A 72089-nucleotide genomic window follows, 5' to 3' on the forward strand; every position below is an offset into this window, starting at 1 on the left:
GAAGGGAACCAGCTGCCTGCATAGCACACATTCAGAGAGGAATTGCTTCAGACTAGCCCTAGCCTGCTTCTAAGACCTGAATGGTTACAGTGGTTGGACCATACCAGAAGCCATGTATGAACCTGCTGGCTTGATGTCATCAAAAAGGAGCCCCATTTTGGTCCCTTGTATCCTTCTTCCAGGTAAAGAAGGTAAGTTGGGAAGATCAGAAGTATAATTTCAGATTTATCCTCCTGATCCAAAACAAAACACACATATAGGCTTAATGTAATTTGGCTTATTTATCCTTCTTTGAGACTTCTACTCTTGAGTGCAAAGCAGAATTTGGACAGAGATTTTTGAAGACCCACACCAACTCTACAAATGGCTTTTCATTTCTTTTAAAATAAAAAATCCATCACTGTATCTATGTTTTCATTAATACTATGTTCATTGTGACTTTTAAAGACTTTCAGATAATTTTGCTATTCTTTTTCTTATCTGCAGCTTACTTTTAAAGATTTTTTTGTTGTTTTGACTTTATTTGGCATCTATTTTTATTTCTGTGCTTTCTTCTGTCTACTATCCTCTGCAGAAAAATCTCTGCTAATTATTACACAGTACACTATTACTTTTGATTCATTCTTCCTTCTTTCCCTTTATTAGTCTTTCACTTGTTTCTTATACGGGACTAGAATTAAATTGGTTTGAAAATGATGTCTAATGAAGTTACTTTAGAGGCATGAATATGGGATTTGGAATGGATACCTTTCAAAAATAGGTAATGGAGAGGCTGTGGAGAAAAATACCCATGCCACAAATTTTATGTCTAGTTCTTCATGGAAAAAGGCATTCTAAGATGAGACATTTCTCTTCACTGTTTCTTGTTCATGTGCCTGTTAAGATTTGTTATGCACTTACCACTGCAAAGCCAAGTGCTGGCTCTTTGTAAATTGTCTGCTGTTCTGTGTTCATGTTTTTCCAGTTATAATACTGGCAAAATATTAGGGTCTTTAGCCATGATATAGCAGATGTAGTTTATTTCTGATGACCTGAACACTCCACTGGTGCCTCTGTGGTACATATTGCCTAGTGGTAAGCTGGTGTAATAGAAAAGACTAATGAAGGGAGAAGTACTAGGTTTTTTACGTGAATTTTAATATTTTTTAACATTACACAGATTACATTCATGTAGCATGATGAAAACCTTTACTAGTCTAAGAAATATATCTAGAGAAACACAGAAACATCTGCTACCTACTCTTAAGTGCTTTTGTTTAGGCCACAAAGAAAATACAAGGAGAACTTGCCATTTAACACTTACATAAACACATAAATTCAAATTGTACTTGTAGAATATACTGAAAAAGAAAAATTTTCATAACACTACAGAGAACTACAAACAAGAGTACATCTTTCTGGATATAAATTTTAAAATTATGTGTGAACCAGACATTAAAGATTTCTTTTCATAATTAATCACATTAATTTTTTTCTACGCTACTCCTTATATTGTAAATGTAAGAAGGTAGCTGTTATACAGTCAGAAAACAGAAAAGTTAATGAATCACAACATTTTTTTTTACAACAAAACACTTAAGAATTCAGATAGCCTTTCCAGATTCATTTAAAGTTGTTAATTTCTGCACCTCAAGCAGCATTAGGAGTTCTTCTGAGGGATTTTGATTGTGACAGTCTTGACTTCTGTGTATTCATGAAGCCCGTATTCTCCCCTAGATAAAAGAGAACCAAGAGCAACATTTATACTAATGTTTTTTACATGAGATTTTTCTGGATGGGATTTTCAGCAGTAGTGTGCAATTGGCTGGGCACAAAGCAAGTACACTGGACATATTCAGAAGACAGCTAGACTGCTGCTGGAAACCTTTTGAAAAGCTACAGCAACTGTCCCTTCAGAAAAATGGAAGAGACACTAGTTTTATTTTTGTGAGTGGTGCTTAATCTAGAGCATTTCTAAACTGGATTTCTGTACAGCAGATCAAGAACATGTTAGGTCTTCACAAGTATTTTCAACAAGTTATTTGTAAAGCTCTCCTTCTGATGTCAAGAGCTTTCTCCAGAGTCAAAGAATAGGAACTTAATTTCAAGTAAATGGGGGACAAATCTATTCCATGATGAAAACTCACAGACAATGAAAAAGAGTTGACATGGTACAAGCATGTTTCACCTTTATGTTTTCAGTAGTAAGATGAAGCTTGTTTGTGTTCCTAAATATTTGACATCTGATGTAATCAAATTATTTAGACATAACTGATTGCTTTATGGAACAAGGATTTACTACAGTATAATGTTACACAGTTCTCACTGCTGTCTTATGAGATAGATATATAAGCAAAACAGAAATTGTGCTCAGGACACTTGGGCTGGGTGAAAATGTTTACTGATACCCTTCATCTTTGGAGAGGAATTTTGTTAGTATATGGCATCTGGTAGTTAAATTCATAATGGTATTATCACTCAAAAAATTATAAAGAGAAATTTGTTCTGGGGATCAAGGAAGTCAGTGGCTTAACACAACCACATCCTAATTTTCTCAGCGCAGGTTTTGCACAATTAATTCCAGTTCTTGTAAAAATGCTTGTCACATATTTACAAATTCTCTCATGAAAGACATCTATCTAAGTGATGATTCTTTCCTTGTCCTTTAGTGGGAATATTTTTATTGGTCTAATAATTGTGACTTTGAACCTGAAAACTTTGTTAGCATGAAAGACTAATTCCTTCAAAATGTACTGTTATAGAGAGCATTTTTGATAGTCTGTTATTTCCAGCAAATAAATAAAAAAAAATTTCTGAAAACAGCTGTAATTCAGAATTGATTACCTCCCAAATATTGGTACTCAAAAAAGGCAAAGCAGTCCTTGATAAAAATGGCCTAAATTATTGAAGGGTTTCAATTTCCAGTTTTCTAAAGCTTTAAGCATTGGCTTGACTTGTTTCCTTTGAAGTCAGTGGGAGCTTTGCCATCAGAAGCAGATTGTGTCCAGTAATGAGCAAGTATGAAAATACTAGCCTTTATCTCTGAAGAAACGACATAAAAAGAAGCTCTGAAGTGCCTCACCTATACATATATATTTTAATCACTTCCATGGTTAATTAGAACTGTTATGTATTTATCTTAATAAAAAAAGATGGCTTACATGTACTGAATTTTAGTCATTGCTTTAAAAATAGTTTTTCTCATACATATGGCATTTTTAACAAAGAATGAATACAAGTAAGACAGGATATGATTCAAGTTGAGACTGGACTAAAACTTGGAAGTTTGAAAAAATTTGATTAATTTATATTATTTATGTGCTACTCTTCTGTTCTGGGAAAAAAACCAAAGGTCCAAAAACTAGAAGATTATTTTCATCACAACTTTTGACCTGGCTGGCATATACTGTAGAAACAGTAGCTTCACAAACTTTTAACTGAAAAATCTTGCTTAACCAAGATTTCACAAACTACCCACAGATTTAGCTTCATGATAATGACAATTTCTCTATATATGGAAAAACTGTAAACCATAAACATAATGGTTACTTTTGCTTACCAGAATACTGCAACCACAGTAGACTGCAAACTGGTCATATTGAAAAAGTGTGCATCTAAGAAATCTTCTTATTTATTTTGTAGAGGAATTGATGGTTGTTGTTGCCTCTGACAACATGATGCCTCTAGGCACTCTAGAGACTAATTTGACAAAATCTCAAACAGGGCATTCTAGTTATGCATATTTAAAGTCGGGGCTTGGAATTTCATTTTGAATTTTCTGTGAGTCTTTTAAATTTTAAAAGTATTTACTTACATTTCTCTTCCATTTCCTGACATCTTAAAACCTCCAAAGGGACACTGAGCAGACAATGCACTATAGCAATTAACCCTGGAAGAAGAAGAAAATTTTTTATTCACAGTGTGAAACAATTTTTTTCACTTCTGAAAAATCAGTGTTTTTCTGTCACCCTTAAAAAGCCTGTAGTGATAGTCACAAATAATATCTGAGTATATATTTACAAAAATATATGTAGCTTGAAGTTCGGATAAATGAAGCATCAAAAACAACTGTAGTTATTATCAGAGTACTAAAACTCAGCAAGGGTCTTCAAGCACAGAGACACTCATATCTTTCTATGATCATTGAAATAAAATTCCTAATTTGTACATAAACTCTCTCACAAAAGATTATCCACAGATAAGTGTTCAACAGAGGAGTTTATCTACCCTTTTAATAGGTAAACTCAGGATAACTTCACTTTATATTTAGGAAGTTATTTTTTGGTTCTACTCAGTTAAACCTTATTCTGTATTGTGGTTGAGAACAAAGACACCACAATGAGTAAGAAAGGAATTGCACAGGCAAATTTTTAGGTACGAAGAATTTTGGCAGAATGTGCATCCTATTTCCTAACTGAGAAGCTCTTTTTGTCTTACATCCTTGCAAATCAAATATTCTCTATTTTCATATCTTACATTCTATCCTCCTGCCAGTCTACTGGTTTCAACAAAAGAGATTCTGTTCATAGTTAAGGATTCCTAGACCACCAATCATATAAGAACAAATCCCAAATATTTCACTTCTATTCTAAACTTTCTTCCATATAAAGAATACCAACTCTAAATTCAAGACTGTTAACTTATTTTTGGAAAGCATGTGTTCTTGGATCAAAGGACCTGGGCAGGAATTTGTGCTGGTTGCAAGCTTTCAGATAAAATGTAAATTGGACACAGGTTTTACATTCAAGCAAGATTGGTTGTTCTCCTCCTGATGCATTGAAATAACCGTAGGGAAATGCAAGTCTTTGTCAGTGATTGTCATTAGACCCTGGTATGCCTCCAAGTTTTCACACTTTCGTTTCTTAGCTTTTTCTTTTCCAGCTCTATATAGGTTGTCTCTTCTTTTCCATTGCTGGAAATAGTTGGCCTTTTAGTAGCTTTCCCAGCTGGCATATCCTTTCTTTGTTCAATCACATTTTATCAATTTTTCCCATTACAGATGGGTGTTATGCCCAGGCTAATGGCCATTGAGCTTCAGATAATTGATCTCTTTACACAATACCAAAACTGATCACATAAACTATCTTTTAGGTTATCCCTAGATCCTGAAGTAAAGGATACTCTCACAGCATTATCTTTTGTTCCCTTTTATTTTTAGCAAGTAAATTTCCTTTTTTTGACAAATTTATGGAAAAATTGTATGAACACAAACAAGAAGTAATTATTTAGTACCACACTAAATAGGGAAATGTGGGAAAGATAAACAGAAGAGACAATTATCTATCTCTATAAAGATGACAAGGAATAAATATAAAAAAAGACCACACAAAATACTGTGAATATGTCTTACGATTAATGCCATTGACATCTGCAGATCTAAAGAAAGAATTTTAAAAAACTACTTACCATACTGTTCCAGCCTGAAGGGCAGCTGCAAATGTCAGTGCTTTATCAATGTCTTTGGTAAAAACTGCTGCTGCTAAGCCATAGGTGGTATTATTTGCCCTCTTGATAACCTCATCTACGGTTTTAAATTTCATGATTTGTTGAACAGGTCCAAATATCTGTATCAAACACAAGTAAACATATGAAATGAACTAGAATAACTTACTATTTGAAGTAATTTATTAATTTTAAGTTTACTTCTCTCAGATGGCCTTATTCCTGAGTTCATTCAGTCAAAGTGAATGAAGTCCTAAATAAATTTTCATAAACATTTTTGCAATATGAAGAAAGTCAAGATTACCTATTGCAAATAGCAATGATTAAATAAATAAACAATAATTAAATTGTTTTTTAACAATAAATAAAAAACCCCCAATGATTAAAAGGTACCCATCTTAAATGTAGTTAACATGGTGTCACAGTGTGCTACCTATCTATACCGGTTACCAACAAACTCGTGTTTTCTGGACAAGCTCCATTTTTAAAGTCAAGAAAGATTCAATTTTTCCTTCACCTAAATTTGCTATTAGACTTTTATCCCTGTAGGTAGCTGCACAACTGAGAATGTACTCCAAGTGAAACAACTAATTCTGCTTTCCACATGGATGTCATATAAGAGAAGAAGCCCTCAGCTTTGGCTTGCTGCTGCCAATGTTCAGAGTTCTCAGCCAGAGGTGCCCCATGCCCATCCCAGGACACCAACACTGTGCTGGCTGGGGGGACATTACAACATCTAACTCATTCTATTTCCATAGACTGTGAGCCTTCTACTTGACTTTAGTGCTGGTTCCTAACTAGAGTTGTAAGGATTGATTTCCATAGATCAGAAAACCACTGAACATTCCCCCAGTGCTCCAGCTGTGAGCTTCAAAACTCAGACATTCTTTAAACAGTCTTGTTATCCATAGCTTATTTGTTCATTACACTTAAAATACTCTCAGGGACAGTTCTTGTACTGCTGACGAAAGGGTAACTAATAGAACTGTGAAAAAAATAATAACTTTATGCTGTTTCCTACTTGACTCGTAGTATGGTGGAACAATCTGAATTCTGTCTCATACAGCTCTATCATGTTTTACAATCTTTTCCCTGTCAAAATTCTAAATGCTGTGGTGTTCGTTTTAACTCAGACTGTTGACTCTTGCTGGAAGTAGTATGTTTAGCAGACTGCATCAGCTTTCTAGTATGAAGTAATATAATGGACACCAATTGCAGCCCAATTGCAGCAGTTATTAAGATAAACATCAAAAAAACCACAGTGAAGAGGTCATGACTTGACCTTTGAGTCTTTATGTAGAGAACCAGCTGAGATGGCAGCTCAGCACTCCTAAATGTCTCTGGTTCCTTCAGACAATCACTGGTGCCCTAGCATTGTCATTTTGGTTGGAACAGTAGCAGATTCCTCAATGATGTGTAGGCACATCTGCAAACTGATCTAAATTAAATAACCTCACAGAGGCAAAACAAAATGCCACCAACAAAATGCCTCTGGAAACACAGTCCAACTAGTTTCTCATATTTCAAAGTAGCTGCCTGGTGCATACAAGCACCAAGTTAAGTGTTTAGGCAGGGTAAAGTGTTCACAAGTTGTGCCTCCAAGGTTTGCATCTCTGTTACAGGTCACTGTGACTTTGATATATGAGATATGGACAGTATAGAGCAACGCAAACAATCCAAATCTCAGCATTTATCTACTGCAGGAGCCTTTGTTGGCAGGGCAGCCTCATATTCTCACTCCTCTCCTTCAGCAATCTGGTGAAATGGGCACCAGAAAACAACAAAAGAACTTTAAACACCACCAGGATGGAACAACAGGTTTAATGAGAGAGTTTTCATATAGTCACTGGACTTTTTAAAGGGGTATTTTGTACAGACATTTAAACAGACAGCTTCCAGTGAGAGAAGAGACTGCTGAAAATTTATTTACCTCTTCTTTGGCGATGCGCATGTCATCCGTAACATTAGAAAATACTGTGGGCTGGATGAAGTAACCCTTGTCTCCCCATGGACCTCCTCCACATTCCAGTTTGGCTCCTTCTTTTTTCCCACTCTCAATTAGCTCCAGGATTTTATTAAACTGCTCCTTATCAATCTAAATGAAAATATATTTCAGGAATGAAAAAACACACACTGGTAACAGCTGGTCTTCTAGGTCCCTGTGAGCTGGAGAAAAATATGGTTTTTTCTCTGGGGCAATAGTCCACAGTGAATACACCTGTGATAGATATAGTGATAGCTACAGGCTATCTTTTTTTTCCACCTAGAAAGAATTACTCAAAGTATGACAAGGAATCTGAAGACAAAGGGAGATATTTAACCTAATTACTGTAAAAGAAATGCAGATACATCCCATGCTTACAATTACAATCCCATTAAATTGGATCATACCAGTTCTAAAAGCAGTAACTTTTATAATCTGTAAAATAGCTAAGCTTCAGCTAAAGATTGCTAGGGAGAAAAATAAGTCAAAAAAGGTAAATTATGAGACTGGAGGAAAAAAGAGTCTTTATGCTCATTCAAATATTTTCATTATTGCTTTTTTCACATGTTTAACTTCCTTAATTTTTCAGTAGGAGTGTATTTACATCTCTCATCTAAAGTGTTAACAAGAAATTCAAACTCAGTAAAGCCACAATAGTATGAGAGAGGATTTCTGTTAATTTTATATTAACTGTACACCAGACAAAATTTTTTTTGAAGTTTACTTTTTTGAATTTTCCCACCCTTTGACTTTTAAATCTTTTCAGCTGAATTTATTATCTTGTATCAAAACATATTCCAGGATATCAAAATAATATTTTTAAATTTCCCAAATCTTGTGTGGCTTGGAGTGCATTTGTTTCCAGTATATTTACCTTTATTACTCAAAATGATTGTAATAACTAATAAAGAATACTCTGTCAAATGCTTGGGAATGAGTGGTTTGGTCTCCTATTTTTCTTTGTCTCTACTACAGCACTCTTATTCCATGATTTTGTTTCATATCCTGCAGTATAAGCTGATGTGGGAATAAGACTAGATGAGAACTATTGTAACAGTGCTCTGAAGTGATCTACTGAGTTCACAGCATTGTGATAGCAATACTTTTTAATGCTGCATTTTAACACTGATTTGATGGGAAAGCTGTTGGTATAATCTTTTAACAAAAAGAGGGAAAAAGACTTCTTGCATTTTAATTGTGTGGTATTCTAAAACTGAGAGCAGCATAATAAAAGTCTTGTGCATTGAAAAAGGGGAAAAGATATTGAAACTCTTATTTCTTCAAGATAGTCACTTATAAGGGCACTATCTGAATGAAAAATTAACAAGCTCTAAAGTGACATGGGTGATTGTACTTGCACTTTTACTTGCATTTGAGCTTTCTCAAAGCATTTCAGTTTTTTATAATTGTTCCCCTTCAATAATAAAAAATACCTTGGGCCTATGATATTGGCACAAACAACAATCATTGTGATTTCTTCCTCCTTGTACTGCAGACTAACCTCTACAAAACTGTACTTAGCCTTGAAACTACTGCAACAGTAGGTTTAGAAAGACATTAAATTATGATGTCATTACAGGATTATGCTGGAAACCTGTACTATTACTCACTTGAGGGCCTTGCTGTACACCAGGCTTCAAAGGATCCCCAAGGGTGTACTTCTTTGCTCTTTCAATGCTCCGGCGAACAAATTCATCATAAATAGGCTCTTCCACAAAAATCCTAGATCCTGCTATACAGCATTGTCCCTGGTGATAGAATAGACCAATATGGGCAAATTCCACAGCAGCGTCCACTGCAACAAAATGCAGAGTTTGTCAGATCATAGATCTGAATTGTCACACCATAAATTCTTTACTAACCTTTGTCACCCATCTAATTTCCTTTTCTATCATTTTTTATTTTTATGGCTATTTAAAACAAAGATATACAAGCATTTACTTATGTCCAAACTACCCTCCTCAAGAGGATCACAGTACACCTAGCTGAACACACATTCAGATAATCTATGGGAAATGTAGATTTAACATTATTTACCCTGTCAGGAGTACTAAGAAGAGAATTCATACAGGAAGTTAATGAACCTGTTTAATATCCTTCTATCTGCTTTTCATTCTGCATTCATATTTCATTAGGATGATCATTAATTACATTAAGAGTGAACAGGTTGTCAGTGGTCATATTCATTCAGGAGCCATCACTTTTGATGGCAATCTAACTTAAAATTATGGCATGACCAGAATACCTTAAAGATTACTTATTTTTTGAAAAAGTTCAAATAATTTACTGACAAAGAAAGGACAAATCACATTGGAATTGCAATAGTAGTAGTTCATATAATAAAATTGCTACTAACAGTCTGCATCTGCAAATATAATGTTAGGACTTTTTCCTCCAAGTTCCAAGGTAACTCTCTTCAGATTGCTCTTCCCTGCTGCTTCTTTAATCAGTTTGCCAACCTAAAAGACAGGGAGAGGACAGCTTAAAGTCAAAAAGTTCTTAATTACTTCACCTCTATAACACTTTTCTGATTTTCTCAAAAATTAAAATCAGTTAAGAGATTTCTACTATCCTAGTAATAAATTAGAAAATAAATAAAGAAAAAAACAACTGAAAAGAGTGAGGGTACAGGGGTCTTTTACCCTATGAACTGGAAATGTTTTCTAGAAGTTTCCCCCTGTAGTGGTAACTGCCAAAGATACATGGTGGATTTTGTTTACTATCACTCTAATTCCATGTATCCCTAATCTAAAGCAGGTACAGGTTGCTGCTCCACCAGTTACTCCCATTAGCTTAAAATTCCTTGGTTTTATGCATGACAAGGCTCTTTAATGCACAAAATTTAGGAGACAATCTACACTGGCTGCATGGACACTCTTCCTTGTTTCAGCTAGATGAATGAAGAGGAGGAAATGGAGACTGTAGGCTAGAACCCCTGTCCTGCTTTTTTTCTACTGATGACATGATTAAAGGAACTAATTGTTATGAATTGGCCTGGAAAAATTGTGAAGGAAGAATCTGCTTGTAGCTCTTGTGGTTTTGGTCTCTAACCTGTGCCTAGCAACCATCAGGTTGTAACTTCCTCCCTCTGTCAGCCTTCCTGCCATCATTTATCATTGCTAAATTTCACTGATAGAAGAGAACAGTCACCAAACTCTAGAACACACTCTCTGGTCCATCTGCCTTTGGAGGGTTACTGGGTACTGGGAGCTGTAGTTGTCACTATCTATTGGGAACATCTGTGGGATATTTCTCAGATGTCAGGGTTTTGAATTGTTTTCATTTCCCATTACTGTAGAGCTGAAGGTTTCTGAGAGTAAACATAGCTCTTGCACTCAGTGTGTTCTGATCCCTGACATGAGGAGATGATATTTATCTTTGGAGTCTACTTCCAAGAAGTTAAGAGACCAGATGGCAGCTTTTCCATTTAGCATGCATGTGGACAGACAATATTATGAACTGTATCAAGGATATAGCTAATCCCTAATCCTACATATAGTTTGCAATGAGAAATCTTCAATTATAGCACTCACAGTTCTTCAGAGTGAAGGTTAGGGAAAATTAACAATGACTTTCCTTTTAAACAGATACATATTCAAACACTCTTGTAAGACCACCCAGATGGTACTAAGTATCACTGAAATACCAAAAATCTGTCACCTCACCTAAATGTGTGCAGACCAAAGGATGAGATTTCCTCTATACCTTCCTGTCATACCATTGTTATTAAACTTAAAGATAACAGAACTCCTTAAAAAAAAAAAAAGATTTAAACAATATTATGAAAAAGTTTTGGTTTAAATGAGTAAGACTTAAAATACCCTTAGTATACTAGAGCCCACTCTATCTCATGGACTGCCTTTGTTTGAAGGGCTTTCCAGCAATACAAACATTGTTTAAATATGTTTAAAGTTAATAATAACCAACAAATCATTAAACAGACTTTGTTTAACAAACCAGCAGCCATAAGAAAGAAGAGAGTTAAAACAATTACACAGAATAAGTTAAATCATTAAATCATTGCTGGGAATCAGAGGGCACATTTCCTGCTTATATTTTCTTGCATCCATTGTAGTACCTCTGTAGAGCCTGTGAAAGCTACTTTATCTATATCCATGTGATGAGAAATTGCTGCTCCAGCTGTTGGTCCAAAGCCTGGCACGATATTCACTACTCCAGGTGGAAATCCTGCCTGAATTGAAAGAAAAAATCCTGTAAATTTGGGGAAAGATTATAACTAGAAGAACACGGGTCACATGGTCTTACTTCCCTTTTCAGTACTCCAGCACCTTTTCTTAGCCACATATTTATTCTCAGCCCTTGAGTCCCAAAAGATTTCATTCTCATATGATTTATGCTTTCTTTCTTTCACTTGTCTTTTAGGTTATTGAACTACCTATTTTTTCCTCCAAAGAACATGTTACTATAGTTCTTTGTCAGTGCCATTTCTGAAGAAATATTTTTAAAATTTGCTCATTCAGATGCATAAAGAAATATTGCTTACTTTCATATCTGCTTTATTAAACCTGCTTGAATCAATATATGTGCTTGCTGGCTTCTGCACATTAATATCCATGCTAGATGGAATTTAATTACTACTGAAATTCTGTTAAGAAAAATGATGGAAATCTGGATGTAGGTTGAAAGTACAGTGGGAAACATGAAAGTTTACAGCAGAAAAATGGCAGGTCAGCTACCAAGCATGAAAAAGCAGGCTGCAATATGCACAGTTTCAATATCTTGTCCACTTTTATGCAAATAAGCTTTTCCTGTGGTTCAAAACAAATGCATTGTTTCCCATTAATCCTGTATTAAATATGTTCCATTCACAGCAAAATGAGCTATTTTCTTCCAGTAGCTTGTCAGGCAAACTCCAAGGATGTGCGAAGAGCAGGAATTTTGTCGGTGTATGAAGCAGCTGCACAATCCCAATAACACTTGCGGAGCAAAAATAGAATTAAAATATCAAGTAGATCAATTATCACTTCTATAAATCCCTTTACAACACTAAACAGGACTTTGGAATTACATGCAGAAGCTCCACAGTTTTTGGAAAACTGAATATCAGGTGGTGAGTTGGAGCACCTAAAACTCATGTCATGCATTTTGGATATCAGGTCATTACTTTTGTTAAAGCAACTTTTATTCTTTACATTTTCATGATCAGATACATTCTGTCAAAGCTTGCTATGTTCATTTAATTTTCCAGATAAATATTTACCCTGAAATTTATGAGATAATGAGGTTCTTTCCATTTGCTTAGCATTGTGTTTCTTACTTAATTTGTGTAGAGAAGTAGAGAAGTCTCACTTTGAGCATTTATTTTCCATGTTTGTTTTAGGAGCTTTTCCCTATATAGTAGTAAGTGAGCCTTGTGAGTGCTATTAAGCAAGATAGTGAAGGTTACCAGAAGTGACTACATATTTTGTTCTTTTTTTAAAGTGGACATTTGGGAACTAGAAAGTTAAATTAGGCCTTCAGGTATTTTCACAAATCTAAAGCAGCCATTGAAGTGATTAGTGGCAGGAATTTGGAGTCCAATTTTATTTTATAGTTTAGATACTTATCACATTCTCACTTCTGAGTTTTCCTTTCAAGAAATCAGAATATTAGAACATTAGAATAGATATTTCATTAGATCATAACAAAATTGAGTTACTTTCCCTGTAAAGTTACTTTTTTTAACGAAATACACTTTCAGATACTTGTTAAAAATTAATGGGGAAGGTTTCTCTGATATTTTTTAAAGCTATTCCTCCTCCCCAATGTTATCTAATAGCATTTACTATCTGTTGCAATAACAGCAGGACTTAGGTCCATTCTGATAATCATTTAGTTTCTGTGTAATATTAACGCAGAACCAGTCAGTATGTTCTGCTGAGTCACTATTTTAATGCAGAATTATAAAATATGCCAAGTCATTTCCATTTAAACTCTGAAAGGTCACTGCACTGGTGATTACTGACATCTAACTGACAACCTTTGAAACATCTTAGATTGTATTTGTTGATTTTACTGGGAAGAAAGCTTAACTGTTTTACTGTTCTCTTTGGGTGTTTCCTGGACTGGGAACAATAGTTAGCCTTGGAGACACTAACTTTCTGAAGAAACTGGCACACTCAGGAGCATAAAGTGTCTTCTCACAGCTGCTGTGTGAAGAGAATTCACAGTTTGGCAGCAGTCATCAGCTTGATTTTACAGCTCCCTGTTAATAATAAACTTAGGTGGACGAAAACTTTGTTCAGTTAAAAAAAAAAAAAAACAAAAAAAAGCTGTACAAACAGGTTCTTTTATGTGATAACTATGCTAATAAAGTCATTGCCACTCGCCTCCAAGTACTCTGCACTTGACTCCTTGATTGCCTTTCACTTTGAAAGGTACTATGCTTTTGTAATACAAATATATTTGCTAAAGAATGGAGTTTACTAAACTGTTGTTGTGGGGTTTTTTGTGTGTGTACTAGGATGAAAAATATGCATGCTTTTGCCCTGGCTTGGCTTCACTGGTTTACAGCAAAGTAAGTTCCACAGTGCAAGGCTAGGCATACAATGAGCCTGTCTTATATTACCTTTGTGGCATTTCGGCTGCAATATACTCTTACATTTCTGAGAGGTGCAAATAACTCTGTTGTTGGTGACTTACCTCTTTAATTAAGGATCCCATGTAAAGGGCACTGAGTGGAGTTTGTTCTGCTGGTTTGACAACCACCGTGTTTCCACAACAAAGGGCAGGGGCAATCTTCCAGATGAACATAACCAATGGGAAGTTCCACTGAAAGACAGATGAGAAAGTGTATCCTATTTCTAATACATCACCAAAATACCTCAGCTTTTTCTATTATAATAGTGCAAATTTTCAACTGGGTGGTTGAACTCTTTGTTGAACTCCTTTTAGAATGAAGATGTTTTGAAAAAACAATTGGTAAGCCAGGTAATACAAAGACTGGGTATTTTTGTGTATGTACAAGTCCAGGGGATCCAAGGTTTAAGTTACAAGCTCAAGAGACAATGAGTGTACTCCTTTAATAACGTATTACAGGCAGTTGGATTAGTGGCCCAATTGGGAGTTTTGCCATCTTAAATGGTCACATCCATCATCAATTCAGTTTTCTAAGGGAGACAAGGTAATAACACATAATGTTGCTTCTGCCCTCTCCCCTGAAGGTTTCCCTGGCAGCTCTTTGTTGTGGGCAGTTCAGACAGACTGAAGAGCAGGTGAATGCTTTGGATCTCATGTTCTGCAGTATGAGGGACAACATGACCAGGGGAAAACAACTTTGTCCCTTTGAGAATATTTTCAATAGTTTGGGTAGCATTGAGGCCATGAGTCTCAGCTCAAGACCTTTTTGAAATGGGGAAAAAGACAGTTAAGAGTTACCTATTATGTCAGAAAGCCTCGGAGGAATATACATGCAACATTTCTTTTTCCTCTTCTTGTCTCCTTTTAGACTCACCCCAGTCCCAAAAATAATGGGAGCATAAATGACATAAAGTAGGGATTACAGAGTTTTCTGCACATTCACTGTTAAAGTGGAACTGCATAAGTGAAAGGAAGTGGAAATGGTGAGCTATCAAAAGTGGTTTGCAACATATATATAGTCCTCACAATTTTGGTTAATATAGAAACCTGCAGTCTGCTGGTTCATATTTCAATGGACAGAATATGAAGATATATTCAGAAATACTTAACATTTTAAAAGGGAGTTCGTCCTTTGTACTAACTGCTGCTTGTACTTCCAGGAGATAATTGTATTTTAAATGGCCACATTTAGTGTTTCTAGCTCTTTAGCATAGCTTGACTGTTTTACTTGAAATGTCTTATGTCTGACCTTCAAGAGGGTCTAAACCAGCAGTTTCCCAAGCTCTTCTAGAGACTGGATATAAAAATATTTAAGCAGTGTTCTCCAAATCAATGTGGTGGTCTACAGATATAGCACATTTTCAAGATCAGGCTAAAGATATCAGGAACATGAGCAGGACCCACATATCTGAGCAGACCTTATAGACAAGATGATTTTTTCAGATTCTATTACGTTGTCAAGCAGGTCAGGAGAGGCTGCTCATAACTACTGTGCAAGGGGGTGGATGGTTTAGGAGATAGGAGGGCCTAGTGGATACAACTATTTTCACAGACACACACCAAAACTATATAGACTTCACAAATAAATTTAGAAATTGAGCTCTTCAAGTGTTTTGAATGATCAGACTTTGGTAGACCTTTTGAAAATTCAGTTAAAAAGAGTGAGTTCAAAACTGGGAATTTAGATGTGCCAAACAGGAGCTTTATTGGACACATTCCTTGTGTTTTAACTTGTACCATCATCATGGTCCATGGGTCTTAGCCATAACAAAGATCCAGCTGTACAGATCTGAATGCTGTACAGAGCAGAACAGATATTCTAGATGTTAAAGAGCTTATTTTTTATAGGCTTATAGGTGTAAACATTATAAATATTACAGTCTCCTACATGTTTGTTTCTATTTCTTCAGTTTCAACAAAACACAATTCCATTTTCCAAATTATTTCATCAGTCAAACTTTTAAGATTTATTTTCTTTCCATATACAGGGAGGAGAGGGACAAGACTGGACCAAAGTGATACATCACAAACTGATGAATCAGAATTACAGTATTCAGGATAGTCTCTATCTTTCAGGACCTGAAAAAATCTGGTTAGTAACGTTTCACAAATGCACTTGAATAGGCAAAATTTCAAAAGAAATTTCCATTTGTTACAAGGAACATTTGTGTTTACATAAATGTTTCCAACTTACAGGAATAATTTGGCCACACACCCCAATAGGCTCATGTCTTGTAAATGTAAAAAAGTTTCCATCTGTGGGAAAAAGAAATAAGTTAGGCATTTAGACAAAGAAGAGAGGAACAGTTTGTGAGAAACAGTTAAATCAGAAAGATGATAAAGTAGGGTACCAAACTTATCTGGATACAATTTTACTTAAAAATGATATTTTCAAAATCTTTATGGCGAAAAGCCATAAAGTACATCTGGATTCAATGTCTACTTTCTTCATAGCTCCAAGGTTTGATATTTCCAATCTGACTGTCTTTTTGCAGTGACAACCCTTCTTCTCAATATGTTATGCACAGCACACCAATAAGCATTCCTCATTTATTTTTTCTTTTATCACCTTTTTTTTTCTTTCAAAAACTTCTCTTTTAAATCCTAGGTACATATCAGACATTTTTTAATATTAAATCTTAGCTTAAATCAAATCCATTAAATATAAAATTCTTTTTGATTCAAATAAATATGCGTTCCATTAAACCTAGTACAGAAGTCTACATGAGGCAAAAGAGTTGGAAGTATTTATCACTCCAGTTTTCCTTAATTCCTTCTTTATTACCTTTTCCTAATTCCTTCTTTATTACCATTCTTTTCTTTGTCTTTCTGAGAGAAGGTAGCTAGAGAGACAATGTTTTCATAGAGGTGCTTAATGGGAAAGGGAATGGAATGAAATTTTAGCAAATGCTGTTTCCTCATTCCTTTCTCTTAGTACTTTTGTGAATACATTATCCAGTCACTGAAGTAAATATTACTGCTTTGTGCTAATCTTTGCTTAAATATGTAGACACCCAGGTGTCACTACTGTAGTTTTGTATAAACTGTGCATTGCTAAACAAAAGTAGCCTACCACATTTCTTAGATGCACATACAGGTTAAATTTTTTTTGGTCCATAAACAATACTCGTTAGTAGTGTATAGAACAAGAATAAATGTGAAGACTTACAATAAATGTTTAAACTGAGAACTGTGACAGGCCTTTAATAACTTATCTTAAAAACTTTCTAAAATAGTTTCCATTTGAGGTATTTTCTGTGTTGCACAACTTTTAGATAAAAGTCAGCTATTTACAGCTTGTGTTGGCCTCAGTTCTGTAGTTTTTTTATCTTGGAACTACTCACCCATTGGAACAGTACGTCCATGGATTTTATCAGCCCAGCCTGCACAGTAGCGTAAAGTTTTGATACAGGCACCCAAATCCATTAGATAGGCTGTGGAAAAGAGCTTCCCACCATCAATGGTTTCCATTGTCTGTAGACAACAGCAATTAAAAAGTTAATATCAAATACTGATAATGGTTATTTTGCTTGTGGTTTATAATTTAGCTTTTGGTAGTTCACTTTGAGGATTTCAGCTTTAGAACAAACATTTAAATTAACTCACCTCTGAAGAATGCAGTTTGAAAAACTGAATGAAGCAATTTATAAGTGACAAATTTTCATGATAGTTTCTTTGCATTGAGCTATACAGATAGAATGATCATGACACATTTTTAATGGTAAGATTTGCTAAAAAAATATCTCTCCCATATGAATCAGTTACACAGTTCTACTTTATGTTAAATATTCTGCAAGCACAGAGCAAGAGATCAGGCAGGAGACAGTGCAAACAACTGATGCAAATAAAATGAGAGGACTCCCTCCAATCAGCAAGATTCAAATCTTGTAAAAAAAAAAAACCTAAATACACCTTGAGTGTTTGATATGCAAAGGAAAGACCTGAGCCATCTAGAACTATGAAGTGAGAAAAATGCATTATGAAAAATGAATGCTTATACAGAAGACTCTCTACATAGGGTTGCTTTCCAGCCAAATCTAAGGAATGTCGTTTGGAATAATTTCAATGCCCCTTACTATTGCAAAATAAAGACCATAAGCAGTTCTTAATAGTGTCAACATATTTTTGACATTTCAAGACTATTTTTCTCAAGCTGTCCAAAACAGAGAGGACCTTCAACTTTATGAACAATCCTGTTACAATATTAAGCAGGAAGAGTCCAAACTATAGTTTTAAGATCTAAACTATAATTTCAAGATGCAATCCAATTGGCATTCTTTAGCATTTCAGGTTGGATAAACAGTCTCCAAGAACAGTTTTTCATCAACAACTCCCCTGTGAAGCCAACATTTTTAGTTAACTGGACACATTTTAGATACCTTACTTGGGAAGAGAACAGAACAAACAGTGAAGACAGCAATGCTTGATGGCTCTTAGCAACAGGGAACCGATTAAATGCCCTTGCCATTCCAGGCAATGTATGTGGCACTGTTTTTGTTTTGTTTGGACATGAGAAAATATTCTTCCCTGACCTCAAATTAATGAAATTTCTAGCTTTTGGCATCACAAGAGATTGAATCCTAAGCAACACAATTTTCAGTGGCTCTTTCAGTACCTTGCTTTGACTTTTTCAATTGCTGATCCATAGGTCTGCTGAGCCTATGAAGCATCTTATCAACAAATAAAGCATTGAAATGGAATAATTTTTGTCCTGGTCAAATGCATGGACACAGGACTTTGCAATGAGATTTGGGCATCTATTTTGATCTCTAGTCTTCAGGAGGATGTGTTCCTCTACAGTACTAGTTCTACAGGTAGGATAGACTCAGTGGAGAAAATCTCTCTTCATCAAAGTCTGGAAAGCACTTTACTCATACACACCTTTTCTGAAAAGGGAAATAGTTAATGAGATGACTAAGTTGCAGGAAATATAAATAAAATCAGTAAAACAGAGACTTGGGAGGGGCCTCAGAGAAAACCAATTCTTTCATTTTAGGAAAATGGCAATTGTGAACAAAAACTAATTCAATGTTTAATCTTTCTAGTGGAAAAAAGATTGTATCTTCATCCTCTTTACCTTTGAAATGCCTTAGACAGTACAATACAGAAACAAATGCCAGCTAATCCAATTATTTAATGGACAAGAGGGCATACTGCTTTATTTAGAATATAACTCTTAAAATGTTGCCTCTCTCAACTCAAATCTGGCATTTTAAATGACATAAGTTTCACACACACAAGGTTTCTCCTGAGAAACTATACTTATTATTACTATTACACTTATTATTACTATTACTAATTAAGTAATAAGGACATATAATGGGCAACAGATGCTTTGCCGATTTTAGATATATGAACGTTTAAATTTTATGAATTTATCTACAGTGTCTTTTGTGGCTAATGGTTAAATACTTCAAATTGTAATTAGATCAGAGTGATGATCCTGAATGGTGGATATTCCTCCTTCTCTAAATTTCTCTGCTGTTTGCAGAAAACCAGAATTCATCTTCAGCACAAGCAATTATCCCACCTAAATTTTAATTCCAGAATGTGTTTGAAATAGCAGAGAAATCACCTTGATAATAGTATCATATGTGGAGTTTAAAACAAGGAGGAGAAGATAGTATCCTTTATCAAATTGGTGATGTATATTTATTTTACATGCCATTTCTTGCCTTAGTGTACAATCTGTAGGTGAGAGCATTACAAATTATGTGTCTTCTGTTAAGTGTGATAAAATAGCCAATACACAGTGGTTTGTAAAGAGAGGACATCGTTCCCCAGTGCTCATGTTATTGTTCCTTTTAAAATAATCTATTGCTGCCTTTTATTCTGGTGAAGCTTTATCATTCATTACTAGTTGTGAGCTGGAGTTAATGAGGGACCAGTGACAAGAAAATAGAGAGTCACAAAATTCAAAAATTTCTCCCAGCTCTGACTTGTATCGTTTATAATCTTGGAGCCAGGCTTTGAACTTAGGCCTTGATTCAGGCTTTGATTTGAATTTAGGCCTCGATTCAGACTTTGGTTTAGACAAGCATTAACCAAGTGGTCTATATTAGTGTTCCTTTAAGATTCAACGATTCAAATTATTCTGGTTGTAGGTAGCTTAAGAATGACTTTAAAGCTAAATAAATACTCGAGTACTTTGTGGATGTAGGGTGTTAATAGACAGAGTGCAAGCCAGCCTAGTGAAGTCCATTTGCTACAGAGAAGAAAACCAAGTATTGAGACAGCCTAGCTTTCCAAAGAGTAGGCATGTTAAACCTGCTTGCATATTTCTTTAAAAATCAGGACTTTTCTCCTTGTCCTTTAGCTCACATATCATACTCACAGCTAGAATCAGACGATCTCTTTCAACTAGGTCAGCTAGTTTATTCAAGAGCCTTCCTCGCTCCGAAGCATCCATGGTTCGCCAGGTTGACCCGAGCTCAAAAGCCTTTCTAGCTGCTTTAACTGCCTCGTCTACATCCGCCTGTGGGCAAAACAAAAAACACTTACATGATCAATAGTTGGTTCTGTCGTGAGGCTTTTTTTGCTGCTAAATGTGTAAAGTTTAGTGTAAGTTTAATATAAATTTTAAATAAGAGAAACAATCTCAATCTAATCAAAATTACTATCAGTAATGTTAAACACATGGGTTATTTTCTTTCAAACACTTCTGCCATTTCAGCAATGCAAAATTCTATGAGAAACAGATGAGTTCTCAAAGTTTCCAAAATAAAAATTTATTAAAAAAATGTATTTTTCAAATTTATGTTTTTAAGCCCTTTCTATAAACCAAGCACTTACATTGATGATACAATTTAATGTATTTTATTTACAAAGAGATGCCTGAGTAAGGTAAATGCTTAATTACTCATCTGAAAGTATCTCATAATGCAATGAAGACCAGGTTAGAAAAGCCTGTTTCTTAGGTTATTTCATAAAATGAAGAAAAATTCATTATTAAAGAAGACAAATAAATAAATTGAAATATTTATGTATTAAATTATTTTAAAAATAAGCCAGATTTATAAAGCTAAGCCTAAATATTTTGAAGTCTAAGCACTGTCTTTGCATATACCAGCTAATTTATCAGTCCATTAATGTTTTTTTATCACATATTTTGTTATTTATCATTTGGTTTTCACTATAGAAGAAAAATCTACAATGAAACTATTCTGTGGAAAAAGTAATTACAATTTCTTGAAAAAAGGCTTTTGGTACTTTTTGGAATTCTGTATTTCAAAATTCTTGTAAAATTTACCAACAAAAACAGTGACATAAAAAAGATGTTTATTCTAGTCTTTTTTTGTCAGAAACAAAGAAATTTTGAAAAAAAAGAAAAAATATATGACAGATTTCCCAGAGAAATTTGCATGCAGTGTTTGAAGGATATCTTTCAAGCAGTTTTTGTACTGCTGTTTGCTAATATCTTCTCCAGGGAAATAATTCTCAAGGCTGACTAAGTCGGCAAATTCAACTAAGTCAACACTACAGTCAATTGTTTAAAATATGAACCAGATCTTGAATCTTTAACTGATGTTGGTAGCCATCAACTAATTTAAGAAGCTGTGAGTGGAGTGTGTTAGTGGCTTGGAAAGCCCAACACAGACCTGTGAAGCAGAAGGCCACAGAACTTCCAAAAATTCTTCCAGGAAATTTGGGAAAATTTAGGAAGCAACTATATGAATAGCATAGCCATTACTATAGAATAATACTGGTGTCAGTCACCTACAGCAGGTGGCTGAATTCTACCAAATTAAGATTTGCTTTTCTTCAGACTGTGTCAGCATACCGTCAAACAACCTCATCACTATCTGTGACTCTTATCATAAATTTTCTACATCTTTGCAATAGGACTCAAGGCTTGTGGCTTGGCCTTAACTGGAAAAGGAGAAAGGGAAGAAAGGTCATATGAATATGAACAATATAAATTAAAGCTAAATTGTCTGGTGTTCTTTCTGTTAGAAGTGCAGAAGTAATTAAAACCGAGAAAAATAATATAGAGTAATATAGGGCTGTGAATGAAAAGTATAAAAATATTGTTCTTCAACTGTATGAAATTTAATTTAATTACATAAATTTACACTATGAATATAAAGACTCCCTTCTGAGCCAGTTCAGATTTATTACAGAAGTACATTTAGTTTACATATGTTGAGCATTTGGTGAGCTGCTTTATTACTAGGGGCCTTTAGGATTAGGAATGTAGCTCGAAAGAGCCATCAAACTGGAAGAAAACAGTTCCCACCCACATATATGTCTGTTCATTGTAATCTCTTCTTTTGTAAAATATCACTGCAAGGCAGTGGACAGCCCTTTGTCAACTCTATTGTATGCACAAATTAAATTCCTAAAATCTCTTGGCTCATTATCTGAGGTCTAGCCTCTTGCATATTAGGTTCATAATGGCTGTGTAATTTACTAGATCTGCACAATTTACTAGGCTATTTAGTTAATAGCAGTTGTCATTACTTATTAGTTTGCAAAATTATTGAAGAGAAAGCAAACCTGTGTTTGGAATAGTATTATCTCTTTATTTAATGAGTTGTTAGAGAGCTTGCAAGAAAAGAAAGCTGCAAAAATTTTGAATGGAAACTGAACGGTTGCAGGTTAAAAGTAATTTAATTTGGGGATGATAAATTATCAGAGTCTCAGCGCTATTTATAGATAGATGGTATTAAAGAAAAGAAAATCCTTTGAAAACTTTAGGTTTTTTAATTTTTAAAGATTATGTCACTCCAGGTAAAAAATTAAAAGTCAGACTTTCACAGCCATGTTTTTCTAACAAAATGTTTGAAATGCGTCTTCATTGTGACCTTCGTAGTAATTTGTGATCACTATTGCTTAAGTACTAGACAATATTAGAGACAAAGATTATTAGGAGAGTTGTGATGAGATTACAGACCAGAGTAAGAAAGATTTAATGAGAAGATGATTCTGAGTCTATTTCTCAAAAGAGAATTTTATTTCAGTGTGAATTTCGGTACAGTAAATTAAAAAAAGTCTGAAAAAACACATGGTCATTATATTGGCAATAATTTTGGTGAACTAATATCACAGACAAACTTACAAATTTTGCATTAGTTCTACTGGATAACATTTTGACTTTAAGCTTAAAAAATGCTTGTTATACATTCTAGAGATGCATATTTCTTGACTAAAATGAATATATAATCTTGCGAGAAATGTAAAAAAAAAATTTTACATCTGGATGCAAGATTGACTTTATAGTGAAAATGTAGGAAATTAAATACATATGTGCAAGAACCAAACCAGTAATTATAAAAACCGCTTTATTTCCAGTTACAGTTATTTTGTGAACTGGAAATCCAACCTTCATTTTTTGTATTTACTTTCTGAGAATATATTTAAAAAGCCATTTCCTTGGTCAGCACTTTTAATGCTATTAAAGACATTGCTTATCCTATTTAAAAAACCTACTACCTTCCTTACATTTAAATTATATAGTAGCACTAGGCAAATCCTGTTTGAAAGAAAAATACAAAGCAAAAGTACAGAGATTAGGGCTTAGGTTTTCATTATATCTTTGATTACATGGCATCTATCTGAAACTTTCTATTACAGAATATCATAAATATAAAAAAATGTTCCTTTACAGTTTTCTTTTAAATTTTTACACTTTCAATTTTTTTAAAAAAATTTTTAATCATCTGCTTCATTGATTCAACGTGCTTTAAGGAGGTCAGTTTTGGAAGAATTAGTGACTATTTGATAGGCTACCCTCAGCTTCAAAGTAATTTTTAGGACTATGTTCCAGTATGTTTTTCACAAAACAAAATATTTGAAGGAGGCAGTACTAAGAATACATATAGATAAAAATACTCATGGCAGTGATCATCTTCACAAAATTTGTGGGAAAGCATTTGTCCTTTTTATATTTTCTATGAGGAAAGCCCTTACATAAATGTGTAATGAACAAGATTATATGACTTTTTAATGAAGAAAACATAACAGGAAAAAAAATAAAATCCGAACTAAATTTTTAGATGCCAATGATCACAGATAAGAAAAAGTAAACAAATCAACAGAAAATATTCCTTCAGAAATTTTCTCATATAAACTGATAGTAAAGCAGTGTTTCAGCATCTCTTTACAAAAAAATATCATTATTATTATTATTATTATTATTATTAATTATTTATTATTATTATTATTATTATTATTATTATTATTATTATTATTATTATTATTATTATTATTATTATTATTATTATTATTATTATTATTTTAAAGGGTTTGAAAAAGAAGGTATACAGGATGAAGTAGGTTCATCTGAGGTGATGTTTTGCATTACACAATTGACTGCTTGCCTTCCTGCTTTTAGGATGCACTGAAAGAAAAGTTGCAGTTAAGGGCAAGAAAGAAAATCCTACCTTGTCACCTTCTTCAACCTCACAGATTTTCTCTTCAGTTGCAGGATTAAAGACTTCGAATTTTTTACCACTGATTGAATCATGCCATTCATTGTTTATGAATATCTGCAGGAGAAGAAAGAGTGCACAATATTAGTAACACATACATATCTGTTGTCTGTTATATGTTTTAGTGAATAAATCTATCTTTCATAGCTGAGAGCTGCCAGATTCATAGATGTCTGAACTAAAACTGGATAGCTATTACTACATTATTCTGAAGAGATGAATAATCACATACACGCTTAACCAGGATCAGGTTTTAAAACTGACTTCCTTTGGAGAGGCAAACTTTACATTGCATTTTTACTTTGTTTCCTGTCATAAAAATATGCTGTTGTAAAGGGGTCCTTCCCCTCTCTGTAGTAGAAGGGAGGTACAGCCCTAAATGACCTGTGGAAAACTATCTAAGTTTCCCAATTGTCACAGGTTTGGTAACAATGAAAAGCCTTTCTGTTACACAGCCTGACAGAAGAAAACCCAGTCCTTGGATTTAATAAGTATGGTATATTGGATTAATGCTGTATTTACCTTTGCTTTGATTTATCTTCATTCACTTCTGCCAAAAAAAGAAAATCCCAACCAAAACCAAACCAAGCCAAAACCACCAAATATATAAAACCAATAGCAGGGTTTTTTGAAATTGAAGCTGAGACTGAAAAACCCCTGCTATTGTCATAGTCAATTGAATGAGTTAAAGAATCATGGAATGGATAAGTCTGAAAGGGACCACAGTGGGGTCATATGGCCCAATCTCCCTGCTTAAGTAGGATTATATTAAAGCACAGTGCACAGAATTGCACCCAGATAGTTCTGTGTGCTTAGGACATGCATAAGGATCTCTGGGTGAAATTTGAGGTACTTATCTCTGTTCACAAATGCAAAACAGAGCCTGGGTCTTACCTGTGGGTGCACAAGATCTGTACTACTCTAGAGCCTGCCATCTCTGGGACACTGTTGGTAAAATGGTCAAAGTGGTTTAATTTTTTTTAAACTGTGGGTTAACCTTGAAACAGAAAGGAAATGCTCATTGAAAATACCTGATAAATGCACAGCTGTCTAAAAGAGGAGGATAAGTTGCTAATAAGTGTTTTGTATGTTGCTTCTTGAAGTGGACATGATAAGATATACAGTCCAAAGTTAAGAGCACTTGTCCTTCTCTGCCTGACCCTCTATGATCTCTGGGTCCAGGTCAGTGCTGAAATGGGTGTGCCATGCTAAGCTGTTCTACCTTGAACCCACTCTCCTGATGCTGGTGGGCTGGTGCCCTCCCTTTTCACTGTCTTCCAGTGCCATTGCATTCTAGGAATGTGTGTGGGAACTCAGTTGTACTCACCTGTAAGGACATGTCAGGCTCTGACTCACTGTACCAGGTATTTTGAGCTCAAATTTTGCTTCTCTCTAGAGTCAAGGCATCTTGACCCACAGTTAGTCACTGGAGTCTAGCAATGAGACCAGCTAGCACTCTCCATTAGGACAAAGAACCTACTGCTACTGCTTAGAGTAACAGGAACTTTGAAGTAGAAAACCAGAAAATACTTTGGTGTAGGCAAAGTAGGTGATGGTAGATGACTCAGAGCAAGACAATATCAAGACACCAGAACTTCAGGATAACTGCTTTTTGTCACAGAAACTTGAGGAATAAATCCTTCCACTACAACCACCTATGTTACTAGAATGTGACAGATTTCAGGGAATAAATTTTCTGCATCATACTATAACTGGTTGAGTAGTTGTTAATAATTGGTGGATTTTTTATTATATAACCATCAAGATTGATAAAATTAATATCTCTAAATGTATATGGCAACAATCTGCTAACATATGAATATATTCCTGTATTATGCTAATACAGTTCTGTATGTTTCTTCTTGTCTTTATATGGGCAACTTATACAGTGTCATTGTCACCTCTGACCATCAGGACTGACCAGCAAACTTCTGATTTAACAAAAGCTGTCTGTGAAATAAATATCTAAGTCCATGGAAATTTCTGATAGGTGATGAAGTAAGTTGTAAGAATATCCACACAAAATTCCAATTGTGGTGAAAGGACAAAGACAGCCGTTAAAGGGTTAACATGAAAAAAGCCATTGCCAAGAAAAGAGACAAAGTAAAAGGTAAATATTAATATAACACTGCTATGATGTTACAGTATGCCAAATTCATATCTGCCTGTGAAAGGAATAATAGAAAAACATACCATTTTTGGAAATATTTAAAGTGCTTGTTTAAATACTACATTTATTGCACCAATCAATATCACCCATTATATTAGTTTGGAATATATTTCTTATTAATGTTTCTAATACCATTCCTATTTAAAACATAACTTCATTCTATTAAATATATATACAATATTGTATCAGAGTTGTATAAATCAAGCTACCCAGATGTCTTTCATAAGCTAGATAGCAGCCTTGCAAAATGGGGGCAAGAAAGATGGGAAAGAAAAAAGTCAAAACTCTCAAGTAACCTGTATTAACACATTTCAGGCAGCTGTATTCATTAATGTGCATGCAGCCATACTCATAAAATGCTGTGGAGTATTTGCTACAAACAGGATGTGGATCTCTAAATCCAGGCAACACTGAAGTATCAGCTAACAGCAGCCTCTAGCAACAACCTTGACCTGCTGAAGAAAACAGTGTCTGGGATGATCCTGATTTTCAGTGAGATTTTTTTTGTGTTTTTTCAGTGAGTCAGAACTCCACTGACAGCTCTTCAGACACAAATGCAAAGGACCTACGCCTCCGTGGCAAGTGCTATGTGCTGTCTGTGGTGACTGACTACTGCCCACGAAGTTTAGGGCTACAGATTTAGTTTAAAAAGATTTAGAAATATTGTTACAGATGTTTTGTAACTGTTATTTCACTGGAATTTCAGGAGAGAAGTTTTTTGTTTTTGTTTTTTTAATTTCAACAACCCGAAGAGATAACGACTGTTCAGATTTCTTTGCAGTAGAGCTGGAAATACAGTTTTCCAGTAGATGAGACTATACACTGTAAGATCTTAGTATTTTAAATAACACAGAGGTGACATCAGTCAAAAAGCTTCTAGTGCCTTTTATTCTTCAGTGTCATACAGAAATAAAATCTTGCATTTCTGACATGATTGATTTCAGTTGAAATGACCTAATACCATCCACTTGGTGTTGAAGTTACCTGTAAGACTACAGTATTTCTGTCCTTGTTTATATAGTTGATTTTGTCACTCGGACGATCTGAGCAGAGAATTGAGACACAAGACATGAACTTTGCCTCTGCCAACAGGGTGGTTTCTTTTCCTTCACTTCTGGAGTATTTTGAAAGAATTGTGAATTCATTTTGAAGTATTGCTAGACAGGAAGTACCATATTTGTGTCTGTGCTCCATGAGGGAAGAACACTATATCTATGCTGAAAAAAAATTTAGGGTCTTTACATTAAGTGTCATCATCTTATGAAACATAAATTTTTGCTTAATCTTCCTTAGAATAAGGGTTGTCTTTTTCGTGAGTTCAATATTGTGCAGTCTGTACAGGGTTTCAGGCTTCAATGCCTCTGCAAAATAACTTAAAAGTACAGCTTAAAAAGAAAATTTCTGCTATTGCATTGATCCCATATTCAGCATCTTTCTATAAACACACTGTTTATTAGGGAGGAATTTTTATATAATTCTCTAGTATTGATTTACATTCTAATTTATACAGAGATGTAGTCAAGAAAAGTAATGGAACTAATTAAAATGCGGACCTTCCCTAACTTAGCTGAAAAGGACAGGTTTTGAAATATGGAAATAAAGGTCTAAATTATCTTCTGTTTAGATATCAGAAACTCTTACAAACTTACAGTATAAGAAAAAGCAAAGCCTCTTCCCACCTTAAGTCTGCCCCTGGCTATAGCAAAATTTTCCTTGACAATACTCTTCTAATGAGCCCAGTTTCCTGTTTTACAGAGCTGAAAGTGAACATCAGATTTGAACCTTTGCTCATCTGACTGCTCTAAAGCTTTCTCGTGTGGACTGTGAAGCAGGGAATTACACAAGCAGCTTTTTTTTACAGTGCACGAACAATGAGGAGACACCAGGGCCGAAGCTGGACATGTGCTGGAGGCAATTTAGCATCACTTGTGTGAGGTGGTGCATAGGGCTGAAAAAATGTTGTACCTGTTCACTCCTGCTTATATAGATTGTGACAGCCATTCAGGTACTCCCAAGTACAATAACTCATTAAAAATTTACTTGGCAGTAAATTTTACAGATACATCTAAACCCTAAAGTTTTGTGGCCCAAGAGGAGGCTCATTTCAAGTGCTATAAATTCTAATTTACTAGTCTCATAATATGGCATGGAATCTCACTGTATTCTTGGAGCAATAAAATTAAAATATGAGTTATTTCTTAAGGTACTACCAAAGAATGAAAATTTAAGCTTTAAACAAATATGTCAATATAGATATTGCTGTGAAATCTCCTTCTTTTCTCTCCCTCAGGTTTTTCCTTACAAGAAGTTTATATTTGGCTAATATTTAATGAAACATTTTTTTCCCTCCCTTGTAATGTGCTATCATTGATGCAGGAACATTTTACTGCTGCAATGGACTAACAATCAAAGAACATACTCTTTCTATTAAATACTATGTAATTTTTTTAAATTTTCCACTTAGTGGATCTGTGTCCACAAAGTGAGCTGGTCTTAGAAAGAGTAAGTTTCTATAGTACCTTTCTAGCTCATTGCCTTTCCCCAGATATTCCAATCACATTTTTGAGCTTTTATGTCACACCTTTGTTTTTGAAGCCACTGGCTGCAGCATATTAATGTTCAGCTATAATTTTGCTTTACTCATAGTACTTTACCCTTCCCCACTTCCTGATATTCCACATGTAGCTTAGCAAGAGAATGTTCAGCTCTTTTCTCCCCTTTGTGTAACTTGACACTAATAATTAACTAATCTGAGTTTCTCTGATTAAAGTAGTAGTACAGGGTTTAGTGTATGTGAAAGCATCATGACAGAAAGCATTTGTCAAGCAATCATTGTCTAATTCCTTAGTGTTGACTAAGTAAAATATTTACTAACACATTTTTAGCTAGCTACCAAAACTCATTTGGTTCATCTTTAAAGGAAGCTCATATATAAAACCAATTCAAGATTACTTTCTGGTTCAAAATCCAAGCCAATTTCACTGCATAAAATAAATTTTATTTGATGTCTGAAAGTCAAATTTCATGAAGAGGGTTAAGTACTATAATATATGTAAAAAGCTTACTCTGAAATAGAGCTATACCAATATATAGATCATTTAGTTAAGTGGACCCTGTGAAAAGCCACAAATGATCCAAATCATAGAAAATAAAATAGAGAGACTTAAGTAAAGAGAGTACTTGGAACATCTCCCGTAGATTTCTCTTCAAATCATTTTGTGATGACTGTTGGCATTATGCAATGGCAGAAAAAGAGAAATTGGAGGTTAATAGATGAAGGACCTGGTTCTAGGTGATTTAGACAGAAAGATTAATACATGAGCAGTAATTAGTGCTTCCCTCATCTTGATCCTTCCAGTGTTACTAGTCACCCACATCCCACGTTCTAACTTGAATGGGACAGGAGAGGAATGGGATGGGTAAGAACAAAAGAGTGCAAAGGCCTTATTAAATTGTGGGATGAGTGTTGCATATGGAGTGACATTTCTATTTTCCCAAGTCCCTATCCCTCAGTATGCTGCCGAGGCTTTCAGACAATCCTGTGTGCAACTTGAAGAGAGAAGGACAGAATGGCACAAAATCAAGCCTCCACAGACATGTGCTAGATTTTATAAACAAGTGCATTGCATTTCTACAGTTAGAATTTATATGCAGCTTTTAAGGAAATGGTACCTTTTGCCAAGGCAAAAGAAACATTTATTATGTGATACAGTTCCTGAATACACACTACAAACCAGACTTTTCAGCAGTGCTGGCTGTCTTGTGGTTGCTTTTTTGTATTAACAGAATAGATTTTTAATAATGAAATATTTTAGAAGGATGGAAATATTTACAGGAATTTGTGTCTTGCATATTCGTACATCAGTTGGTGTTTTTCTCATATTAGTTTTTATCCCTTGGAAAACTAAAAAAATCAAAGAGTAAAATGATTTTTTTTTGAGACAGGAAGAGCAGTAGCAGGCTATCACATGGCAGAACTACATATCTTTCCTGTTAAATATTTACAAAGTAAGATCCTGCATGATTTATTCAAGAAAGACATGTAGTGGAACATGGTTAAGTTTTTTCCATTAGATAGAAAGGATAGCACGGAATTTAAAATAGGTAATTTAGATGAATACCTGCTTTAGGAAAAGAAACTAAACAGTGGTTATAGAAAATAAAATTATTTCCCTTACAATGATACTAAGAAAAATAAAAGAACAGTAAGCAAGAATCTCTAGAGCTAAGAGGTCTTTTCTAAGCAATTCAAAACTGAGTGTTTCAGAGGGAAAAGTTCCTGGCAACACTTTTTTCCAAAATTCTGGCAGATATCCGTGTATTATGATATAATATTATGATATAAAATGAGGAAAGAGTCTTTAAGCCTGAACACAAGTCTGGATTCAGACCTTCTTTACCTGTATATTTCTAACTCTATATGGAAAGAATTTTCTATTTCAAGAAGTTTATGGTACTATTGCATAGTTAGATTGGTAGACTATATCTAGTTTATTAGCTACTTACCTGAAAAACAAATTCAAAACCAGATTCATTTTCTCTAATGTAAATATGTGACCAGTATTAATTTTATTTTAGTTTCATTTTCATGCATCCCTTTCTGTGTAAACTTATTTATTTCTGTGTAAGCTTAATTATTTGAATCTGATTATAACACAATGCAATATCCTAACATTTTAATTTGCTGCTTTAATTCACTGTTCTGAAAAATAATATAGTAGAAACATTTCCTTCTTTGCTCCATTTATACTTTTTGGTAAACTTATCACTGATGAAAATTTGTTTCAGGAGAAAACCAACACCCACACCAAGCGAAATATGGAATTATTCTATTATGCATGCACATATAGGTGCTTTAAATTAGGTTAAAAGGATCACGGAACATCACTTGCTAATATGTGTAAAATCAAAATTCAGTCAGAATAAGCATTTTAAGCATTGATTTATTGTGGCTTCCATAGTTCATATAAGGTTAAAATGAGCACATCCTACTGTCTGAAGTGCATGTATAAGAAAGATTAGGAAAAGCAAATGCTACTAACCTTGGTGTACTTAATTTTCAGATCTTTTAATGGTTCTGGCAGCGCTGGCATAGTTGGAGCAGGATTGCCATCTGAGCCTTGCTTCTTCATGTTTTCAGTTGAGAAGTTTGAAGATGTTCCTGAAACACAGGTGAAATAAGGTATGAAGGGAATACAGTGATTTTTGCCCTGACTGAGCTCTTGGCGTTATTTGTGCTTTTTTATCTGAACCAGCCATGGTATATTTGCATACAGGAATATGATTGGATGAAAGAATTCATCGCAAAGAGAAAATGACACTACTTATTTTTATGACCAAAAGCTACAGCATATTCAGTGAGCTGAGACCTCGATGAAGCACATGCTGCTGAAACAATCTGCCTGTGCAGACACTATGAATTCCTTACTGAAGAACAGAGTTTAAGGCCTCCTCATCTGTAAAATTACTTTCTCTCAGCAGGCAGGTACCCAGATTCTAAGGGAACTTCTTCACATATTTGAAGGCAGGTCTGAAGGTAAAGATAGACTTGTTAGCTCTGAAAAAGAACTAAGCCCTTGTCACTAGAAAGGTAATGAGAATAATTACCAGAGCTAGAGATCATTCATTTAAAAAAAAAGCCACCTTGGGTTACATTTTAATATGTTCAGAGTATATTAGAAGTACTGTAATTAATGTTTGTTTTGTAGATCACAGAAATAAGGGAAGACTGTGGTGATAAAAAATCTTTTATGTGTTTTTAGAGAAATGTGAAGGTAGATCAATCCAGAAAACTTCTCTCTGGGTAGAACTAAGCAAAAACTTGTTGTTTTTTTCTTTGAGACAGCACCACAAATTTAAGGACAAAGTTTTTAACACAGTGCCCTTTGGAATATCTAAGTCCAAAACAAATTGTTCAATAGACTAGACTTTTCTGGATGGAACCCAGTTTTCTGTTCTTTTCTTATTCAAAGAAAAACACATATCTTGCGTAGGCAAATAATTTTATGAGACACAAGAAACTCCTTTTTTTCATCTAGTCCTCTGATTAGTGATCTCAACTTGTTTTTATATGCTAGGCTTCAGATTTATGCACAGTGGATCAAACCATAGAAATAGAATGAAATTATCTTATTGCTATCATTGAGACTACATAAATACTTGGAGAATTCACTGCTCACAGTTATTTCAGGTATCAGGCATCATCTAAACCATCTATCAATGGAGGACCTGTAATTGACAGATGAGACAGGATATCATGAGCTTAATTTTACCATGCTTTCATTATATTTCATGTGCTTTCTCAATTAAAGTGCATGCCATCATTATTATAGATGATTTTTGTATCTGGACATATAGTTTGAGCATGAGTTCTGAAATTTAGATAGGTTCAAGTTATTTCTGGTAAACAGAGAATTCTACTGTCACAGTAAATGTCTTTCAGTGAGATGTAAAGAGCAGTGTGGACTGAAACAAGTTTCAGTCATTCACCTTGTCCTGTGGATGAAGGGCACCCATTCCCACTGCTAAAAGCACTGTGGTATTGAAGGTTACCTGCTCACTTATGTAGTTTTGGATGCATCCATCAGCTTTTCTGCCTTAGTTATCTGGCTGAAGACATCTGAACATGGAACAGTACATTTGAAAGTTTTTTGGGCCCCATTATCAGTTTAACATATTGGGCTACAGTATTTGCCTGCCTTAGAGACTGTCTTTGAGTCTCATGTCTTATGCAGAAAACAGAATGTCTAAATAAGCCTTGTTCATTTTTATCTAGAATATGACTTTTCCTGTGTAGAATTCTTTTTTCCAGATTTAGATACTAAAGTCTTCTCTAGCAATCTTCCTGCCACTTTCTACCAATCTTTCCATATTAACCACAGTTTGTTTCTAGTTAATTTCGCGAAAAATTGCTCAGATTTGCCTAACAAGAGATGCAAAACAGAGATCACTGGATTTCTCTGGTTTCAGGTAAAGCAAAGGTCTTTCTCACAGATGAATGTGTTTTAATTGCATTCTCATTTCGGTACCATTGTATTCCTAATTAAAAAAAGAAAACAGCACATTTTCTCTAGAAGTTAATTATTATAGCTTCTTATGAAAATGATAACATGTATCTTCTTTCCTTATCTATAAAGGACAGCCTGAAATCTCTGTAGGCAGACTTTAAAGACGCTGGATGAAAAGTTTCAACTTTTCCATACATGCTGGTAATCACTGCTTTGTTTTCCACACCATTTATTCATTTGAGACATATTTTTCTCTTTCTGTTTCCCTCTTTCACCCTTGGATTTCATGAATCACCTTCACTTTCTTATTTATTTTCAGAGTAGGAATGCTTTTAGCCTAGTGCGGGAAGTATTTTATTTTCCTCATATACCATCTTCCTGTTTATTGTAGCTTTCTATTATTTTCATTCTAGGACTTTTTCTCCATCCTGAGTCACAATTCTTTCACATTTCACCTAAATAATGATATGCAATTCAAGACCTATAACTATTTATAGGACTGTACTATTATTTCAAGTAGTGGATTATACAACAATCAGATATTACAGTTATTAAAGCTTACATAGTTGAAGCTTACATAGTTTTGTTAATGTTTTCTTGGAAACATATTCTATCTAATTCTTTCATTTCTTTTGGTCAATAATTTGATTGCTATTTGTTACCTTTTCACTGCCAAAGGTAGGAACCATAGAGCCTCCACACCCTAGAGAAGCATGCAATGCATTTTCTGACTCTGTGGTAGTGCTTTCTATATTCCACAGCATAACATTTATTCCAGTTCAAAACTACCAAGTTCCCTTGCTTAATACAAGTTCAGAGTGGAACAAGAGTAGAGGTTCACTGTGCAAATTGTGATTAAGCTGTGCTATGCCTTGCTGAACTACATTGGCTGTGTTAAAATACGAGACCAATAGCTGAATTATAGCTATAGGTCTGACTTATGTCACTTTGTGTCAGGAAGTTAAGTAAAAGTTTCATGCTAGAAAAAAGTTCTAAATGGTTTTTCTATGTGTCTCTTCTCAAAGATTGAAAAAAAGAATTAATAACCAAACACAGCATACTAAATTACAAGTTCCCCTCATACATTACCATAGAGTGGGACATCAACAATGCCGTAACATTCTCACTAAATTCATTGTACTCTAAGTGGGCAAACTATTGGGCCTCTACTGAGATTCACTGCAGCCTCATATTCATTATATAAGATTTAATTTAATAACCAGAAGTGCACAGATGAAGGTAGAGCTTCTAGTTGGGCTAACTGTAAATCCAACTAATGAAACCTGTGTGCCACAAGAACAAGCCAGATGTGACCTGTGACTTGGTTCTTGTCTCTAAACACAGTGCTAGTTCCATCTGTAATGCCCTGGCCTTTCCTAGCTGCCCTGAGATATAAGTCCAGGAGCCATTTTTTATTTTATTTGGCATTCTTATGTCAGTGTATGCTGAACTAATAGTGTCTGAAAACTATGATTTTGTTCTATGCTTTCTAGCATTTCATCGAGAAATATTTACTTTATACTGTAAAAGAAGATTATTCTGGGAATTTTGTTTGTCCAGAAATTATTTTGATTTCTCTAAAGGTCATAAACTCTTGGTATGTTACACCCATAAGTAGACACAAGCTTGTATTTTTTCTAAACAGTCTTTTTTTCTCTCTTTTGTTTTCTGTTTTTTTTAATGGCTGCCATATTGTCTTTCAAGTTGCCACGGTCCAGGTGCCTTCACTCTCCAGCAATAAGGGACAACTGACTTAATCTTTGTGTAAAGCTGAAATTGTAATCATAGCAGTAAGAAAATCTGGTCCATATGTTTCTGCAGAAAACAAACCTTCATATATTTGATCATTAAAGAAATCTAATTCTTATCTTGTTCTAGACATGCTCGAAGGCGCATAGATCACATAAGATTGCATATATTTAGCTTTAACCACCTCCAAAGTCAGAGGACATTAGAGTGCAAGGACTTTATTGACATTTCAAAAGTATAGGAATAAATTGTGACAGTGGATATGTTTAGGCTGCTGCATTTCATCATACAAGTTGGAGGAAAGGGATGCTGTCCAGAGGGACTTGAAGAGGCTTGAGAGGTGGTCCTGTGAGAGCCTAAAAAGGTCCAACAGTCTTGCATCTGGGTTGGGGCAATCCAAAGCACAAAAACTGTGCTGGCAAAAAATAGACTGAGAGCAACCCTAAGGAGAACTCGGGGGTTTTAGTGGGTGAGAATATCAACAGTTTTGGCAATTTGTACTGGCATCCCAGAAGGTTAACTGCATCCTGGGCTCCACAAATAGAAATGAGGCCATCAGGTCGAGGGAGACATTTCTCCCCTCTACTCTGCACTAATGACACCTCACTTGCAGTGCTGCATCCAGCTCTGGTGTTCTCAGCTTAAGAATGAAGTGGACCTGTTGGAATAAATCCATGGAGATGCTCAGAATAATGGAGCACCTCCTGCAGGGAAACACACGGAGAGTTGGAGCTGTTCACCTTGGAGAAAATAAGGGTCTGGGGACATCTCATGGCAGCCATCATTAAAGGGGGCCTGTCACAAGAAAGTTGGAAAAGTGAAGTTTCCTGTAGACATGTAGTGACAAGCGGTAATAGGTTTCACTCAAAAAGGGCAGGTTTAGATTAGGTATCAGGAAGAAATTCTTTACTGTGAGGATGGTGATGCCCTGGCACAGGTTGCTCAGAGAAGTTGTGGATGCCCCTGGAAGAGTCCAAGGCCAGGCTGGATGAGAGTCTGAGAAATCTGATCTAGTGGAAAGTGTCCCTGCCCATGGCAGGGGGATTGGAAATAAATAATACTTAAGGTCCCTTCCAATACAAATCAGTCTATCATTCTATGATGCAAAATACATTTTTAGAATTATTTATTTATCTTTCTGTTACTTGGACATCTGCTCATTGTAGCCTATTCTTTTTTTGTAGCATGAATCATAATGTATATTGATTTTTGGAAACAGATGTTTTATTTTTGTATACAGGACAATTTGCACATAAAATAATGACTAAAATGTGATCATAAAACCATCAAACTAAAATAAAAGGAGTTGGATATATTATGGGTCAATGAGAGACTGAGTAGTGGTGCAGGAATTATTACACCATTTTATAAAACATTTATCTAGGGAGCTCATTCTGTTACAGGAAGTAATATTTTTCATAATATAAATTAGAAGACTATCTATTTCATCATTACAGTATTTCTTAAAAGTTGCAGGAATATTTGGTAGTATGTAGTACATTTTGCATCCTTAAATTGAAGCGATTTAAATTTTTTTCCCTTTTTTCATTTTATCATTAAATAATCATACAAATAAAACATGCAAGAGTTTCTGTGCAGAAGGCAATCAAGAAGAAACAAAAAGAATTCAGTATAATCTGATGCAACAAAAGTGTATCTATTTCCAGAGAAATAAGAAAATTCCCACAAAACTGGGATAAGATCTGTAAAAAAACATAACTGGCTTGTAAAGATCTGTCTCTGCATTTGACCTAAATATGGAGTATAAGCTCCTCTATTTTACTCATATCAATAGAATTTTCCATACTCTCCTAATTCCTACTTATTATTCAATTCTGACATAAAATATTTGCTGTTAAGGTTATAGAAAGAGTCAATAAGTTATCATATGACAAAAAAATGGGTTATTCAATTACGATAAATTAGTTTTCATGTCAATGGGGCAATTTTAATTAACAAATGTCAATTGCTTTTCTAACTTTATGACAGAAGTCGACATTTATATCTTTTTTGCAAAACTGGACAGAATATCTGGTCTAAGAAAATGAGAACTATTAATAGTATAATATTACCAGAACAATGCATTAGTTAATAAATGAGTACAGTTTTATTATAAATCCAGTCTTGGCAGCATAAAATGAATTCTATTTAGAGTATCTTTTTGTGAATCAGAACAAATTTATTCCTGCATTTTCTGTTAAAAATTAAACCATTAAAAAAAATTTTGGTACATAGTTCAAATGAGGGGGCAAGTAACAAGTAATGCAATAGTTTGAAGATTTCTCAAATAATTGATTACAAATAAAGAGAAAGATTTTATGACACAGGTCACAATAAAAACTCTTATCAGTGAACTTCATGAATAATTTGATGCAAATCAATCGAAAAAACTTGTCAGGGTTTGATCAGAATCAGACCCAACACTAGTTATTAACCTACATTAGCAACAATTACTGCCAAGTAATTTTCAGCATTTCCTCCATAAACCTTTGTTTCAAAGCCAAGTTTTAGACAGCCTCAACTGATTTTACATAATTGCTATGTGTGCTTTTTAAGCCTCTGTGTAGTAATTGTGTTCTTCAGCTATGAAAGACTCACAAGTGAAAAAAACCTTCTTTCTTCCTAATTTTAGTTTTAAAGAGGGTCTAAAAGAAGTCTCTGTACAGCTAAAATTAAAAATAGGCAGAGGTATATTTAACACCTATCTTTCTTCAATATTTAGAAACAATTCTCTGAATTAATATTCCTTAATTTCTTTACATCAGTTTTTATTACATTCATGTTACTATCTTATATTAATTATCAACATAATCAAAACAGTAGTTTTGAAAAGCTTATTTTTGTGTGTTTTGAGATAGAATGTACAAGGTCCTGAGTTCCCTGCAGAACAAAAATCCAAATCCTTTTACTCAAGATGAGTACCTTTTCCATACATCATGGTAGTTAAATGCTAGAACAGAATCTGGAACATGCAATTAATAGAATGTCTACTTAAGTTGCAACTGAACTGATGTAAAACTAATACAAAGTCCATGATTATTCATTTTTGTCATCCTGTCCCCTCCATTTCCCACTCTAACTTGCTATTTATTATTTATACTATTATTTCCAGGAAGTTCCTATAGAACTGGCTAGAAACCATGCATCAGATAAATAATCTTGAGGTCAAAATTGCTCTTTATAGCACTTGAAATGTAATAAGAACTGCTGAGAAAGAGCCATATTTGCAGTAGGAAACTGACTTATTAGGAATAAAAAACTTGGCACAGAGACTAATCACACAGCATTTCCAAATTGACTGGGACACTCAAGTACTTTCCTTGCATTGTATTGTCAATGGGGGACTTTGATGGATTTCCAGCTTCTCTGTTTCTCAACTTTTTAGTTTAACTTAAACAAACAAACAAATAGTATGAAGCAAGACCTGCCTTTGTTTGCAAATCTCAGGGAGGTTTCTGTGGATGCTGTCAGAGATTGTTGTTTCTAATGAAAAGTGAACTTTAGCCAGGTTGTAAGTCTGTGCATATCTGGTCTGGGGGACTAGGACTCAGAATTCAAATTCCAATACAGAATAAAAATTTTGCAGTACATTAAGAAGAGTCTCTGTTTTCCAGCTGATAGAGTCTACTCTCCTTTTAAGGTAATTAGTAAGATTTACATTATCCCCTGTTCTGTAGCTAAAGTCTTAATTTCAAGTTTAGACATAGAGAGTCGGCTACATTACCTTGTTAATTGTTCCCATTTTTCTCTATTTTGTCATGATTACAGAATCACAGAATCAGCTATTTTGGAAAAGACCTTTGAGGTAATCAAGCCCAACCTGTGATCCAACACCATGTTGTCTAGACCATGGCACTGAGTTCCACATCCAGGCTTTTCTTAAACACCTCCAGGGATGGTGACTCCAGCACCTCCCTGAGCAGCCCATCCCAATGCCCAACTGCCTTGTCTGTGAAGAACTTCCTAATATCCTAATGGTTTTAATCCAATTCCCATAAGTCTGTTGGTAGAAATATTGTATTACTGTGTGTGCTACTCATTAGCAATCACTGAGAATGAGAATTAACAGCTAAAGTAGTTGACTAGGATTTTTAAAAAGATGATGTGATCAGTCCAGCATCCACTAAATCCTGTCAAGAGCTTTCCATTGTCTGGCAAATCCTCTGAAGAAGCAGTTTTAAGTCCTAGTAATCATCTAATTAAATAATTGCATTTATTATTTATATGAGTTGTGAGAAGTTTGAAGTGTATTAGTAGTTTCTGCAAGATGCCTTGAATGCATTTCAGAATGGAAAATAGACGATAACAATGTGGTACAGGAAATCAGGTTAATAACATGTACTTTGGGAACTAATCTTTTAGCTTTGCTACAGAAATGTGCTAGCCAACAGAATTACTAATGCAAACCCAGCAACAGTAAACCTTGGAAGGAACCAAGCTTACAGTGGAAACCATACCCCAGTATGTGGTGTGTGACATTATTCACTTTTCATCTAAAATTAAAAGTATGCTTTGTGGATGTGCTTCCTGTGTATGCCTTTATTTTTTATCGCAGATAGATAGAACAAGATTCACTTTTTGGGACTGATTCAATAAATATATTTCACTTCTCTTCTAAGAAGAAAATTTGAAAAAGAAGGAAAATTGTTTCTCAAAGGCGCAAGAATGTTTGAAATGGGAACATTGTAGTCCAATAAAATGTTACAGCACTTAACTAACTTATTGTAATTCTGAGGAAAAAAATGCCTGCAAATATTTTCTGATTGTTACAGAATTTATAAGAAAACAAGAGTAACATTTGTTGGGATTTTTGGTCCAAGAAATGTGGCATATGTTCTGCTTCTCTTTCCATAAACACATGAAATCCTACAGTTTCAGAGTGCTTTTTCTGTTTGATATTTTGTAATATTAGGCTAATCCTCTGGTCATCTGTGGATGCAGCCCTGGTAATTTACACAATTAAGAATGTAAGTAAGATTTATTTTATATGATTTTTGTGTAACATCATCTGCCAAAGTGTCCCAGAAAAGACTCTATTGCAGACCTTTAAAGCAAATCTCTGAGGAGTTTTATATATATATTTAAAATTAAGTTAAAATTGTATCTATTTTAATTTAACTGTACAAATTAAAAGGTAGTAGAATAATTTAAAACCTCCTTGTTTCTTTTAATTTGTATAAAAAAACTATGAGAACGGAGAACATCAAGGTTTCTTATTCCTGAGATAAACAATTATGTTGAAAACATTTTACTGCATTTTTCAACATCTTACTGAAGCCTGCCAGATACATATTCTCTGGGATATTGCTTTGGTAGTGAGAATGCTAGGTTTTATGCACAGCAGTTATAATAAGTACTGAAAAATTTCTTTGAGTTGTACATTTCCTGGATGATATTTGTATTCTGGGGTGATAATGATAGCAGTAAACTGAAATTTACTTGGATGATCAGCACATCATGCTGGAGACAGCAGAGGCAAAAATAAATCAAAGGCAGGAGACAGTGATCAAAAGCAGAGTTACTATTTATTCCTTACAAATTTTCAATGAAAACAAGTGTGCTGTTATAAATCTGGCTTGAAAAATTAAACTATTGCTTGTCTTTCTTGGCTTAGCTTGCCAGACTCCACTGACAGAATGTTTGCAGGTAGTGGAAGACAGTATTTAATCTTTCATAACCAACATAAGTTCACATTTATTTTGCTCAGGATAAGGTTTAAAAAAAACTACTCCTTTATTACTCCTTTTATCATTGTCAAGAAAGATTTAAAATTTCATCTCAAAACTAAGTAAAATTCTGGTGTTTCCTCACAACATCCCCTGAAATTTTCTATTAATTTGGCATAGGAAAGTAGAAAAACTTTTACTTAAACTGATGGTAAAAAATGGAGAGATTGAAGGGAGAAGCATCAGAGGAAAGAGATACTGCCAAACTACATACAAGCTAAAGATTAGAACACTAATCAAAATACAGTTTTGATGAGATGAAGATTTAGCTACTGTGGGCTAAGATATGAATTAGAATGAGAGAGAATTGTATATATCAATCTACTTAAACAACCTGAGTGAATGCAAGCAAACTTTTTAGGAAAGATCTCAATAGGAAACTTTTGTTTTATAGTGTGCACTCTGAATATTTTCCCATTCTAACTTAACAATGGCTAAATCCTCCTTTTGCCACCTCAATGAGAGCACAAGCACACAGTTTATGTTTCCTTGCAGTCGATAAACATCCATACCTCTGTGATATGCCTTTTGAAGAGAAATGTTCCCAAAGCAATTGTCCAAGTTGTCAAGTGCTGGAAGCTGGAGCTTGAACTGCAGTTCCACTTTTCCGGCAGAAACCAGGTTTTTTTTTCTGGGCAGAGCAACTTTTCTTCCACTGTACTCTAGTCAGTTAATCACATTAGTTAGGGGCATACAAGGGCACTCAATCTCTTTTCTAACTCTGAAACTTCTCACTTTTCTATTCATCATTCCTTGATAAATCTTTCCCTGTGTCTTGTTTTAAATCCCTGGAGTACACTAGAAGTGTAAGCATTAAGGCTGGCAGCGACACACTCAGTACACTAGAACATGTTCTATTTTGTTCTCTCACAGGTAACTGTTGCACTGATGAAACTGCAGTATCAGTTTGGAGCATACTGTCTATGAATCCTTACACTTTCTTGTCTTTTTTTCACAAGATAAACTTTCCTTTTTTATTCTTTCATCAGTAGCAACTCTATTAGCAAAATCTGCATAGCTGATTTCTTGTGAGAAATCAAATTTAAAAAAAAATAAAAATATATTTGCAACAATTATATAGTACCTGTGTAATATCTGTCTAATATTTTCCAACATTGTAAGTTCTTTTAAACTCTCTAAACTTTTAAACTTCCCTACACATTCTTTTTCAAAGCGTCCTTCATTGTCAAGGACACCTAATGATAGAAAATAATACTGTCATGTCTCTGTGAAAGGAGAAGAAAATTACTCAGTAGTTTTTCTCAAAACACTACTCAGGAGTGTTCTGAGAAACACTACAGAGTAGCTGTTCACTGACAAGAAATGAGATTCAAGTGCTGTAATTTGCAATGAAAGGAAGAAAAAATTTAAAATGAGAACATGTTCATCTAGCTATATAAGTCATATAAGTTCATCTGAATTCAACGAATACTGTTTAATTGTCACAGGATGGAAGTAAATTTATCAATACTTTTAGTACTCACAGTTCAGAAATGTTCAGTTCTCAAGGAATTTCATTTTCAGTTCACTTAATACAATCACAACTATTTAATCATAGGCAGCAGTTTTTGGGTGGAAGGATGATCAGTTTAAGAAATTCTGAAAGACAAAGTGGAAAAGTTGCTTTGGCAATATTTTTCTTATGATTTATTTTCCCATTTCTTCTCCTTGTGATAACATGTAAAGCAAAATAATATGAATATTTTATTCTGTTGGATTATAAAGTCTTGTTTTAGTGTAGCTACAGTTAAAAGTGTAAAAACAAAGCAACATCAAATACACTAACTGTTTTTTATGAGGGTAGAGAAATAGCTATCTTGCCATCCTATCTCTGTGACAACTGTAAGAGTGAATAAGGCTAAAGTTTCAAAAAGTAATTTCAAATCCATCGCCTTTTTTTCCTATATAATCCCTAATTCCATCATGAACTGGAGTTTAGAACTAGTTAAATAATACACACTGAAAACATATTCTGAAGGCTATGTACTTTTGTACAACATTTCATTGTTAATATATACAATTACCACAAAGAATATTTCTTGAACTTAGTCATGGCAAATTGTTTTAGAAAAGGTTTTAAAATTTCAAACACACAGAAATGTCATAACTTCACAAATGCCCCCAAATAAAAGTTCTCAGAGTTCTCTTTTATTTTCCCCAGACCTGACCACAAAATTAGAAAAGCTGCTTCCTTTGATCTAAAAAGATATTACTTCTCAGGGTTTTAAATTTTATTTACTACTAAATTTTTTTCAATTTTGGAATAAATATTAATGCTAATATATGTTTAAAAGAAGATCATTTAAATTCATTGACTCAAATTAAGGCTTAAGAAGTATGCTAGCAACCAAGAAAAGAGACTAACCTGAGTATTATGTAAAGACATTTTTTCAAATAGATTTGTGCCTGTAGCTGTACAGTCAATATGGAAAATTCAGAATGAATATTAATGATAGAAAATACTTTGCTTGATGGTGGGCATTTGCAGAAGCCTACAGTCTGTGTAATGCCATGCAGTGGTTTAAAAAGGAAGGGTTTGTAAAAAGGGATGGTCAGGGTTCAGAAACTGAAAGGATATTTAGGTAGTTAACTCCATTACAGTAAGAATACGCCCAATTTATTATAACAATTTAAGTTATCCATCCCCATGATTGAAATAGAAAGCATTCAAATATCTCTGGATAAAAGATGAAAAAGTTTTTTGTATAGATTTTTATGCTGCTATATGAAGAAGAAAAAAATTCTGCATACAGCAAATTGTACTCACTATCACTAAATCTTTTTCCAGCATTCTTATTAACAGATTAAGGCTTATTAATCATCCAAATTTCCCACCAATCCTCTAGCTTTTTAGGAAATTAGCAATCCAATTAATATTCTGTATGTGCCTGTGCACAAGATGATTTTGGTTGATCATAATTAGTATTTTTCTGTATAGCTTAAGCAAATTCTTTGAGTTCACAAATTCTATTGTTACAGCTCAACATTATAAGCTTTGTTGCCTCTATTCTTTCATTACCTCTTTTCTGTTTTTCTGTATTTTTTTGTTTAGCTAGCAATATCTGCTTTAATGTACTTTTTAGCAATTTGTCTAAACATATAAGTGATGAATTTTTAAATAATACTTAGTCTGAGTTTTAATTCTGAGGTGAATTTAAGCACTGTATCAAATCCAAAAAGATCATTATTTCAAGTGTCAAAGTATTACTGTTTCATGCTACCAGTATATTTATCTCTGCGAATCTACCTCTTTTTGTCTCAAGAGTAAGTGTAAATCAACTGCAATGCAAGCATAAGCATTAGCAGCACAAGATAAACTGTCATCATGCCAAACTGAATTGGAGCAGTTTTTAGTATCAACTTTGGATCCTAATGGGTCCTATGTTGATCCACTAGGAGCAGTATCTCTTAAAGGAGAATTTATAAAACAATTTGCTTTATGTTTTTTAATATCTCTGGTTAGACAACCACATGTTTGAAGTGCTGTGCCACTAATACCTACAGGAGACAGACACCTTTGCATTACCTGTGCATTTTAGAAGCTACTTTTCTCTTGGTTCTGTTTATTCTCTTACCTTGCATTCTGAAGCTTTCACAAAGTGTCATACTGAGCGTGGCTCAAGCTGAGCTTGCGTGTGTCTGAACTGAACTGCAGAGATAGCAGTGAGCTGAGAACACTCAGGACAGTAGATCCTGCTTTGTTACGTAACAACCTTCTAGTCATTCCTCTCAGCTTGTGACAAATGCCTGCCCTGGTTTATTACATACTAAAATGCAAATTTCTTACACCACAGCACTATCTTTCTCCTACTCTTGCCATACCAGTCTACATGTTAATGGAAGACAGGGGTTTTGTGTGCATTGCTCAGAAAATCGTGCATGGAGCAGTTTCAGGGGCTGGCCTATTGGTATAACATAAGGAAAGCTACAGGATATGTTAGAAACCATAGTTCTTATCTGAGCATGTGAAGGGATAAATATCTCTACTCTTGAAGAATCACCAGTATGATTATTATATGTGTGATAAGGGGGAAATTATTTCCTCCCTTTCTAAAAGTTTTTACATTCTGGACACCTTTTTGATAGATTTTAGATTAATGTGGTTTTACTACTTCCCCCTAATATTTTTCTTTCTGACTAATACATGGATTTATATGAGTTCATACAAGTTTTATGACTTCCATGTAGCACTGAAAGTGATACAGTCTCAGATGTCAGAACTTAATAAAAGTGATCAGTGCATAAAATTACTAATGTCATTCAGTGTAGAGAGTTTTAAAGTCTTGAATTTTTTAAAAGTACGTTTATACCTTTTTCTTATGCCATTCTTATATTGTAATCTAAAACACATATAGAAAGAGAAAGATTGTATAACTTAAACTTTATTAAATAAATTAAACTTAATTGCCGATACTGAAATAGGCGTGTTAATGTAAATTCTTTTAATTCCATGAGTGAAAAAAGAAGAATTTTTCATCTTTGGTGTAAAATAGGCACACAACAATCTCTACATTTTTGCATTACTATAGAAAAAAAAGATCAAAAGTAGGAAGAATATGAGGGCCAAATCTGTCTACTTGCTCAATTTAATGCAGTTTACACATAACTGTACCAATAGCTGGGAAATAAATAAACAAACACTGTATCAAAAATAAATTGCAAAAGATTGCTAAACTTCTTGCAGCATCTCCTCATGGAGATATTTAGTCTCATGTTGTCTATGTCCAACAAGAAACTTCTTGCCCCCCTACACGCCAGTAAAATCACTAATTTTTGAGGGGATATTATCTTCTCCAGTGCTGTAGCACTCTGGTATGTTCTAATAATCAAGCTTATACTTTGTCATTCATTAGGCATTCTTTTTGTGTCTAATTAATCTGATGTCTTCTCTGTCAAGAAGATGATGTTTCTGGCAGAAAGGAAATTATTTTTCTTAGCACATATAATGACATTTTGATGGCAATATTTTCAGTGTCTCTGTTTCCTTTTTTCGAATAGATTTTTCATTCTATATCCCAGATATCAGATTTCATAAAAGACCATTGAAAGTTGTTTAACTTTTAAACTTTTATTACATTAACATTGCTAATTAATGGATAAATTATCAACACAAATTACTGACACACAATTTCATACACATGCAGGCACATACATACTGAATTAGCAATTTAATGTAATAATTTTTATAAATGTGGCTGTCTATAGTTAATGAATCTTACGCAACAATCTTTGAAGATTCAAACTTTACATATTTATGCATTTACATATATATACAAACAGCCTCATAAATGCTCAAAAGCACTCACATTTATATTTAATGCAGGCATGCATTTTTGTATTAGTTGCACAGCTATACTTGTCTTTCCTAAGCATGCATTTCATCCAAAGAACACCATGTGTAGTCGGACAAAAAATGTAAGGCCTTACCTTCAGAATCAGGGCTTGATTTCTTAGATATGTTATAGTTCACTTCCACAGCACACTCTGCCCTAAGGTCTGTGATCAAGACTACAGAAAAAATACCAGGCATGACCTTTATATACACACAATTCACTAGTAGAAACAAGTGAATATTTAGATTCTTGTTTCAGTTCCACATTTATCAAATGATATTACTGTTAAAAAGAAATTCATCAAGCAAACAATTTGCATTGAATTGGGAGTGATCTTGATGATACACTTCAGGGAAAAAAGGGACCTTATTGTAAAACACAGCAGATGAAAATACCCGCAGCCATTGCACGTACCACTCATTCTGTTAACCATGTAATATAAATTGTCATTTTGACATGTAGACTATTTCTCTTCCTCTATCACCTCTGTGTCAATCCAATTCACTCATTCTTGCCAATGATGAAATGAAAAAAAAAAAAAAAAAAAAAAAAAGAAAAGGAAACAGGGAAAGATTGTTATCCCAGATTTGCGTTTGCGGAACATTTTAAAGCCAGTTAGGTTAACCATTGGGAAGATGTTAGTCTAGATAAGAGAATCCCCACTGCTTTTCTGTCTCCCTTGGACAATGAAATCACGTAGTTGTGTCTGCGCCTCTGTTTTGGATTGTTCTGTTTTAACACATAACAGATTGAGGGCTGCCTACTATTCCTAATTAACTCAAACTAATGAGAGAGTGGGTGGAGGGAGTGCCAAAAAAAGAAAAGACATCATGTGCTGGAATAGATTGAATTACAACTTAAAGGGGATGGAGAAAGGAAAAAAAGAAAAAAAGAAAAAGGTGGAGGAGATGCAAATACCCTTAAAGCTGAAAATAGGCGAGAAGAATTGCCTGAGAACAGATTTGCCTTTTATTTGTAACAAGAGGCAAAGATGCCTTACAAAAACACCAAAGAAAAATAAGCGATACAATATTGCATTAACGTTAGATTATTGCCTCTATTTAGAAATTACTTCAGCACCCACTGCAGTCCTGGTTCTGCTCCCACTCTCTTATTACCAATAAGTTAGTTGTTTGGCTTGATACCACAACCCTTAATTTAACCAGTTTCAAGATAAAGCAAGTAACAATTTTCAGCGCATACTATGTGAAATATCATGTTTAGGATACCTTTTTTCTCCAGGCCCAGAAGAAGACTCTGGCCAAAGCTACCAAGTTTCTGTGCCTGAGGTCTCCTTTCTCCAGGAGCCAAGATGAGGATGGGAGCCTGCAGGAGGCAAAGAGGACAGCAGGAGTGTGTTTGCTGTGGTTGCAGCTGAGGTTGTAGGACAGCCTGGAGGGAGACCTCACCTTTTCAATGGATGTCCCAGCTCTGTTGATTCAGACTGGGCAGAAGAAAAGAGGGGCAGAAAACGAGAGAAGGAGAGGTAGAAGGGGAGACCAGATCATGATAGGGAGGAGGGGCAGGCTGGTGGAGGGAGTCACTGGGGATCAGGTTGAAAGAAAGAAGTGCCATGAAGAAAATAGGTTGTCAGACCAAGGGAGTTGAAGATAGAGAACGAGTAAAACTTTCACTTTAACAAAATTAGGGAAACACTAGGAAAGCAGTGAGAGAGGCTGAAAGCAGCGTGGAGCTGAGTGAGGAGGAGTTTTAGCCAGCAGTGTGGGGAGAGTCGGGGGAAAGGAGAGAGGTGGGAGAGGCAAGGGCTGGGGATGTAGCCTAGATGCCACCACTCTCAGCCCAGAACCAGAAGCTTTTGATGGGCCCTGTGCCCGCATGTACCTGCACACATGTGTGCACAAGCATGTGTGTAACCGTGGCCCAGACTGGGGTTAATAACAGCACTGAATAGTTTAGCCAAAGCTATGGGGATGTGGCAGGTGAGCAGGAAGAAAATAGCCAGCTGTTTCTGGCCATTGTTATTGGCATGTAAGGAAGCCAGGTTGTTTCCAAGCTCTGTGCAGATGAAATGAAGCAATGGGCTGCAGCAGGCAAAGGACGCGCCGCCGAGTCCTGACAGGCTGAGGTGTGACCTGACAAATCCTAACCACCCTGGACATCCTCAGGACAGCCAGGGGAGGGACAGCACGAGCACAAGGACATAGCCTGGCTTGGGCTTGGGGAGAACGAGCTGGGTAGGGAAAGGGGGCCCTACAGCACCTGGTTTCAGACTGAACACAATTGCAAATTTAATTACAAATTCAGCCAATGGAGGACAGAACTTTGTACCAAGGTTTTCTTAGATTTTTGTGTTTTTTCCTAAGGAAATTTCTTGAATACTTTCACATAGGGAAAAATAACTTTAAAAATTTCAACATCTTAATTTCATTAACAGGCTACATTTTTAGCTTGGGTTCTTGTTTTGTTTTTTTTCCAGTTTGTGCTTTTTTCCCTTGCAGCAGGATATGTCCTGTATAAGAGAGATCAAAACTTTTGAAATGTATTCTGCAACATAGGTAGATGATAAAACAGCCTGATATCTGTGCCCCAGATATATGAGCACCTGTATCTTTGCAATGACTAAGTGACTTTGGACATCCATAGAATTTAACATACTGCATTGGTGAAGAGGTATGGCCAAAATAATCATAAGAAAACATATCATAGATAGTGCTGCTGTGGGAATATTTCTTTTAGAGATATGTATATACGTCCAGGTCCACATGGGCCAGAGAATTTACTTACCTATAAATATATCTCACTTCAAATCTTTCAGGAGAAACTGTTGCAGTACGCTGAGAGATACTTTATTTTAACCTGCATCTAACACTAGCTGTTTAACAAAGGAAATGGAAAAAGAGAGTGTGAATTGTAGTTTTAAAATCAAAAGTAATGGAAGGAAAATTCTGTTAGGAAAGTTCTTACAATGGGAACAACAGACCTAATGCTAGTAGGCTTAAAAGCTAGCCAACAGAGATGTGGAGTGATACATGTGTAGGTATAGGACAATTATGTTTTGCATTCTGTGCTACCATAACTTCCAAAAAACCCAAGAGAATAATGAGAGAACAGATTAACTCAGAGCATGGTGCTAATAATGCTAAGATGATCCTTGTGGTCCCCTTCCAACTCAGAATACCCTGTGAATGATTACTGAAGAGAAAAAAAAATCATATATACTACAGTTTATTTCTCTTTGTAATGCAAAGCCAATAGATTCTACTTTTGTTCTGAATAAGGTAGATTTGACCTTAAGAGAGAAGAGCAGTCCTAGTGGACTGGAAGCTGGCTAACTTTGTCCTAACTTTGAAAAATGACAAAAACAATGACCCTGGAAGCTACAGGTCTGACAGTCTAACTAACAGTGGCCAATAAAGTTATGGAGAAGATTATTCTTGAAGGTATTGAGAAACACCTAAAGGACAACACAGTCATTGGTCACAACCAGCACGGCTTCACAAGAGGAAAGTCCTGCTTATCAAACTTGATTTCCTTTTACGACAAGGTAACCCATCCAGCTGATCAAGGAAAGCCAGTGGATGCACTGCTTTTGGATTTCAGTAAAGCCTTCAGTACTGTCTCTCTCATAATGTCCTTATGGACAAAATGTGCAGCCCAAAGCTGAATAAACACATCATGGGATGGACGAGCAACTGGCTTGTGCGACTGGCACAAAGGGTGATAGTGAATGGGGTGACATCAATGTGGTGACCTGTCACCAGTGGCGCTCCACAGGGCTCTATCCTAGGCCCCGTGCTCTTCAACATCTCCAAAAATAACTTACACACAGGAATGGAAGGGATACTAAGCAAGTTCACAGATGATACAAAACTGGGACGAGCTGTTGACTCCTTCAAAGGCAAGGAGGCCCTGCAGATAGACCTTAAAAATCAGAGAACTGGGCAATCACCAACCATGTGAAGTTCAGCAAGAGAAAGTGCCGAATTCTACACCTGGGATGGGACAAACACAATGGATTGTGTTTAATAAACTGGGGAACAAGATGCTGGAGAGCAGTGCTGCAGAAAAGGACCTGAGGGTCCTGGTCAATGGGAAGTTGAATGTCCTTGTTTGGTGACTAGTGACAGGACCTGAGGGAATGGCAAGAAATTGTCTTGGGGATGTTTAAGTTGACTATTAAAATAAAGGCTCTTCACCCAGAGGGTGGCTGGGCACTGGAACAGTGCCAGACCCAGGGACTTGGTCACAGCACCAAGCCTGCCTCAGTTCAAGAACCATTTGGACAATGCTCTCAGTCTCATGGTGTGACTCTTGGGGCATTCTCTGCAGGACCAGGAGCTGGACTCCACGATCCTTGTAGGTTCTTTCCAACTCAGTGGGATCCCTTCTGTGCTCCTGTGACTTTCATCTCACAGTGACATTTCAAAAGTACAAGAGTAAATTGTGACAGTGGGTAGGTTTAGGCTGCTGCATCTCATCATGCCATCTCACATTTGAAAGTGGAATTTTACAGAACCCATATCACAATTAACATACAGTGCTGATTGTAGTCAGCACAAAGACAGTTAGTTGGGTGCAGGATGCCAAAAAAGCAACTGTTTTTACCATTTTTAGACATGATTATTTAGAACATAACATTTCTGCACACATGATGCCATCCTGTCTCTTTTTACTGGAAAATACATAGGTTAGAAATCTCTGGTTCCAAATACCTATTAAGGACACACAAAGATTTGGTCTGTGTTTTTGCCAGTTTTAACCTGCATGAACATATAAGTAAATGAGAAATTCAAATTCACAAAGTTGAAAATTAACTTATTTTTCTGAAATGGGTTTTGTACAGTGTACAACCGTGAGGTGAGCAAGAATCTGTAGTGATGCAGAGTCCCCAGGCAGGTAAAAAGGAGAGCATCTTTATTGTAAAATCCAGGCCTTTTTAAGCAGTCATGCCTTTACCAGTAACATTCTTTTAAATCATAACGAACATAAGTCAACCAACCACCATACATCATGATGTGAACAGGTAATGGTTATATAACTTGTTTTTCTACCTCTAATTCAGCTGAGTCACTTTCCCATCGTCCTTTCCTGCTTAGCTGAAGTAGCAGGCCTCAGCCATGATTTTACAAGGCCTTCTCTTTTGTCTTGGTTTCACCTGGGGAAGGGCAGACTCAGAGAGACTTTTTTCTACTTCCAAGTGGAGGCTGGTTTGGTTACTGACAGCTTTGGGAATCAATTGGAGAAAGTTAGTTCACTCCATGAACACACATTTTGATGGAGGTAACCAGGAAAAAGCTCTTTTTCTCTTCTGGCAGCAGTGCAGGTAACACTGCCCTGGCCTGGCTCCACTGCAGGCCTGCGGGACTGGTAGGGGACAGGGCTGGGCCCCTGTCTGGGGAGCTGGCATGGCCCTGCAGGGAGATGGGGTGGCCATGGCAGGGCTGGGCCCCTGTCTGGGGAGCTGGCATGGCCCTGCAGGGAGGAGGGGTGGCCATCAACAGTGAGTGCTGTAGCTGAGCTCAGGGAGGCTGAGTGAGGTCTCAGCCATTCCCACTCCTCCCCCTTTCTAGCATGGCCTGAGTCTCCTGAGATCCTGGCACACCTCCAGCATTGCAGCCTTGCATTCCCTGTGTGAAATCTTAACTCTTTAGTGCTCAGATAAGACTTGCAGACTTTCGACCTTTCTTTGAATGAGAGGCAAGAAAAAGGAGATACTCCAAAGTCAGAGAAGCAAGTTTCTTTAGATAGAAGGAGAACCAGGAGATGCTGTGAAAATGGCTGAAAATCCTTTTGTAAAGTTGTAGGGATGAGCTGATATTCTCATCTTCTCATATCATATTCTTATATTCACTGAAAATTCCTATAAACCGTGGAGAAAAGACATGGGGTGTTGGAATGTTCCATTTGATAGATCATTTGACCAAAAGCACCTCTTTGAGAATCTTTTGCCCCAAGGAAAGAAGGGGATCTCGGTTTTCTGAGGATGAAGCATGAACAGAGAGAAAAGAGAGGAAGAGAACTTTTACTTTGGAACAGTTCAGTCTTAAAAGTAATATCCTATGAGTTTAACATGACCCACAAGCACAGCTCGGAGAAAGCTGTGAAGCTGGGAGGAGTGCCATAATTGCAGGTTTCTGGGCAGCTGCTATTTGTGAAAGTGAAGCCAAAGGAAAACTGTTTCCTTCCCCTTTTGGGAAGGAAATCTCTATAGCCAAACAAGAGGAAGCTGCTCGCTCTGAAGTAAACTGAATAAGATTATTTAAGCAGAGAACTGACTGAAATGTCTTGGTATGTTGCTGTTAAGAAAGGAGAAGAGAGATGATGGAGTGGTCTGAAGATCTTATTCTGAATTTACGGATTTCTTTTTTTCTTTGTGTAGTTAATAAATTTCTTTTTATACCCTTTTAAGTTTTAGGCCTGCCTTGCTTTTGCTTCTGGCTCTGTCTCACAACAAAAAAATGAGTATATTTAAATTGGCAAATTAAAACTATAACACCTTTGTAAGGATTGACCTATATGCAACATACAATCATTTTTTTCCCTTAATCAGAGACTTTTGCACTCATTCATAAATCCAGATGAATATTTTGCGAAAATTGTATTCATGAAAAAACAGGAGGAAAAGGAAAAGTGATGACAATTTGGCTGAAATCCCAGAACAAATAGGCAAAGCTTTGTAGAGAATTGATATTAAACCTGTTACATACACATATTACACTACATATTTACACAAAGCTAATGCAGACAGTCCTGTCTCACTAGACCACACCAGTGTACAATTCTTCTTTGCCTAAGCGAAGCTGTAACAGTCTGCTTTAACCATGGAAAACCTTGCACAAAAAGCTGCCAAAAATGAAGTTTTGCAACTGCCATGAGACTTTGGAAACCACATTGCTGTAAGATTGGGCATCAAGTATTTGACTTCTGGTGCTCTCAGGAAGGCTGAAAATGGATTGAGGATATAAGGAAAAGATACAGCCCCCATTTGCACATTTTGCAAAAGGAATCTGCTTGCTAAAGGAGTCTTAGATTAGTCTGTCCTTTTCCAACTGACACAGTAGTGGGAATGAATGGAGAAAAATTAAAATCAGCTACCTGGAAAATTAAAGGTTTTCCAAAATATATATAGATGCAATCCCCAAATATCAGCTTACATAAAGCAACACCCAAAGAAGAAGAAAAAATAAAAAGAAGTGAAAATGTGCACTTCTGCTATAATCCTAATGTAGAAAAGAAAGGGAAATACTTACATCACACAGTGTAAAAACTACATTTGCGTTACTGATATGTATTGCAATCAATGAACTTAAACCAGATTAAAACTTTAATCTACAACGTGCCTGTACTACACACCTGTAGAAGTCCTTCATTAAAGATTGAATTTCACTGAATAATATGGAATTTTTCATTCCTCTCATTCATATCAAAGTATTATTTTTTAATTTCTGCAATTATATTCAATGTTATAGTTGTAATTCTAGCAACATTTGTTTTGAGGAGACGTGCAAATTCAAGCCATTAATATTTTCTGCATTATAATTATCATAGACTTCTTGGGCAAATAACTTCAGAAATAATTTTATTTTCCAAAGACAATAAATATTTTAACTATATTAAACGTTTATCTGGAAATCTATTATAACCCCCCCATCATATTAGCAAAATGCCTTCAAGGTGTACCTTACTGCATGGTAACCAACATCCCATGGACATGTCATCAGCAACGACATGCACATTGAATCCTACATTTCATTAGAAAAAGTGTTCTGCAAATTCTGCAGGCTGGAGCTCAGTGAATCTGTATGAGTATACACCTCTCTGAGACTACAGAGAGCATGAAAAAGAATCAGTATCTGAAGTATACCCTCTCCAATGAGGTGTTTTACAAATGCTGAGGCCATGCAGATAACAAATCTAAGCTTTCTTTTTAAAATAAAGGTGACATGAAACCTTCAATTTTGTAATAATTATTGGATCACAAGGTATTCTATTCTGCTGCTATTTTGTGTTCTATCATGCTGTGCTAGCAGGAATTTCCTAATGCAGTTGCTTTAGTGAAGTTAATTTCCTGATACTCCTACTTAATTAATTGTAACCCTAGTGAAATGCTACAATGTTATGAGATCTTTTGAAAAAATATTTTGTAGACCAGGTGGAATGATACCATCATTAGTGGAATTTGTGGGGAAAAGTCCAGTAGCTACCATCTTTTATGTTTTGGGCAGCATGGAAAATGAGATAACTAAAAGCACCATGACCAGCAGTCCAAGCTCCCATCTGGGAGCAGCCCTCTGAGCTCTGCTGAGGCACAACACCTGTGCCAGTACCTCCATCCCAATGGGATGGCTCTTGGAGTCTGCCAGCTCTCCTCTCCAGTGGGTAACACGTGAAAGTATTATACTCACTGATTATGAGGCCTCAGCTGATACTGCCCCATCACACACATACTCCTTGAGGTGCAACAGGACCCATTAAGAAATGCCAGGGGATTTAATGTGAGCATTTAAGTGAACTCAAGGGGAATTTTTGATGGGTTCCTTTAAACACACAGATGTAGATGTATACAACTCTTTGCCTGTGTGCATATGTGAGAGTTGGTTATGGCATGAATGTTCTTACCCTGGATTCATAATTAAGTCACTGTTATAATTGTAGCATATTTTTTTAATTAGTGCATGGATGTTAAATTGGTCAATGATTAAGTGCTACTATACTCTTTTGAATCTTTATTTTCTTGTATCCACGTCCTTTGTACTTTAACCCTCTTACAGTTTCTACACAAATTACTCTACATTGATTCTAGTCTGACTTCCTTATCTATGATTAATCTGTAAGTGATAGAGTGCCACTGAGTTCTGTAAAAATTGCACTTTCTCAAATTTATATAAAAATCTGCTCTTTTGCCAACAGCTTTGATGACAACTCTTTAATTTGTGACATGAGGTTGTCAAGCCCAGGCATTAGTGCCCAGACAGATGTGAACACACGAGAACAGTCACTAGTTTTAGCATCCACTCTTAGCAATTCTGTACATCCTGCTTAGATTATGTCAGTACCTGACTGAACTCTGACTATCCTACCCGCTCCTACATGCAGCAATTTCCTGAATGATGCAGCATTTGGCAACTCATACCCAAGTTTTAAGTCTGTTCATTTTGTGTAAACTCTTTCTACATCTTTCTTTTTCTAGCTTTGGAGTACTGAAAACTCTAAAATAATTATCAGCACTCAATGTAGACTTATGCCTGAAGCTAGTGTCACACCAAATTTACATCAGCACAACTCACTGAGTTAGTGACACTACTGTTAAACTAATCCAGCAGTGAAACAATGTCAGATCTATATAACCAGAGTGACTTACATTTCAGTTGCGGTTTTACTATTTGAATGTGTTTCTACAGTTGGCAAATATTACAACGCCTATTGTGTCTCTATTAGTTCTAGTGTGGACTCCTGAGAAACATAAATGCGTGTAACATTGTCCTCACAAATGTTGAATATCTTCTGGTAGATGGTAATACACTCTTCAGAGGGGAGCCCATATGTTAACATATGGAGAAATTGCCATATTACTCATCATTTTTTCATTCAATCTCTTGCAGATCAGTGGAGGATAAGGTGTATTTGGCTCTTTTATCTTTGTTCTGCTGTAGAATGTACTAACAGTCGCCAAGTCAGGCTAACGGGAGCTTAGGGAATTCAGACAAGTCCATCCCCTAAATAATGTCTAGCATGAATGAATCTTCAGCTGCAGGACTTATCATTGGTTAATTTCAGGCAGTGGTATGTCCACCAGAGATAAACAATATATGTTAGTTGGGAGGAAATGCAAAAATTGTGTAATACAGTATACTATTTTTACTGTATTTTGTCCTGAATTTTTTCAGGACAAAGCAGCCTCTTGAAGTGAACTACATGTCTGATACACCTCAGTGTGTCATATTCATGCAGCATACAAATTGCAGTTTAGTTTAACTTGACAGCTATGGGAAATTGAGGTAAGCAGCAAATCTCTGCTACCTTAAAGACTGTATTTAGCATGCTGAGAAATAGTACAGATATTTAGCACATGCTCCACATTAAATGTAATTCAGATTTTTGCAGTAAGACAAAAATGCTTAAATGTTCAATTTGCTATAGAAACATTGCATATCTGTTCTGAGAAGCAGATGTCTAGGAAAATTCTAGACACAACACTGCTAAATTTGTTGCCAAGCAACAAACCTCTAGGTCCAAAACTCATGGTCATGTTTCTATTAAAAATTCAGTTAGAGGCTTTTCCCCCAAAACAATGCAATGGATGAGTCTTTGATGGCTTTTGGAAAATTAGTACAGCAGACAGTTTATGGGAAATGCTTCAGTCATTGGGTTACTTTTTAAAATGTGTGGCCTCTATTGTAAAGGACAGGACCAGAGCTGTCAGGAAAATGCTGGAGCTGTATGAAGTGCCACCTATTGAAGGAATGGAGGACAAAGTCCCCAGAGCCCAGCACTATTAGCACTATTCGGAATGTAGTAGTGTGAAAGCTAACAGGTTGGCTCTGCCACAAGTGATGCACTAGGATTTCCAGAATGGGGCAATCAGAATCTCTCAGGAGAGCAATCTGTGTGTCCTTCAGCCTAGAAGTGTTTGTGTTAATTACAGTTTTAATGTAACCTTATAATCTTGGAGTTTGTTGTTTTTGATTTTTTTATTGTAAGGCATGAGTACCTAAATGTGAGGAGATCGATTTGCACCTTGTCATGGTAAGTTTAGTTGAACTGTAACTAACCAAGCTGTGTAAAGAGCCTGTTACATGAAGATTTATGTACCATTTCTTTGTACAAACAAGCCCCCTACCTTTTTATTTTCTTTTATCTTCTTTTTTAAATTTTTATTTTTATTTTTTTATTTGTTAATTTTTTTCTAGGGCTTCCTTTTAATTCTTATTCTTCATTGAAGACAGCAGTGTGTCTGAATAAAAAAATCTCTTTGGTTGCTCTTTCCTTCTGTGGATGACCACCTGCAATAAAGGTGAAGAAGAGATTTTACTGATCAAAGGGATTTAATTTAGCTGATTCTTTAGTCATTCTTTTAGGTGGAGTTTTATTACCTTTATGAACTGTCATGTTTTCCTGCATGTTATATTTTTTCAAAGACAGCTGCTTTCTCAGTAAAGTGTTACTTGAGTGTGACTACTCAAGTCAGCTATTTTCTATTTTAATAGTACTTTTGCATTCAAATAAGCTTTGAATGGGGTACTGGTGTATGGATTTAATATTAGATGTGTCCCAAAAATATTTTAACACTATGTACTCAGCTGACATGAGTGCTTTATGATTAGAATTTCAACATGTTTTTCTTCATAATTAAATATACTAAAAAATACTATAGAGATTCCATTGTATTATTTTGTTAAGGTATCAACAGAAGAATTTTGGTATATACATGCTTAATCCTCATCACTTGCATCATGTTTTCTCTCAAGTGGCAGTAATAAACTGCAATATAAATGAATGAATTGTTAAAGTGAGTTACCTCGCAGTCTATATTTTATAGAAATACTTTTATTCTTGACAACCTGATAAATTAATACAGTGTATACTATAAACATTACCTACAAACTATTAAGAAATATTTAGTAAAAGCGCAAGGCTTTTCCTTCTTATCCATTCACTATTTCCATTGATAAGAATTTGTCGATTTCAAAATCTAACTTTCACATCTGAAATCTCTTAAACCTGTAGCAACTCAAGTTGCTTAAGAGGCTGCAGTGGCAAATGGTCTTGTGCTGCCATTTCATTACTATTCATAATATACTTACAGCATTTTAAGTGCTGTGCATATGGTTAGGATTTGCTGAGGCGTTATTTGCATACAATCTCTTCTGGAATAATGGAAAATATAGCAATTTAGGGCTTGTTTAATTTACACCCATACTTAGCAAATTCTGACCAACAGTGAAATAATTTGAATTTGTAGCGTGTATAATCAAAATTAAGTTGTTAGGCTTTGTGGTAAGGAAAGCAGTTGTGGTTGTATCTTTTATGTTACATTATCAAAACTGTTATAGTCAGACTCCCAAGAGTTAATAATCAGTTACATAGGGAGTTTTCTACTCTTATCTGAGAAACATCTTCCAGCTCAGTTTTCTGTTTAATAGTTATCGGTAGCATTTTTCAGAAGGTATTTGAAGTGACTTTTCAGTCCAAAGTAACCATTATTTGTCTTACTGCTCCACAGTAGCAACAGTTTTTCTTCTGAGAAATTATTTTAATTCTGTTAAAACTGCCAGATTTTCATTATGATGAGATCTGTACCTTTGCAAGGAGCCATGGCAGGAGAAACCATGAAAGAGGCAATGAAGGGAGAAACGAGCAAAAATTCAGTCTGGATTCTGAATTCATGGGCATCAGACCAAGCATGCTGCAGAAAAAGAAGCCTGACTGTGGAATTTTCATAAGCTTCAATTTGCTCAACCCTTTTAGGAACATTAATGTACTTCTAAGGTGTTGGACCACTTTTCTAGAAGTTCAGAACAGAAATAAACTAGGTGGGAGCTACTGAAAATACTTTCTATCTTTTCCGCAAAATTGTCAGTTTTACTGTCAGTTTTACCTTGAGATGTCATCTGAAGAGTTTTCTTTGTTTATTCACAGTTGCTTACAGGATTGTCTTTATCAGATCTGTATGAGAAACATCTGGAGTTCTATTCAAGTCTATAGAACCACGTCACAAACTACAAAGCTACGTCTGTGTGTTGATGTGTATCTTAAACACTGCCTATGTTTAGCAGTGATATCTGGGAATGTTGCTCTCAACCAGACCTTTACATAAACGGTAGATAAGTGAAGTGATACTAAAGTAGCAGTTGTGTGATGAATTTAACAACAATTTAAGCTCAGGTGAAATACTAATAAGAATGAACTTTGTTCATTATCTGCTAAGAGTAAAATTGTGTTGGCATTTTATTTCATCAATATCAGGGAGTTTCTTATTCCTCTCATAAAGCAATTTCCTGTTTATAGACTGTTAATGATTTATTTGCCTTTCTGGACCATATTCTGTTTCTGCGTTTTGTTATACTGATAGCAGTTATAAAGTTTTGCATTAAATTCAGCTCACAAGGTGTTCCATTTCCAGACTCAAACTCAATATAAAGCTTTAAAGTGTGTTTATATTTTATTTGTATTAAGTAATTGATAATAATAATGATTCAATAATTGATAATAATATTATTCAATAATTTAAAATTTAAAATTAATTGTAAATGGATAGCAGCACTATGTCACCCATTTCACTTAGCGTAGTAGTGGATTCAGTAAAAAAATAGTGTAACACTGTAGAGAATCAGAAGCCTTAGATGAGTTCTGTGGCAGAGCAAAGTAAATAAGAAACTAAGATAATGAGATACATAGAAGTCAATAAAAACTAAGACTCCTGCAACACAGGCTTTTTGAAGACACTGCCAGAGATTTCAAACAATCTGTATTTAAAAGGCAAGGTTAAATATCTACTACTATTTAATGCACAGCCACACAACCTTGAGGTCTGTTCTGTGAATATTGCCAAAATGGAGTGACTTTGGATGGATGATTTCAAAGTGGAAAAAAATGACTACTGGATAATTTCATGTCTCCAGGAATGATGCTAAGAGGGCTATAAGGAATTCTATATTTCCTTGCAAAGTGGTTCAGTGTAAGTAGAATGTAAACAAGAAATGCTTCATTTCAGTGATCTATATTGCACTGAAGTGAGGAATAATTGCAGTATGACTAGACATTTTTGATCTAGTTAGAGGATAACACCTGGAATGCATCCACAGAGGATGTGTTAGAGCAAACCTCAGTGAAGGCTGGGTAACAGATCATACTATGCCCCTTTTACCAAGATGTCTGCAGACTTATGTAGAAATTGTTTACTAACATTTCCAGCATTCATTCACAGTAGTATAGCAGTATTTAAAGATGCACAGTAAGGTCTAAAGGAGTCTCAGTTGACATGGGCCTTTTTGAATACACAGGAAGAAGTATGGTGTGACCTTGGAAGTATTAGAGTTACCTTTCTAGTTCAGGGGCTGGAATTTAACCTGAGGTCAAATTCCTGCTAGAGAACTCTTCCCACAGCACTACAATGGCCTAATAAGAACTCTTTATTTTTTTTTCTTCCCCAAAAGAAGGAAGGTAAATCAAAATCTTCTTTAAGCTAGGGAAAAGAAAAAGAAAGTCCTGATGAGTACTGAAATTTCTCCATGGATTCCATCTTCAAAACTCCCATAAGAACTGAAAAAATATACAAGATTGTTAAAAATATGAAAACTCTGGTTCTTGCAACTTAAAATATCAGTCAGGAGGCAATTATATCTATTCAGCTAATATGAGTTGTAGAGTATTTGGAAGATTCCCACTCCTTCCTCTACTTTTCCCGCTGTCTGCCATTTGTAGTCCACAGTCTATACCATCTGAAGATAGAATGGAGTAGTTCACATTATATTTCTGAATTATACAATGCATTAAAACTCAAGCCTCCTATTCCTAACCACCATGCTATGTCATGACACCCTAATTCATTATTCCAGAGAATCCTTAGTCCCTGGGATTAAGTGATACAGAGTGGGCTTTTATTGCCCTGTTAAGTGCAGAAGTGCTTGAGATGCTCTGTCCCCAGAGCTGGGGCTGGGTCCCCAATGCCCTTAAGGTGACAATTTCTATGCATACACTTTAAATCCAAACTTCTTGAACTAATGTGATGCTGTTTACCTCTTCTAGAGCATCTGTAACACTGACAACTGCTGAGAAGGAATGAAGTCTGCAAGAATTTTGCAGAAAGCTCAGTTTCTTCTAAAGTCTACAAGGTTTGCCCCTGAAGGATGTATTCCCAGCGAGATTTTTTTTTGACAGAAGCAGCTCAATAATTTGCTTCAGAAAGGACACTGAAAAAAACCTTAACAAGTACAGTAGCCTGACATCTTCCAGTAAATTAGAGAGCTCTTTGGCTGTGTAGTTGTGCCTGAGGAGCTTGACAGAATCATAGAATGGGTCAATCTGGAAGGGAGCACCTTCTGGTCCAACCTCCCTGCTCAAGCTGGGTCATCCCAGAGCACATGGCACAGGATTGTGCCCAGATGGTTCCTGAAGATCTCCAGTGAGGGAGACTCCACACCCTCTCTGGGCAATCTCTTCCAATCACCTGCACAGTAAAGAATTCTTCCCCATGTTCTCATGGAACTTCCTGTGCATCACTTTCTGCCCATTGTCTCTTGTCCTGTTGCTCAGCACTGCCAAGAAGAGCCTGGCTCCATCCTCTTGGCACCCTCCCTGCAGGTACTCACAGACATTGATGAGATCCCTCTCAGTTCTCTCTCCTTGAGGCTGAACAGGCCCAACTCCCTCAGCCTTTCCTCAGAAGAGAGATGCTCTGGCCCCTTAATCATCTTTGTAACCCTCCCCTGGACCATTCCAGGATCTCCTTGTCCCTGCAGTGCTGAGGAGCCCAGAGCTGGACACAGCACTCCAGATGTGCCTCAGCAGGGCTGAGCAGAGGGGCAGGATCAGCTCCCTTGAGTGCTGGCAGTGCTCTTCCTGATGCACCCCAGGACACCTTTGGCCTCTTGGCCACCAGGGCACACTGCTGGCTCATGGACAGCTTGTTCTTCTTTCTGAACCACTGAACTAAATTCACTTAAATATGAACTTCATATATGTTCAGCACATACTTTTCACCCTATTTTTTTAAAATGTGACACAGAAAGACTTATTTCGAAACATTAAATCCATGCCTCAGAACGATTTTACCTTGAGAGCTGGACTTTTCATGAGCTGGTTAATCTTTCTAGTTTGTGGTAGTCTGTAAAATTTTAAAGAAGTGATTGCCACACCTGCATTGAAATTTAAATGAGAAGCAAAAACTAATATCTATTTGAACTGGCTGAAAAATGATCCCATGGCAAATGAGGGAGCTTAAAATACTACTTAGTTCCCCAACCCTTTCCTCAGAATGTGCCTGTATAAGTAATTGCTGTGGTTTTAAACTCAACTAGAGATGAAAAACCGTGTTGCCACCAACCAAAAGCTCCACAAAATTTTGAATTCCTTTAGTCAATGATTTAGGCTTTCATTCTTGATAATAATCTTTTGGGCAGTGAAAATATTATGAGGTGTTGGTTGCATGTTGCACATTTAAGTCAGTTCTGATTCCAGTACTGCTGAAGTTGTTCAGTTTTATCAAAGTTCATTCTCCACTAGTGTGATCAGAGGGAGGTCAGGCTCAGATCTACAGAAGATTGTGGTTAAGAGCAATACCATGAGGTGCTCAGTGAGGTCATGCACATGTAGCCGTCACAAAGTGGTAATACACAGTGCTGTAGTTATTAACATAATTCAATTTAATTCATTGCCTTTTCTCACCCCAAATCAAATCCCCTTGGGGCACAGCCTGGATTCCCCATTGTCCTGTATTACCCACAAATCTGCACCCCAGTGCTTGAGCAAAAGCTCCATCCCACAGAGGGGTTTGTCTTCGCCTAAGGCAGGAATAATGCAGACAGCTTCCCCCAGCATGTTTCTAATGTACACTACAGGAATTTTAACCCCTTCCACACTATGTAATAAATTTGATTGGCCTGAGCTGGCCTGATTGGCAGATCCTCTGGTGTTGACAAACCAGGTGGCCTTTGCTAAGTGTGTATCCCAAAATCAGAAGGTTCCACCATGCATTGCTCTCAGTGTAGTCTTTAACAGTCTATCACATCATTTGATCTTTCCATAGGCTGGTGTATATATGTGATATATACACTCATTGCCACATTCTTTGGCCTAAATGTCTATGAAGCAGTTTCAGAAGCCAGTTTCATTTTCTGATTTAATTCTTCCTGCAGTACCATGTTGCCATAACACTTGGTTTTCAAAGCCTAGAGTAGTGTTCTGGGTGGTGGCATGGAACACAGGGTATGCTTCTGGTCATCGAGTGCTTGCTTCCATCATCATAAACACATAGTGCTTACCATCATGGTTTTGGGGGTGTGTGACATTGTCAGTCTGCCAGGACTTCCTATACTTACGTTACAGCCATAGTCCTCCATACCAAAGTAGGTTTATCCACTTGGCCCAGCTTGACAGCAGCACATTTCATGATCATGGATAACTGGGCGGTTGTATCCATGGTTAGGCTCACCACTGTATCACCCCTTCCTCCTTGATGCCCTGAGGTGTCATGAACCCACCAGTCTAGGAGTAACTCAGACTTATTTGTTAGTCCAAATCCAGCTAAGCCACTTCAGCCCTAGAAGCCTGATCCCTTGCTGGTTGTTCCGATGTTCTTCTGTGGCCTGACTCTGGGTTACATGAGCATCTCTGCAACCCACCTTCACAGTCGTGTTCTCCACCCAGGCAGTGATGTCTTGCCACAATGCAGCAGCCCAGACAGATTTACCACCATGCTAACTGTTATTTTGCTTCGTTTGTTGCAGCCACCCCTGCCACCATTCATGAATCAGTATAAAGTATTGTCCCTTTCTCTCATTCAGCAATATCTAAGGCCAGCTGGATGGTTTTCACCTTTGCAAGTTGATTCAATTCACCTTCTCCTTCAGCAGTTTTTGTGACTTGTCATAGAGGACTCCTACACAAGGCTGCTTTCCATCTCCAGTACTTTCACACAAGATGGCAGGATCCATCAGTAAAAAAGGCATATTGCTTCTCACTTTCTGGTAATTTATTGTATAGTGGGGCCCCTTCAGCATATATTACCAACTTCTCTGCTGACATTCCAAAGTCTTTGCCTTCTGGCCAGTCCATGATATACTTCTAAGATTCCTGGAGAACTGGTGTTTCCTGTCTGATCTCGCTGTGTGGTCAGTCTTACTCCATGTAGCAACTGTTGCATGATGTGTAGACGAGATCCTCCCTTTGAACATCCAATCTAACATGAGTAACCAGGATGCTAGGCAGAATTGTGCTTCAGTAGCAATCACCTCTGAAGTGGCTCAGACACTTTTACAAGCTGCCAGTATCTCATTCTCAGTTGGAGTATAGAGGGCTTCAGATCCTCTGTACCCGAGTCCAAATTCCTAGAAGTCAACCTTGAGTGTTCCCTGGTGCTTTCTGCCAGAGCCTCCGGGTGAGGCCATTCTCCCTAGCTACAGTACAAAGCACATTTTTTACATCTTGCCCTGTTTGGACTGGCCAGAGGGCTACAGCATGAACTATCTCCTGGTTGATTTGCTCAAAGGCTTGTCACTGTTTGGGGCCCCATCTGAAATCATTCTTCTTCCAGGTCACTTGACAGAAAGGACTTACAATCAGACTGTAATTTGGAATGTGCATTCTCCAGAATCCCACAACACTTGAAAAAACTTGTGCTATATATCTCACTGAGGGTGATGTTTTATTGCTCACTTTTGAGTGGGGGAATTGCAAGAAAATTCCCGAAAGAAAGTAGGAGAGGTTCTGTTTGTTGTGATGATACAATTTTTTGAAGCTGAGATGCTGAGTACAAGCATAAATTAATCTTCAGCTCCTGCAAAACTTGCTGTTTTCTTTTCTGGAGTAGTAAATGAATGCAAACAGACCCGGTGAGATGTCCTTTCTTCACAGGACAACAGGATCACTGCAATGATTACTCGAATTTGTCACTGTTAGGCAGTATCTAAGGTTTGCACTGATTTTTAAGACAGGTTGATCAACTCAATTTGTCATACAAGTGAAGGTAATAAGGATGGATCCATCATTGCTGCCTAAAAGAAGAATAAATAAAAGGTATCCATAAGAGAAATCTTTGAAGTGGCCGTTTTCATGGAGGGACAGGGAGCAAAATGTTCCAGCAGGAGGTAAATAATTCAGTTTTTGTCCCTTCTTCACTGTACAAATGAAGAAATTTTTTTACATCCAGGATCTTAACATACGGCTTCAAAATGTGATTAGAAATTCATATTTCTTCAAAATACATTTTTGCTTTTTAAGGATAAGAAAATGAAAAATGCAACCAGCTTTACATATTTTGTTTATTAACCAATAGATAAAATTGAATCCTGCTATACGATGCTATAAATATGTTCCCATCATGGAAGGAGATATTAAGAGAGTTTATTAACTTCCAGAAGGTTATTAATAAGCAAATTATGAGACATGAAAAGAACAAAAGAAAATATAGCTTTATTTTATAGAAAGGCTGAGTGAAAAGTCACAGGTCAATGCAATCATGCCCTTTCACACAGAGTAAATAGGAAAAACAATAAAGCTCAGCTGTGGAAACAGATAACTGAAACAATGAAAGCAACACACTCCAAATATGCAGAGAGGTTTGGGTGGAAACTGCGTGATGTGACCAAACACTGATACAGAATAAAAAGCAATGGCTAAGGCACTGTTTAAGGGAGCTTTGGGGCAAACCATCTCACTCAGATTAGTCTTGTTAATATGTCACTTAAAGGAAGAGATGAGAAAAAGATTCAGGATAAAGTTCTGACCAAAAGCAGGAAGGGACTCTGAGCACAAGGACAATTAGTTAAATTCTAAGGGGATCAGCACATCCATGCAGCTTTTGTAGATATGCTCAAGGAATGTCTTTGTAGGAGGCTTGCTTCTTTCTGTCTTCAGTTTCCTACCTACAAAAACACATGAGCAAAATAACAGTTGCGAAGCATGAGGATTAGGTAACTGTGCCGGTTGAAAGGAGGCAATACTCCTTTTTCAGAGAGAAGAAATGTCAAGTGAGTTGACATGACTGATTTTGTCTGTGAGGTTAGTGAGATTTTAAAATATGTGTTCTGTTCAAATGTGCTAAATCAGACTAATAGTTGATTGCACTTGAATAATATAGATTATAAGCACTAGCAAGGTCAAATGAAAAAGTTATTTTTATATTTTTTTTATTTTTTTTTTATCAGAAAGAAAGATGCCTGACGATTGATCTAAAATACTACAGATTCTTATTAATAATTTCAACAGAACCAACATCCAGCTATGGTCTACACATTGAACTAGCACTCTCTCGTTACAATGCAGAAATACCTCATGAACTACATCCTCGAAGTTTACTAATCCAATATAATAGAACTTTCTCACCTTCTATGAGCTAAAAACATCTCAGGATCATGAAGTAGTTTGGGGATTTTCTCATTTTTTTTCTACCTACATCATTGAAAGCAGGACACAGAATGTGAATTTACCAAGGAAACAGAAACACTCTAACTGTACTACCCAAAGAACAAGTCATACTTTAGGAAAGAGCAAAAGAATAAGACTGTTGGGTATTTGTTGTTTTCATCTAAAGCCAAATAGGAAATACCAAAGAAAAATATCAAAGCTCACAGGAAATTAATTGCTATTAAAGTGTGGAAGTTCAAACTGAAAAAGAAAAGAAAAGATCAATTGCACCTCCTTGTGGTCTACCAAAAAAAAGTAAACGAGTCTTAGACACATGGTTGTTGTAGACTTTTCTGAAGCAGATTACTGGGAGGGTGGTGAGGCACTGGCACAGAGTTGTGGGTGCCTCACCCCTGGAAGTGTTCATGGCCAGGCTGGACAGGAGTTTGAAAAACCTGCTGTAGTGAAAGGTCCACCACAGGGGCAGGCACATGGGTTGGAATGAGGTGATCTTCAAGGCCCCTTCCAACACAAGTCATTTTATGATTCTACAACTATTGCGAAAATTACATTATATACGCATCTGTAGTTTATTTGCTATTTGTAGGAATTGGCCTACAGAAGGGATATTTTTTGGGCAGTCTGAATATATCTAAGTCAAAAATCAAATGTTGTCACTATTACATAAAGCTGTGACCCAAATCCTGGCCACATCTCTCTGCTGCCTACTATTCACCCATTTCAAGGGCACTATGTCAGGTTCTTTCTTTTTTTTCCCTTTCTCGCTCCTACTTTGAAATATATTGTGGCAGACTATCCTCTAGAGATTGTTCAACGATACTGACAGCCACAGGTGACTGTAGTGCATTCAAAGTTTTATTTGGGCTGCTAATGCATCCCTAGGATCTTCAAGGATCCACTAATTTCACCTCCTCTCCCTTAGAGACTGTATCTGCTACAGTCATGGTTCTGATAGTCATGGTTCTTGGAAGGTTTCACTTTCCAAGCTGTGGACAAAATAAACATTTAACAAGATGTCTCCATCACTTCTTTCAATGCTGTGCAGAAGCTGAGCAGTATTCACCAAACCAGGTGTTTCCCTGGAGTTATATGGGAGAATCTTTTACTTGGAAATCAAGAATTTCTACTTGTAAAGATGGATATTAAGATCTCTAAATTTATCAATAAAAAATAAAATAAAATAAAATAATAAGATAAAATAAAATAAAAACAAATCCCAAAATCACAAAAAAGTCAAACAAAAAACCCAAAAACCCAAAGCCAAACAAACCAAACATCCAACAGCAACCAAAAAAATCATAAAAATGCAGTTCTCTAAAGAGAGATTACAATATTAATGACAAAGACAAACAAGAAAACAAAGATATTAGTAGCTTTAAAGTTTAACTTTTATGTATCCTTGTGTTAGGAATATCTGGGAAAAACATGGCAATTTTCTAGTCTCTGCTTGCTTACTCCACTTGAGATCATGTGCATATGCACATTCAGAGTTATTTTGAAATCTGTTTTATAGTCTTGGTTTGAGTAATTTTCTTATTGCTTGTTACTTTCAGATAGATAAAATATATCTTCCAAACATAATTCCAATTTTCTGAAATTGCTTTCTGTATTTATACAAACTTTCTGGTGTGAAGGTGGGTTTCATGGACTAAGAAGCAAAGAAGGAGTTAATAAAGATCTTGTTCTTCCATTACTGTTAAATATTGTTACCTGGAAAAGTACAGAATGTATTTCAGAATATTCTGGTTTTTTTTCTGAACCATCCTCTTATTTATATAATACTGTAAAATAATTTTTCTAGTAAAAGTAAGTAAGTCAATTTTCAGAAAACACCTGCATAACCTCAATTCTCTTTAGTCTGAAATACATATTTGAAAATTACCTGTTCTGTCATTTCTCATTGCCTGACCAGAGAACCTGAGGAAAGCCTAATTTCCACTAATAGTATTCATAGGAAGCATGGCACAGCACTAGTTGTTTAACATAGAAGGCAGAAAAAGGCTTGAGGTCCCTTGAATTATCAGTCTTTGTGTCCAAAGGCGGAATGAAACAATTTAGTATCAAAAATCTTCAAATTAATATTTGATGTTCACAGACACAGTTTCATTTTCAAACCACAGTCAGGGGATGCCAGCTTTTTTGCTGTTAAGACAATGAGATACAGAGAATGGCTTATTCTGTGGAGGGCAAAACTTGTTCTTGCAGACAGAGAAATTTATAATGCATCTGTAACCCCTGGTTGTTGTTACCTTCAAGACTGGTCACAAACTGTGACAGGAATTATTTAGATACTGTAATGCAACTCTGTTCATATCTCCTGAAGCTGTTCAGAACTTCTATCTGGAAGTTGCAATTGTCATCAGGCTTCTTGGGACTGCTGAGTAGTAAGTAATCTGTAGTAAGTATTTTAGATCAATTGTCAGCCATCTTTCTTTCTGAAAAAAAAAAAAAAAAAGCATTAAAAGAACTTTTTCATTTGACCTTGCTGGTGTTTATAATCTACATTATTCATATCTTGCCTAGGCATGAGATTTAACTTGTCATGGCCTGACAGAAAGACCATGGTAGGATTTGGTACTCCAGTACACCTGGAATTACAGCTTTCACCCAGGTAATAAGGGGAGCTTTCAGTAGAAACTGGGACATTTAGGAATGTCTGAATTAACTGTGGGCTCTTAATTTTGCCAAATTAGTGCCTTGCTTTGCTTTTAAATAGATAGCTGTTTTGATAGATGCAGTAATTCACTCTCTGTAGCATTTATTTCCTTCTTTCTGTATGTGCAGCCCCTAGTGGGAGCTGGGATGTGTGATAAAGGCCTCTGTTTACACTAAGATAATGTTCCTACATTAAAGAATGAAACACACGTGTAAAAAAACCTCTGCATTCAAAATTCATCACACAAAAATTTTGGAAGAAAGTGGATGTCACGGTGCCTTTTGAATATATAATTGACCGTGGCTGGGTGCCAGGCACCCACCAAAGCAACTCTCTCATTCTGCTCACAGCTGGACAGGGGAGATAATAAAAGGAAGGGTCTACGGGTTGAGGTAAAGACTGAGAAATCACTCAATGAAAACCATCCTGGGAAAACAAATTCAAATTAGAGATACTAATTTAATTTATTGCTAACAAAATCAGAGCAAGATAATGAGGAGTAAAATAACATCTTAAAAATGTCTCTGGAGTGAGTTGTAACCTGCTCCATGAAAAGCATGAATGCACTGGTAGGCAAGAGGCTAGAAATCAGAGGCTCCAGCCATCCATGCCTCCTACTGCAATGGGGAACTGCTACTAGGATGAAAAACTGTGACAGCTGAACTCACTACACAAGAATTTGGATGCTGTTAAATTATTTATTAATCTTGAAACTGGCCAAGACTTTTCTGGGTGAGGTTCCTGGTCTTTTGTCAGCCTTTTGTTCTTTAAATGGCACCTGCTGTTGTATGAAGTGGGAAAGTTATGGTGCTTGGTTATGACAGATAAATTTTACATGAAAATATCTCTCATTTCAAAAATAGATTTATTCAGCGTACAAATGTTGGTAGCGAGTTGGAGTACAAATGGTGTGTGTAAATTAAGTACAGATTATCATAGCAAATACCTGATCTTTCTGCAGCCTGATCAAAGTTTGTCCCCATACATTCAACAGTGGCTTTTCCTGGAAGACTCTTTGCATCTATGAACATCTGCATTAAAGAAAACTAATGAGGCATGCAAACTAGAAGGGAACAGACTCTTTCTGTAAAGAACATAAATTTACTAAACAGACTGAGGAGAATCTCTTGGTCATCAGTAGCAATCTAAATGGCTTTAAATACAAATTCTGATACTTGTACTTCAAGGTCCAAGGGAATCATTAACATTTTAATGGCTGTCCTCAAACTGAACAGTCTGGACAGCATCTTTTGCTGGTGGTTTAAAATATGTCATTCCTGGCAAGTTTTTCCCTCAGGTGGGCTCATGTGTCATTTTCATTTCCTTTCAAAAAAAAAAAATATTTGGTGTTTAATGGAATACATGTACATAAACACTGAGTGAGCGTGCTTAGTTTCAAACTCAGGTGGTTAAAATGTGAAATCCACGCTATCCACTCATTCCCAAGGAAGTACAAATCCCCTGACTTTAGAGGGAGACAAAACCCTTCTGAAAATGGATGTTATTACAGCTGGATTGCACACAAAGTGATACATAAATGGCCACGGTTTAATCAGGCATCAAGCACATGTTGATATTTTCTTTATGGTTTGAAAAATAGAGTTGTTGGAATTTATTAGACTCCCTACCATAAAGGTGAACTAGAACCATGTATTTTGCTTGTGTCCAGTTTTAAAAATCACCCCTCGTTGAGTTTCAACAGGTTAAAATATCTCTTCAGACATAGGACTCTACCTGACTGTTTAGACTGAGGCAGAGTTCAGGTATTATAATTTAGGAAACTTTCCTGTCTCCAGTGTCTCTTGGCACAGTGACTTCAGTTCACATACAATGTGCATAACACTATTACTGCAAAATATCCACGAGTCTTTGTAGATCTTTGGTTCTGCCCTGTTTTTGTGTATGCTCTGTGTCAGTAGATTAACTTATTAAGCATTTAGACTGGGGATTTTTGAAAGTCAACATTCTCTTAAATATAGAGGGAAAAAATGAGCAAACTAAACAAGGAAATACATTAGTCTATATTTTCATTCTTTCTGAGAAAAAAAAGTTTAATATGGCTTGCTTGTCTAGAATTATTTATGTCAAACGTTATGTTGGTGTGGCATCTATGTACGCTTGTCTTAAATGAGCCATTTATGGTCATTCAGAGTATCACCATCAAAGCAAAAATAGTTTTTATATGGATTTATGAAAATGCAATTTAATAAAGTTTGATGGCAAGGCTCACTCTATTACTTACTATGTGAATGAAATATACAATGCAAACCAAGTCAGACTTGAGTTAGAATGAGACTAATGCATAAAGGTAAGGGAGACTTCCCCACTGAATTCTGAATTTCACAGGGAACCCCTTGCTTTCTAAACACCTGATAGAACTTATATGTGGCTAGATCCAGTCTTAGTCTCATAGATGAACAATGATTTATGCCTACAGAAGTCAACTATATGGACTTCATTAATATTGATTTAGGTTGTTATCAGTCATTTACCAAAGATTTTTTCCAAGTAAGAACTCTCTCCACCTTGGGTAAGGAAAGATATCTCAGTCTCAGGTAAGGAATCTCAAACTCTAAGAGGCATGCTAGCTTACAGAAAGAGAAATTGTACTTCTTTCCTGCTGCAACTTTAGAGAGAGCTCAAATTTGACTTACCCATAGATCTGTTATTAGCAGAATGGCTGACAGTCTTGAGGAACAACCTTAGGAGTTGTCTCAGCTCAGGGGGAGATTACTGCCATGCAGCCATGTAACCTCCCTGGCAGGGAGAGCTCTAAGAATGCTCACTAAGACTGTCATTTTATGGGACAAAATGGTTGTCTCATAGTCAAAATGCATTCAATGGGAAAGGAAACTCACTGCTGTAGCAGGGGTGGAGGCCATGCAGCTAATGAACCATGACTGACCAGAGCACTGTAACATTGGCCTCAGTTTTGTAGAGCTGACGAGCCCGTGTGCAGACTGACCCCAACACCTCTGCATGGTGGCT

The 72089-nt window shown here is 36.0% G+C and overlaps 1 protein-coding gene across 1 annotated transcript; it reads right to left on the reverse strand.

Moving 5' to 3' along the window:
• Positions 1–1116: 1116 nt before the first annotated feature.
• Positions 1117–44751, reverse strand: ALDH1A1 (aldehyde dehydrogenase 1 family member A1). Its single transcript, XM_014886288.2, has 16 exons — positions 44642–44751; positions 42551–42665; positions 41579–41728; positions 31627–31745; positions 24367–24471; positions 20319–20459; positions 17329–17458; positions 16179–16240; positions 14048–14176; positions 11484–11597; positions 9762–9864; positions 9016–9200; positions 7352–7516; positions 5386–5543; positions 3794–3868; positions 1117–1712 (listed from the first exon to the last, which is right to left on the reverse strand). The coding sequence occupies exons 4-16, from the start codon at positions 31714–31716 to the stop codon at positions 1640–1642; spliced, it is 1530 nt and encodes a 509-aa protein (XP_014741774.1). The 5' UTR covers positions 31717–31745; positions 41579–41728; positions 42551–42665; positions 44642–44751; the 3' UTR covers positions 1117–1639.
• Positions 44752–72089: the final 27338 nt, after the last annotated feature.

Source organism: Sturnus vulgaris, chromosome Z, assembly GCF_052056855.1.
Source record: "Sturnus vulgaris isolate bStuVul1 chromosome Z, bStuVul1.hap1, whole genome shotgun sequence".
NCBI classification, from domain to species: Eukaryota; Metazoa; Chordata; class Aves; order Passeriformes; family Sturnidae; genus Sturnus; species Sturnus vulgaris.

Excerpts from the sequence above, each read along its gene's own strand:
- ALDH1A1 (XM_014886288.2), bottom strand. The coding sequence starts at position 31,716 with ATGAAGAAGCAAGGCTCAGATGGCAATCCTGCTCCAACTATGCCAGCG. Across the intron at positions 5,544-7,351 it reads TGCGCATCGCCAAAGAAGAG|ATATTTGGACCTGTTCAACA; the intron begins GTAAATAAATTT and ends TGTTTGATACAG. Across the intron at positions 1,713-3,793 it reads TCAGGAAATGGAAGAGAAAT|GGGAGAATACGGGCTTCATG; the intron begins GTAAGTAAATAC and ends TCTTTTATCTAG.